The following is a 60,948-nucleotide window of genomic DNA, read 5'->3' as shown; positions in this document are numbered from 1 at the left end:
AATAACCAGATGAAAATATGTTTTTGAAATTAGAAATTCAAGAACATATTTTTGGTTTAAGTTTTGAAAATAAAAAATACATATACAACCAAGAAATTTTTTGTGTTTTTTTTGAGAAATAATTTGTTTTCAAACTGGATTGATTTTTAATTTATATTTGAAATTGAGAATAAGATAAAGCAAAAAACAATTCACATTATAGAATGCCCCTAAAAACTTTGATGTAAATGTGCAATAAATATTCTAAAATCCAAATGCACCATAGTTGGACTCAATGATAGGGCAATTTTATCTAAAAAATGATAGAAGGGCAATTAACCGTTTTAGAAATGTTTAGGCTCAGTTTGGAAGAAATAAAAATACAAATATGTAGAGCTCTTTCCAAACTGAACTTAAATACAATTAGTTAAGTCTAACAATGGGAACCAAGTCCTATCTAGAATCTTATAATTTAGGATGAGTTTGTATGAAAAAAAAAAATTAGGATGGGTCTCTGACTCTGACAAATGAAAGTTTGGGGTTGAGTGGTTACCACCCCAAAGTACAGGGTGGCAGTTTGTTATTTTAAAAGCAAAAGACGAAAGAAACCAGTGGGCAATAACTTCGTGGTCACTACCGATTGCCACTCATGGCTCAGAATCACAGTCAAATGGCTGAACCCTAGCTACCTTTCCTACTGCGCGATCGATGTTGGCTTTCGTTTTCGTTTTCTCTTTCACGGAATTTAATTCAGAACGGTGCCCTTTGATTACACAGAACGGAGCGAAACAAACAAGAAGAGAAGTTCTGAAGTTGTGAGACGGGGCCTGCAATATGTTCAGAACCATCTCTCTCTTGCGTGCTCCAGTCACCTCTCTCTCCCAGACCCTTGTCTCGTTATCCCATCATTCGCTGTGCTCGAAGCCCAGTCCAATCTCCTACAAGGTTACTGTCTGCCCGACGTCCCCAATTCCTTCGTATCCATCAATTCCCATTCTCCTTATTTCGCCATTCTCGCATTCGTCGCGGCAGAGAAATGAAGATGAACACGATGATGATTTCGTGTACAATAGAGACCCAAAAAGCCCTCCCAAGCTGGTCGTCGTTCAACCTCGCCTGCGGCCCGATACGCTTTTACAGGCTAAGCTATCTGAAGCTCTGAACCTCGCCAATTCCCTGGAAGAGCAGCGAGATGGATACCTCGGTGAATTTGGGAAAAGGGATTTGCCGCCGCATCTTGTTGTTCAGAATCCCGCTGTCAGATCGTCTAAGGCGCAAGCAGGTTGGTTGCTGGAATCTCGGTAATAACCGGTGTTTTATTTTCTTTTAACGTGGTTCATTGTTACTCAATTTTTGGTGAATTGTTTAGGTTTCAACTTAGTGCATCTCAATGCACTCGTTATAAATTTGATGTTTTAAGTTCGTTTTTTAGTTTCTTATTTCGAAATTATGTTTCATTGAACTTCCGGCCTATGGCTTTTCCTTTAGAATGAATGTATCTGGTCTGGATTAGTAGATTCACTTTTTTATAGTTTGAACTTGGAGAAGCATGTTGACCAACCTTTTCTTTTAGCAACCATGTTGGAATGTGCCGAACATTAAAAAAAAGAAGAAAAAACTATGTTGGAATGTGAAATTTGCTGGTGAGGTGTTCTGCTTTGAGTAATTTTTTTTTTTCTGTATTACTGATATACTTGGTCTACATTTTATTAACCGATCTTGTTGAGGCCTATGAATTTTGAATTGACTGGTTCCGTTTGATTGTTTTTTTAGACACATATTTTGGACCAGGGACCGTGGACACTGTGAAATGTCATCTAAATGCCATCGAGTCAGAGGCAAGCGAGGATTATTTTCCGTCATTTATTTGTGTTTTATGTAGTTATTCTACTGTTCTGCTCTGTGTTGTAATTATCATATAACATTCATAATCATTTAATCAGATTGTTTATTTTTTCAATTTAAAATTTTATCAGATGGGTTGCTTTGTCTTTTTCTTGATCCACATAAATTCTGCATCTTGTATTATTCATATTTGTCCTAAATGCTGACACTCTAGTATCTGAAATACTTCTGGTTTTCGATAACTCCAAGATTTTGGTGGCTTGTGTGTACTGCTTAGCAACCATAATGTTATAGTTTCATTTTGTTGACAGGATGAGTTGGATGCAGTTTTTGTGAACACAATTCTTTCAGGGATTCAACAACGAAATTTGGAGGTAAGTTGTACTTGTTTAAGTAACCTATATTTTTGTACTTAGTTGTCCATTTGAAATTAAAAGCTGAATATTTATACTTATATCTTTCTGGAGGACACTGATCATGGTGTTACTTTTCATATATCCAACTCAAATGGCAGCGGGCTTGGGGGAAACCTGTTTTGGATCGTGTGGGCCTTATAATAGAGATATTCAATGCTCATGCCCAGACAAAGGAAGCAAAGCTACAGGTATTGTTAGTGACTTTACACTTGGAAATTCATTTGGAATGGTTCATGCTTTGACATAGGCATTATTATGTTATGAATTGCTTCTATATCTCATTGACTTATATCGTTCTTTCACTTGACAGTCAGAATTAGCAGCTCTAATGTACAAGAGGACTAGGCTTGTTCGTGTCCGTGGCCCCAATGGACGTCTAACTTTTGGAGCATCTGGAGAAGCTGAAGTTGTCAGTGCCCGAGGGTGGGTTTAGAAGTTTTGTAGAACAATTTTAGAATTTGTAGCATCTGTAAACAAAAGAAAGTTAGAGGCACGCTATATTCCAATTGATAAGACTTTGTTTGAGATAATAAAAATGAAACACTATGTGGCTTGTACATTTCTCTAATTGGGTATGCAAAACCAGTTGTCTACACTATGTTCATGTGAGGTTAGAATTTTGCACTGTATTTTTTTTTTTAATTTAGTGTTTTGGTTCTTTCCCTGCCTATCAGCAATTTCATCTTTGGAAATCTTGAAAAATATCCCTGTGGGATGGCTTGTTCTAGGGATGCATAGCCAAAAGTGGTTGTGTTGCATTTACTGAGTTGGACTTGGATTCATCAAAACTTTATTCTAATTTATTTGATCCAATGCAGGAGAGGAAGTGGGGGACGTGGTTTTACTAGTGGTGCTGGAGAGACTGAACTCCAACTTCAACGGCGAAGGTGTGGTCCATAGTTCTGTTCAAGCAATTATACTAGAAGCTTTAATATCTTATCCATTTTATTTTAATGAATTTACTGTTGTCAAGGTGGTTTAAAGGTTCAGGTTCTTTTCCATCATTTTGCGAGTGAACTTCTAGACTGTATAGTCATATAAAAAGGCCATTACCAAATATTGGCCTCAGTTATCTATGATCTTGGGAGGAGGGCTGGACTGGACTTTGTCATTTTATTTGTGCACAAAGTGGCCACTCCCAGAAACAAACTCGCATTCTCACACTTGTCAGCCCGGGATTTTACCATTAAAGGCTTGGAAGCTCAAAATTTACTCATGTTAGATGAGGGATTGGGTCAACATCAACTCAGGACTTTATGAAAGATATAACTTGAACCATGCTTGGGTTCACCCCGCCCAAGCATGGAGAGGCCATGATTTGATGTTTCCATTAGGTGTTATGTTTGATGATTACAAGTAAATGACCATGTACTGAGTATAGAAAACTATATGTATGCATTTTTTTGTGGGACCCATTATCCATGTTGGTAAGTCTAGAAGCAATTATGCTGGAGTTTTGTATTTTATTTAGGAGTTCAAATTAGGTTTTACAATTAAACAACCCACATAATCTTGAAGAATGGGATCCACTATCCACCTTCGTATTGTTTTTTTGAATTTAGGAAACTAAATTAGAATTGATTTGTTATTAAAGGATATGAGCTAACTTTCTAAATTGAATTCATAAACAACAAGATTTTGACATTAGAGTGGGACACACACCAAACTACATATGTTTTTATTTTGGATTAAAGTTTATTTAGCCCCTTCTTATATATACACTAGTTGAGTGGCATTGGTATGTGTAAAATAAGAGGGGGAGAGTGATGAGTGTGGAAAGAGGAAAATAAATGGAGAGAGAGAGGAAAATAAATGGATTAGGTTTTTGGCATGGTGGTCTGGTGAAGCCAAGGCAAGTAGCAGCATTATATAGTAAAGATACATGTTTTCTTCACTCTGTTGAATATTATGCTTATTCTAATGTATATTGGACTCTACTCCTCACTCCTCAGAATATTAGAGAGGCGGAATCATTTACTATCCCAAATTGAAGAGGTTCGTCGGACCCGGGCACTGCAACGTGCTTCTCGCAAGAGGCGTGGTGGCTCACAAGGTCAAGGGTTAGCAACTGTTGCTGTTGTTGGGTACACAAATGCTGTATGTGGTTCTATATTAGTTGTATCTTTTTTTTGTGTATTGGTCTCTGTTTTTTCTCTTTTTTCTCCTTTGTTTATACAATCATGCAGATGATCTCTCTGGGCTTATATGTTATCGTTATCACACCTTTTTGGCTTTTCTAATGAATTCTCATTGGCTCCCCACAGAACATCCCAACCATGCATTGGAAACATCTCCCGATGACAAGTACGGGAGATGTTCCCAATGCATGCTGAGATGTGCATGTGAGGCATGTGTGGGGCACCGATCTGAACTCTTTTCTAACTGGATGGTGTCTTCTGACAGGGGAAATCTACTTTAGTCAATGCACTTTCAGATAGTGATCTATACAGTGATGACAGGTCTACCTCTAAATACTATTTCCCCTGCAATTTTAATGTTTATATTCTTTAATATTCCATCTATGCTGCTGTTTTTTATTTGTGTGGATGTTGCATATCAGCATGCAATTTTAATTTGTGCAGATTGTTTGCAACAGTGGATCCTCGATTAAGAAGTATAGTTCTTCCTTCAGGGTATGATCAATAATAAGATTTTTTTCCATCTATACTTTCTGATATATATATGAAATTTGTTTAATTGAGCTATTGACTGCCCATTCTGCAGGAGGAAAGTGCTTCTTAGTGATACAGTAGGGTTTATTTCAGATTTACCCGTTCAGGTAATTATGAAGTGAGAGTATTGCACAACTTACTACAGTTTGTTAATTTTTTGTAGCCTGACCATTCCTCCAAATCGATGCATTTTACGTTACAGTTAGTGGAAGCGTTTCATGCAACCTTAGAAGAAGTGGTGGAAGCAGACCTTCTTGTGGTATGACTGTCCTGCCCTCCTTTTAATCTGCTGGAACTAAGCTTCTTTCTTTGAAATTGAGGACAATACCTGTTGAAATGCATATCTAATTCATTGGATAGATATCTGTTGATTAAGTACCTTATTTTCTATGGAACATAACCCATTTCAGATTGCCTAAGAAATCTCTCTCTCTCTCTCTCTCTCTCTCCAGCTACAAAAAAGTTTTTAACAAAACCTTTGGGTAGTCACCCCATAAGTGATTACCTTCAAAATCTCTAGATTCTATAAAATGTTTCTCTGGAATAAATTTCTCACAAGTCAGATAAGAATGCATACACATGCCTGCCTCAAAGTAGCAGGGATATTCTGTTGCCACAGCCATATAATTGGAAAAAGAGAAAAATAAAACTAAAGGGGTATTTGGACTTTGGATAAACTTTTCCTCTGAAACAAAAAATTATTATTATTATTATTATTATAATTATTATTATTTTTGTTTTTGTTGGGCCATTACTTGGTGTAATGGTAAAATCTGGGGCTGGCAAGTGTGAGGATGCAGGTTCAAGCAATGATTTCAAAACTCTGTTGACCAGGGCAGTTAAACTGTTCGGACTAGAAACTGGTTACCATTTTGGTTCCGTTTACTACCTGGCCTGTTATTTTATAAAAAACTGTTCAATCGGTCAACAGACCATTGACCCAGATGGTCTAACCACTTAACTGTATGACCTGGGCAATGGCCCACTGTTTAATAATAAGAAACTGAAATTATATTTTAAAAACTAAAATGAAGAAGAGTTGACTGGTTGGTGGGGGGAACAGAGACTGTGATTGAAGAAACCAGAGAGAGACCATGAGAGGGATTGACTTCAAGTCTGAGAGCAGCCACTTTGTGCAAAAAATGGTAAAGGTTAGGACCACATCCAGTCTACCCCTCCCAAGACCTCAGATAGCTGAGACCAACATTGGGTGATGGCCTATTATTACTATTATCATTGCCATCATGATTCTTCTTCTTCTAAAGTAGATAAGCATTTTTTTTTTCAGTAAACAATCAATTCTATTCATTAAAGAAACATAACTCCTTTCATATTGAAAAGATATAGAAAATACAGTACAGGGATAGCGGCATAGGCTGACAAAAACAGAAAACAAAATGGGAAAATTACGAAGTTGTATCAGTCCCTGGACCAGGTGATCCCCATACAAGGCTATCCTTTTAAACCCCATCCTTGCAAGCCTATCAGCTAATTTATTAGCTGCTCTTGGTATCCATCTGAATGAGCAGTTTAGGTTTGATGCAGGACTTTTAGCTTTCCTTGTTTTCTGCCTTAGCAACCAGGGGCCTTCTGCCTCATTCTCCATTCAGCTGATAATCACTTTGCAATCCCCTTTCACAATCTAGTTAGTGCATCTCAAGGAGAAAGCCAACTTTAGTCCTTGAATTAGAGCATAAATCTCTGCCCTTGGGGAATGCACTATCCCTAAAGGGCCCGAGAAACTCATTTTGGTTAAATCTTGTTGGTTTCTGTTCCCTTATGCCTGATGTTCCCAGGTTGCCAAGACTACCGCATCAAAATTCAACTTGATCTTGACTGTTGGCTTTCTTTGTCTGTTTGAGGTCCTTGCTACCATATCCCAGCCCCTCTATACATCATCAAAGGACGGTCCTTTGACCTCTTTACCACTCAACACCCAGTGCACATTTTTTACTATGCTGTTCTCAAGGGGGTCACCCCCAAATGCTCCAAAGCACTGATGCTCTAAAGCACTTCCAAAGGATTTGATTGCTGAGAATTTCCATAATATTAGAGGGTTAGGCCAGACCAGTCCAAAAGAAGGAATACATGGGATCATATCTTAGATGAGCATAAGCAGGAGAAGAATAGACGTGGATACTCTCCCCATTTGCAAGGCAAAGAATGCATGCATGAGTTCCTTCTATATTTTCTACCAAAAAAAAAAAAATAAAGAGTTCCTTCTATTTTTCTTCTATATTGTATATGTTCACTTATCCTTTGAAGTGATGTTCTACTTTTCTTCTATATTATATGCTCACTTATCCTTTTTGCTGCAATGATCTTTTCATTATGCTCGGGCTGGCTTTTAAACTGAGTTCATTTCAGGCCATGTTGGCCACAGTAAACTTGGGGAAGCATCTAAAGGTTTCGTGTTGCAACTGATGCAGCATGTACTAGACTCTAGTGCACTCAATCTGGATGAGCAACGGTCTGCAGTACTGCAAGTATTGCAGCAGATAGGAGTCTCTGATGAGAAGCTTGACAATATGATTGAAGTTTGGAATAAGGTGCCAATCTTCACTTTCGTTTTATCTTTTTCAAAGAGGTGGTTAACATGTCTTTGAAAGATTTAAGAAGAATATTGGAACTTAGATATAGAATTTGGTTGTGGTGTTGTTGCTGGTGGTTTGGAACTACATGATATCAACTGAAATGTGAAAAATCTTCTCAGATAGATCTCCAAGAAAGTCAACTTGGCACTGACAAGTCTCTAGATGAAGGTGAAGATGATGAAGCTGGTAGTGTCTCAGATGCAGGAGAGGATTATGTAGCATCTAATATGATGTCACCTTTTGAACCTATTGGTGAGGATAACCATGGTATTGCATCTGAGTTGTCTCCAGAGGAGATTCCAGAGGTTATGGATGATAATCAAGGTGATTTCACAGAAGAATGCAAGACTTTGAATGAGACACAAGAAAAGGCCTCAGAAGATTGGAACAAGTTTTGCAAAGATTCATATTCTCAACCTCAAGATGTTCAACATGTGGAAACATCTGCCATTATGGGAGTTGGCTTGCAGGAGTTGCTGAGCCTGATTGATGAGAAACTGAAGACACAGAAAGCCCTGGAAAGGAGTAGCTTAAATCGTAAATGGAGACCTCCTCAAATTGTGGATGACAAAATGGCAGTCGAGCAGTAGAAAATGCTTTATGAAAACATTTCTACTTCCGGTAGTTACAAGTCAAGCACTCCCTCCCTCTCTCTCTTGGATGTTCTGCCTGTACTTATTAGTCAATTTATCTGTCTTTTGCATAGATGGCTGTTAGTTGCTCTTGAAGCTTTGGAATTTAAGGAGCTTGGCAATCAAGATTCTGGTGAGGTGGTTGAAACACCTGCTGCCAAGTACAGTGAGACTTTCTGGCATGGTGTCACCATTCTTGCAATATCAAACGATTTGGAGGAAAAGAAGAAAATTTCTGGAGTGTTTCTTCTTGGAGTAAGCTCAGAGGAATATGTTCTCTTGCTAAAAAGATAATTTTGCTGATTTCTGTTGGTAATGTATTGAAGTGTAAATCAATGATAGTAGGTTTTTTCGATGCTTAAATGTTTCTAATAATTGGTCATATGTTCACTGATGTATTTATTTACTGGGCTTAATGTTTAATGATATCAAACATGCTGTAAAATGGTTATGGAATGTCAAAGGAAACTTCATAGTTACAAATATGATGCTTGTTTTGTTTATTTGATCAAACTATGATGGTTAAATTCCATAAATTGCTCCCCATCAAAATGGAGGCAAATGGAAATCTCCGTAGGCTGTTTTTCTCTTAATTTCTGTCTAACCAAATGTTACCTTAGGCCAGGCCTATTTTGGTTTGCTGCCGGGCAAGAATGAATTACATGAAAGCATTTGGTTATAAAATTCTTTTCATAGGCCTCATTCATTTTAGAATGAAAAATGAGTATATGGCACAAAAGTTGAGACAACTTGTAGCACAAAAAATAATAGGGTTTCATGCTGCTTATTTTTAAAATTTTATTCGTTAAAGAATAACTTTATTGATGGTCATAAACCATCCGCCTAGGTTTCAAAAACCATTGGCAGAGATTTTATCAGTGGATGGCCGGTGACCAACTGTCCATTGGTCAGTGAATGGACAGTTGGTCAATTGTAAAAGCTTATGCCAACGGACATTGAACGCCACACTTCTGTCAAGAAAATCTATCCCGACGGTTTTTGAAACCTAGGCTTACGGTTTATGGCTGCCTACAGAACGCTTCTTGAAAAATAAAAATGAGCAATATGAGGCCCCAATTATATGATGTTTTACTATATTTTGATTTTTAATATATTATTATTTTTATTGAATATACTATTATCAGTTTGATTAAATTGTTAGACATTTTGTACTTTTTCATGTTATTAATTTTATTTTAATTTTATAATTCTTAAATTCTATTTCTATTTGAAAGTTTCAAGCTCTTTTCTTCATTTGTGCATTTGCTTACTCATTCAATGAACTAAGTTCCTTTTAATTAATTTTAAATTGGTGCTAATTGTTTCCTTTAAATTTTCTTTAAGCAACCCAATGCAAAATTTTTGAAGTTTCTTGCTTTCTATATTTTGTATTATTGATGTGGTCCATATAGTTGGATTTGTGTTTTGTTGGTTGGGGATTTGCATGTTTTCACTATGTATCTGCAGATGAGTGTTGTATGTATAATTATATTATTTTGATAGATAAAAAAGCAAATAAAAATTAAATTTGTAACTGAATAACGTTCAAAATTTATTCTTATTCTTACCACAAAAGAATTCATTTTTTATTTGGTTTGTAGCAATATTTTCTCATTTTTCCATTTCTATCCATTTTTGCCAATTCTAAAATTTCATTATTGAAAAGAATGAAAGTTGAACCAGACATGCCCTTAGTTTTTGCAATGGCTACTCGCCTTCATAGGTCTGGTTGGGGTAATTATATATCATGGAGAGCCTACAGCTTGTTTAGCATGATGGTATTTGGATGATCCACTCTCCACTGTTGAATTTAGGGAGGGTTTTCACGTGACAGCTTTTGGCTTTGCAAGGTGAGCATACCCAGACAATTTATAAGCAACGTCTTGTGAAAACCTTGTAAAGCCCAAAGTAGCTATCTATCTTACAGCATAAACCATATATAGCTTTTCTTTTAGTGGCTTTCCAAAACAGCTCAGTAAAAGCAGCTCAACCATAGTTTCAGCCTTTCCAAACGGGTTACGGCTCTGTTTGGATAAACTTACTTTTGTACTTTTGAGCATTGAGCTGTGAAAAACAAAAATGAATAACCCACTTTATCATATAAAGTGGGCACAGAAATACTGAAGCTTATCCAAACACAACAAGCTTTGGTCATTTTATAATCGGAAAGAAAAAGGAATTTTGCTTCCATTTTCCAATTTTCTTTCTAATTATTGTATGATTTCATTTTTGGGCGTTAAAAAGGGAAATATCAGAACTCAACATAAATATGCTGATATGCAGTCAGGTGTGTAGCTCAATCATAGCCACCACTTAGGCATGTAGTCCTGAGAGCCTGACCAATTTATTGATTAGTGCTTGCCTGTCGGTGCGATGGCAGAACCTCTTGGCTTGTGCTGTGCGAATTTGGATTAGCCCAACGCGGTAGCTGTGTAGCAGGTTTCAAGTCAGTCATAAAATACATGAAACCTATAGTGAGATGAATGGTTGTACGCCCCATATATTTTATAATTGGTGTGGAATGTTATCATTGATTCCACAAACACTACTGAGTTAGTCCGGATCTCTGCTAACCACTAACACATTGCTGGTCACATTCACACCTGCGGCTATGTGAATGAGGCCAGATGTATTATGATCAGCAGATCCAAATTCCTGTTGAAGAGCTATTGCATTCAGCTAATCCTATCTTGTCGCATGAGAAAACAGATTCGAGTCCGCGGCTTTGCTTGGTAAGATCCAGTTTCCTACTTCAGGCCCCCTGGTTTTAGCTGCTGATCCTTTCGCTTGGTTGTTTCTACCAGAGGACAGGGATCGCTGTTAATCTGGCAAATCTCCTCTACTCTTGCACGTCACTTCAATAAAGCTGCACCCTGGTGTTCTCTTCTCTTCCTTCCACAAAACTGATTTTACCTTGGACAATTCATCCCATCTCTGATTGCCTGCGTATACGTTGGCCAGAAGCAAAATGTAGTCTTTATCATAAGGTTCAAGCTCAATCAACTTTCGACATGCAAACTCGGCAGCTTCAACATTCCCTTGAACCCTGCAAGCAGAGAGCAGTGCTCCCCAGACATTCGTGTCCGGTGAAATCTCCATCCTTTTTATAAGATTCCATGCCTCGTCCAGCAAGCCAGCTCGACCAAGAAGGTCAACCATGCAAGCATAATGCTTCGTGTTTGGCATCATATTCCATTCTCGCAACATGGAGTCGAAACACTCCTTCCCTTCACGAACAAGACCCGAGTGACTACAAGCAGATAGTATGCTTAGGAAGGCGGTTTCATCAGGGACAAACCCCTGCCGCTTCATCTTCTCGAACAGATTAAGAGCCTTAGAACCAAGTCCGTGGTGACCATACCCGGCAATCAAAGCACTCCATGCGATCATATTTGGATCTTGAATCCCATCAAAAATCACTTGCGCTGCCTTTATGTTTCCACATTTTGCGTACATGTCAATCAAACCGGTTTCAGCCAATAGTTGTGGTTGAGGCCCAACTCGAATAATGTAGCCATGAATAATCTCTCCACATCTCAGATAGCCCAGTTGCGCACATGCTTGAAGAACGCTCGTAGCGACAATGGCATCTGGCTTCACATCAGCTGCTTTAAGCATTTCACAGAATAGCAAAAGAGCCTCATGAGCGTATCCATTTCGTGAATATCCACTCAGCATTGCCGTCCATGAAACTAAACTCTTTTCCGCCATGTTGTCAAACAAACTACGAGCAGCCGCAACATCCCCACCTTTCGCATACATATCGAGGATTGCGGTCTCCACCTCCGGAGAGAAACCCAAGCCTGACTTTATTACAAAAGCATGAATCCAGCTATCACAAGCTGGGATCAAAGTGAGAATAGTGACCCGGTTTGGCTTCTCAGTTCCCAATCTCATCTCTCTGAAAAGGCGTAGAGACTCACGATGGTTTCCACAATCAATATAACCAGAAATCATGGAAGTCCACGCGACAACATCCCTTTCAAGCATTCTATCGAATACTAAACGTGCGTTACCAATTTCGTCGAACGTAACATACATTTCTATCAAAGCAGTGGCTACATAGACATTATTGACCAACCCAGCTCGACATGCAAGACTGTGAATTCTCTTCCCCTCTTCAACACAGAAAAGAGCCGAAAATGCTTTGATCACAAAGGGAAGAGTGTAACCATCAGGATCAAGTCTCTCCTCCTCCATCCTCCTATACAGTTGAGCAATCTTTGACCACGATTGGCTTTGACTAAAAGCCCGTATCATTGCGTTCCAGAGGAAGACGGTCTTCTTAGGAACCAATTCAAAAACGAGATGGGCTGCATGAAGATTTCCCGCCTTAGCGTAGGATTTGACGAGGTGGGTGGCGTAGAAACTGTCCCAAGAGGATCCTTCGATGATGATTCGAGCATGAATCTGCTCAACCTCTCTGGAACTTGCATGACACTGAAGAATACGAGTGTAAGAGGTGGAGGGGTCTTCAGATTCCTGTATGGCATGAATATGCGGAATCCACACAAGGGAAGACCTTGATAGTTTAAACGTGGGTCGGAAGAGAAGAAGCCCGCCAACTCTTTGGGGGATAGGAAGAAACATAGCAGGCCGAATTGTCGCAAATACAAATTTACTTTTTTTTTTTTTTTTTTAAATTGACCAAGTTTGGTCAATTGATAATTTCAATTATGTTTTAGAAATAATAGAAAATTGAGTGAGCAGTAGAAAATATGAAGTTTTTGGGACAAATTTAACTTTTTGTAAAAATAGAATCCATCGAATCCAAAAAACATTCAATATTTTGTTCGTCTTCTCCAAGTTTGAATTGGACTCCATTCATTCAGTTGGAAGCATCTCCAAGTTTAAATTTGACTCTATCCATTCAAACTGTGGTTGGTTGGAGGCATTGACTCTAGCCATTCAAACGACTTCAAATTGGGAAGCATCGACTCCATCTGGTGCCTCAAGCCATTCAAACGACTTCAGATTGAGAAGCATCAACTCCATCTGGCCAAGAAGCATCAATTTGATCGATTCAAACTGCAGTTGGCTGAGAAGCATAAACTCCATCCATTCAAATGATTTCAGATTGGAAAGCGTCGACTTCATTTGGTTGGGAAGCATCGACTCCATCGATTCAAACTATGGTTAGTTGGGAAGCATCGACTCCATCTTAAAAGCAAGTGTACTAGAGGAAGGTGGTGAATGATAATGCTAGGTTGGCTAAAACAACTGGATAATTGAATAAATCCCATAATGCTTATCTTTGTGATTAATACCCAAACTACATATCTACTTATAGGGTCAACAACAAGAACAAACTTTGTGCCTAGACTATCTGATATAACCTGGGTGGTGTTTAACATATTTAGGCACCATTCGGCATGGGAAAGACCGGATGGTTTATTACAGAGTTGGAAACCACTCAACATTATACAAACTGAATGGTTTATTACAAAGTTGGAAACTATCCAGCATCACGCCGGATAGTGTTTTACAGAGTTGGAAACCCTCTAGCATTACACAGATCGAATAGTGTTTTATAGAATTGGAAACCATCCAGCATTACACAAATCAAATGGTATATTGTAGTTTTGAATTTTCAATTGCAGTTGTAAATTTCAGCCCCCTAGGTGATAAAACAGTATTTACACCCTCAAAATCATTTAAAGCCCAACATTCCATAATGTAGTATATAATTCTCACAAGTGTATAAACCATCCGACATGGAGAAGACCGAATGGTTTATTATAGAGTTGGAAACCATCCGGCATTACATAGACCAAATAGTTATTTATAGAGTTTGATACCATCCGGCATTACACAGACTGGATTATTATTTGCAATTTTGAAACATAATTTTTCTGAATGCTTTTTGAAACATAAATTATAGTTGCAAACATCTATCCCTCTGCATCATAGTTACACCTACAAAATCATTTATAACCCACTAAAGCTCTTTGTTCTATATGATTCTTATATGTTTACAAACTTAGAAACCATTTGGCACTAAACAAACTGGATAATTGTTTGCAATTTTGATACGTAAATTACAGTTTTGAACATCTATCCCCCTATAGGTAGTTACACCATCAAAACCATTTAGAACTCAATGAATCTCTTGGTTTTGTATGATTCTCATATTTATAGACTTAGAAACCCAAATTGCATCATGCATTTATTGGGCATGCGCCATTCCACAATGTTAGGCACACAAGCCATGTTTGTGCACGACCATAAATCTTTGCCTCTAGTGCCCCTACTAGGACTTCTTTAGCATTCAAATCATCATATGGTTGCCGTTTATATAATTCAGGTTCTAGAGTCCTATATATATTAACACATTTTATGAGTTATTATATACTGATATTCTGGTCAAAAGAAATTGTAGCTTCAACATTTAAATCATCATATGGTTGCCATTTATATAATTCTAGCAACCATTCATTTCCAACTTTCTATTGACTTCTAAGTCTTATTTCTTTTAGTTACATTTTGCAAATACTCAACTAAATCACCATTTACTTACATTTTGAGAGGAAGGAATTTCTTTCATTCTTTAAACAAAAGAATGCACAATCAGAATTTGACCAAAGAATCATATTAGTTATTTAAAAGTGAAATACAAATACAAAGAAACAACAAACAAAAAATAAAATATGTAAAATCTCCCCATGCCAGTTAAAAAGAGTTGGAAAAACAAGAAACAAGAAAAAAAATAAAGGGAATGGAACCCCAAATTGAGGTTAGAAGAAAAAAACCCTTCCTGCTAACTCTAACATTTGCAAGAAGACAAACAATCAAACAGTAGTGAGATTAATGAGAGATTTCCTTTGGGAGTTAGGAGAGGGGAAGAGGGACCATAGAGTTAGCTAGAAAATTGTGACCAGGAGTAAAGCTTGTGGAGGTTTGGGGCTTGGGAATATTGGGAAAAGGAACTCGACCCTTTTGGGAAAGTGGTTGTGGAGGTTTCCTTTGGAGCAGGAGAAGCTATGGTTTAGAATAGTGGCAATCATACATGGGATGGAGTAGAATGGATGGGATGCTGGAATCAGAGCAAGAACCACAAGCAATTCACCTTGAAAAGCCATTCATGATTTGCTTCCAGTCTTCTCCCCACTGGTCAGGTATGATTTGAACTCTGGCACTTGCATAAAATTCTGGTAACAAACTTAGGTGGGAAATGTTCCTCTTAAAGACTAGTTTCCTTCCCTATATGCCCTCTCTGAGTTTAAAAATAAGCCAATTTCTTTTTTCGTCACCCCTTCCTCCTCCAGTTCTGGGTTTGGGTGGAACATGGGATTGAGGAGGGCTGTGAGGGACTCTGACTTCCACAATGTCTTGAGCTTTCTTGACTTTCTTGATAATTTCTTCATTGACCCCTCTAAGGTGGACTTTAGAACTTGGACCCCGACTCCCATGGGCTCTTTTTCCTATGCTTCCTTTTTCAGAGTCTTATATTAGTCCACCAATCCTGCAACCTCCCCTTTTCCTAGTTAATGAGGTTTGGTGCAGACCAATCCCTCTTAGGGTTGGTAGTTTTTGTTGGGAAGCCTATCTAAAAAGATTCAATACTGGTGATTTGCTTCAAAAGAAAAGACCCTATACATGCTTATCACCTCATTGGTGTGTTCTTTGCAAAGCGGATGGGGAGACTGGTTTTCACTTACTGGTGTTGTGCCAATTTGCAAAGTCAATTTGGGAATGGGCTTTTTCTCTCTTTGGGCGCAGGTGGAACCCTCCATCAAATTTGTAGAGCCTATTTTCTCCTTCTTTGTTCAGGTGGCGTGTGAAAAGGGGAAGGACTATGTGGAGAGGACCGAGAACTGCAGTATGTTGGTCCTTATGGGAAGAAAGAAATCTTAGAATCTTCTCAGATAAGGAGAGAGGAGCTGAAGAATTGAGGGTTGTGATCCAGATCAGGGTTGTACAGTGGTTGAAATCTCTAGAGTTATTCACAGACTACACGATGGATGACATGTTGAGGAAGTGGGATGAGATTGCAAGCTATATGAAGTCCAAATCAGTTGTGGAGGCGTCTTGGACACCCCCACCTGCTGGATTTCTAAAACTAAACTTTGATGGGAGTTGTAGGGGGAATCTTGGACAATCAGGGATTGGGGGTGTTTTTAGGGATGAGAATAGAGTCATTTCAGCCATGTTCTCAGGTCCAATTGGAGTGAGGGACTCTCTTAGAGCTGAGATCTTGGAAGTTATGGAAGGAGTTCAAAAAGCTAAGGAAATGGACATCAGAAAACTTATAATTGAAGGGGACTCGAAGGTGGTCATAGGGTGGCTGAGGAAAGACAACTGTGGATTATGGTAGTATAACAATGAGAGAAGAAAACTCAAGTGGCTGGTGCGGAAAATGGAAATCAAGATGAGTTGGGTTAAAAGAATAGCCAACTCTATAGCTGATGGGATAACTAAACAGGGAATAGAAAGAGATGTAATGTTTTGGGCTAAGTTGTAACTAATTTGCTTCTTTTTTCCTTTCTTTTTTTGAGGACTTAAGTTGTCTTTGAAAGATAAGAGTGTTTGTCTCCTTCATGTAACTATTCTTGTGCTTTAATAAAATTATTGAAATTGTTATTGATAAAAAAAAAATTTCAAACTCGAACTTGGAGAATGTGACCCCAAATCACTTGAACTTGAACTTGAACTTGGAAGGAGAATGGGATCCCAAATCGCTTGAACTCACACTTGGATGAAGAATGGGACCCCATATCACTCAAACTCAATTTAAGAGGGATATTGCTTTGAAGATGGAGTCTTCCCAACCAGCCGTAGCTGAATCAATTAAGTTGGTGCTTCCCAGCCAGATGGAATCGATGCTTCCCAATCTGAAATCGTTTGAATGGATGAAGTCAATGCTTCCAGCCAGCCACAGTTTGAATGGATGGAGTCAAACTTGAACTTGGAGATGCTTCCAGCCAGCCGCAATATCAATGAATGGAGTCGAACGAATGAAACATGAATGCTCTTTGGATTCAGTGGATTATGTTTTTAACAAAAGGGTAATTTTGTCCTAAAAACTTTATGTTTCCTCCCACTCACTCACTTTGCTATTATTTTAAAAACATAACTAAAATTGTCAATTGACCAAACTTGGTCATTTTTTTTTGTAAAAAGTCCTTTCTTCCATATACACTCCCTCCCGGCTCCAACTCCACTCCACTTGAATCTTATAGAATCGAGTTTACTTTTGTAGTTTCGCTTCCTTTATAAAAGAGCAAAGGCTCCTTTCAACGATGGCCGCGCTGCCCATATTATCATAAAAAAGATTCTTTCAAATCTAATTCAGCAAAAATTTTAAACTACTCCTATTGTTTAGGTAATTGAGAAATTGTACCTTTACTATTTAATTATTGTCTTAATCCACCCCTCCAGTTTCTAACAATTGCCATCACCGTTAAATCGTAATAGAACTAATGAAACGTCCATATTTTGCCTTTAAGTTGTCTTCTGAATCTCCCTTGATCCCATTTTTACTCTCCCCTCATTCTCTCTTTATCCCTTCTCTTGCATTATCATCGCCACTGCAATTACAACGGTAGATTTGGATCTGGTGGCAACCAGTGGCAGCTGATCTGAGCACACCAACCCTTTCACAGTTGTGGCAGTTGGATTTGAGTAGGGAGATGCTACTCCATGACAATGTGGCAACCTCAATATAGCGAAGTTAGATGTGATCATGTGAACATAATCTCGACTGAGTCAGAAAAGTCCAACACCGCTCCGGTGGTTTCTTTCCAACAACCCCTCTAAGGTCACCTTCTTCTTGTACTCTTCGGAGTTGAAATCAATGCTATTAGAATTCGCTCCTTCTCCAGCGACTATGTCGGGCTTTACAGCCATTCAGAGGCGAGGGATGGAATATAATCATGCTTACGTAACTAAACTAGCATGAAGTTTACCCCAGAAGAGCATTATGGCCAGAGTCACCATTAGGATTGACATCTCGACCACTATTTCGAATTTTCCGGCAACCGCTGCTTTTTCTAAGTTGGGTCTCTTCTCAACTAACCAAGAACGAGTGGTGCTTCTGGGGTCGGTTATGTGGAGGTGACCTTGAACGAGGATTCAACATTGCCTACTGTCTGTGCTTCGTCTTGGGCTGGTTTTCCGGTGAGCTCCTGAGATACGAAGATCCATGCTTCTAATATCTGGTGAGTAGTGAAGAGGGTCTGGTTCTCGTGGTTGTTGAGATTCTTTTGATCAGATGGCTATGAGATTGTACGGACTCCCATCACCGGATCAGCACCACCACCGACACTTCCAATCGCTCTACCAGCTTGTAGGGGAGGTGGAGAAGGAGAATGAAGAGGGGAAGGGAGGGGGGCAGAGGAAGAAGATCACTGCTGCTGTTGGAAGTTGTAGCGGCGGCAGTGATTTTGGTCGATCCAAAAACAGAGGTGAAAGGGAGTGGAGGAGGAAGAAGATCACCTCTGCTGTTGGAAGTTGCAGTGGCGATGGTGATTTTGGTCGATCCAAAAATAGAGGAGAAGGGGGGCAGAGGAAGAAGAAAATCATTGCCGCTGTTGGAAGTTGCAGTGGTGCGGTGATTTTTGTTGATCCAAAAATAGACAGAGGAGAAGGGAGGCAGAGGAAGAAGAAGGAAAAGAAAAAGGAGAGTGCAAATGGAAACACCGACTCAAGTCCCTGATTGATTTGACCTCCATTAAGGGCCATCTGATTTGATCTGACAACCTCCACTAAGCAGTGAAGAGAACTCTCCGGTGGCTCCATGATGTCGTGAGATCTGGCTTTCGGTGGGACGGCAAGATAGCTAAATCTGCAAAGTAAGATCAAAGAATCCGGGGTGGTTAGCCCGGCGAGATCACTCTGATGCTTAAGTTAGTAAGTTATTGCGAGCTGAAATAGCTTTGAGAATGTAGAGAGCTAGAGAGCAAATAAATCATACGTACCTCATGCCATCGGGGTTGGAGCCTTTATATAGTTGAGTATTCGTGGGGCACATGAAAGAGTTCCGGGATATCCAGGATGTGGAGATGGAGTTCACTCCGCTTCCAAAGGAACAACATACAGGTATGGCTTATCTCATTCCTCCTCTGATTCCGACGGAGTGACGATAAGTGCTTATCGTGATCCCGGAAAGGTCGGGATCTGTTAATTTATCGTGATCTCGAGGGATTCTGGAGTTGTTGGAGAGACCTCTAGAGTTGGTTACGTGTCGATTTGAGTTGTTGGTTCCGAACTGGTACTTCGGCCTTTTAGTTCCGAACTGGCTTGAATACCGAGGTGCCTCGATGTCGAGGTGAGGCCTGCATCTAGGTGGCTCTGCTCCGACGTGATCCTTAAACCGTGGCCTTTGTGCCAATGTGACTGAATACGCAAGCTTCATTGTTGTGAACTGAACTTGTCAGGCTGAGTTGTCATCTCTTGATCAGGTCGTGTCCACGTGTCCCATTTTTACTAGGTCGGGCTAAATCACCCTTCATCAAATACCATATGATCTGACGACCTCTATTAAGGTATTGCGAGAGATGAAAGAAACGAAACAAACAACAATAAAGAGAACTTTGATCTAACAACCTCCATTAAGGCTTGTTGCCAGCTTTGTTCGGTATTGTGAGCTTGAAGAAGGTGAAAAGGGTTGACTGAAGGTGGAAGAAGAAGGAGAGAGAGAGAGAGAGAGGTTGGAGGAAGGGGTACTGGTGTTTTGCCGCTGCGTCGAGAAGAAGGAGATGGGAATAATATTGGGTTTTAGAAAAATCTTAAATGTCATGTGCTGTCACAATTCACATGTGTATGGATTTTGACAGAATATTAGCCGATGCTAATGGTAAAGATAGAATTAGTCAATTGTTAAAAACATTAGGATGGTTCAATCAAACAGGCAGGGTAGCTTGTTATGGCCAGATCGGACTGAAAATGTTTCTAGCTGGTTATTTTTCAAAAAAAAAAAAAAAGCCTCCGGCTGGTTGCTGTGAAGGCTACAACAATTCGCTAAACCATTAAAAAAGTAAAAAAAATAAAAGAATGGGGAGATGAAGCAAAAAGAAGCGTGAGGAGGAATCTGGATTTCTTCCACATGCAAAGGGATTCTCTGCAAGCAAAAACTCTATACATGAAAGAATGGAATATAAATGTATGAAAGATATTCTCATGCAATTGGATACTATGTGAGCAGAGTTTTTACTTGCTTGCAGGAGATCCAAACTCCCTCTTCACAGAATGATTTTTACACCCACCTCATATCATTTGCAGTCGTGCACTGAGAATCTCTCTCCCTGAATAAAACATACAAATAAGGAGATGTTTTCAATTCACCATTGACCCGGTTGGTCGAACCATTCAAACTATCACCCGGCCAGGATTCTGGGTCCAATTCAGTTAAAACCCACCAAACAATAAAAAACTGTTGACTTGGTCAAAAACCATTTGACCTGATGGCCAAGTTGTGGGTTGCACACTCGATGCACACAATTGGAATGACTTTTTTTATGTCCAATTGGGATGTTTTTTTTTTTATTTTAGGTAACTTTTTGAGATGTATGCATCCCAAGAAACCGTAGGTGCATTACCCCGCTATTTTAGCAAAAAAAAACCCTTTTTTACCTCAAATTGAATTTTTAATATTTTTATAAATAAAAAACTAAAAAATGAATTAAAAACATAAATTAAATATAAAATAATACATATAATATATCTAAAATATATTTATACATTTTTTATTGTTATAATATATATAATACTTAGTACATATATGCGCTGATGTGGCACGGTCTAAACCGTTCAACCTGGCCAGTCAAACTGGTGACCCACAACCCAGAAGCAAAAACAGTTCACCCTCCAGGTCGGTTTTTAAAACATTAGTTTTCAATGTGCGGATGGTGTGAGGAGGATTATGTTAAGAGGAAATCCGCACTCCGTGGGGAGACCTATCTGGAGCTCCACAAGGCTCCGAATAAATAATCTGTCCATAGTTCATATGGAGAGTTTTTTTGGTATTTGTCCCTATAGAAAGTTAAACTACAAATAGGCGGGATATAAGTTCAAACAAAGAATTGCTGTTTTTCACTTGAAACTAAACTTTTCTCGTAAAATATAACTTTAAGTCTTGGCAAAATCATACAATGAATGAAAACAGTCTTTGCAGTTACAACAGACAAATGGGAAAACCTAACTTAGCAAATACATCTTATAGAATGCTGAAGCTCATGAAAATTTCAATAAATAAATATCTATCACCTTATGAAGACAAAATAAAGTGATCAGAAATGGTCACACCCACCCATCTTGATTTACCAGCAGGAGGATGTCCCTTCAATTCAGAGCTAAGGGTGAAAACTCCTTTGTTTTAGTTCTACCAAGAATCTCCAACCACGGTGGTGGAGACATTATGTTGAGATTTCAGCGGTATGCACTAAGGTGGAATACCTGGCAGCTTGGTTTGTATGACCTTTTAGCAGCAGCCTGCTCAAACTTCTTGATGGCAGTTTCATTTTCTTCCAGTCCAGTCTGAACAAAATACCGTATCCACCAAGACGAGCTCCGTAATTTTGCCTTCACAGAGAAAACATTTTAGAATGTCATTTTTATAATCAAACTTTCTGAAAATTGTTATCAGAATTTGACCTGCAACAGCAAACCATAACCAGAATAGGCAACCAGATTTGGAAAACCTCTCACCAAAAATTGAATGCAAATACCAATAAAAAAGAAATGCATTGATCACTGTCACAAAGAGGGGGAGGAAGAGTAAAGGCTTCTGTCTGTTGTTCTGGTCTGTGCTTTCTCTGTATAAACTGCAAGATACCATTCTCTTCCACTCTGTACTATATGGCCATATCTTTTGCTAAATAATAGGTCCTCAAACCTATCTTACCACAACCACATACTTCTCTATCATGCTCTTGTCCTGTGCTTATAACTTGCACAAAAATCATTCTCACTGGATTTACCAAAAAAACATCATTCTCAATGGGGCAACATTGAAATTAAATACACATGACAAATTATCTAAATAAACACTTCACATTTTATGACCTATTGAAGCAACCCCTAGGTTCCTAAGAATGCAATACTTCCCAATTTTATTCTCCTGAGCTGGCCATTCATCCATCTCTTATCAATACACTACTTATTGACGTATTCTTTCTTATTGCCAAATTGTATCAAACCTAACCTCAGCCATACTCAGCACATTCTCTCTAGAATCACAAAAATACTCTAATGGTCATATTGTCTTTTTAGAATTGCAATTGATCAAACAATCTATGAGCGAAACTGTGCAATTCAACTAATGAATGGATATATGTGGCTGTAACTGAAACCAAACAGATAAATGCCTATTGTTAGCAACAGTGTTTTACTCCCTACTGTACCAGTGCATGGTAGGCAAATGAATCATCAAAACCAGGAAGGAATCAGAGAGCTTCTAGAAAGCCATGGACTTGAATAAGAGTTAAATGCCCTGAAGGATGTATAATCTTCAATAAGGGCTAAACCATTACAACTAAGGGCAAATATTTTAAAATATGGATGCATGACACAAGGCATTTCACCATACTAAGGCATGAGGCATAAACCAGAATCAAGGAGCATGAATTTTTTAATTAATAAATAATTAAAATAGGATAAATTAAATAAAATATATAGTAATATCCCATACAAATAGGAAAAAATTATGAGAAGTTAATAAAATTCTTTTATTTTCAATTTCTAATAACAAAACTATCACATTTAAATATAGAATTGTAGTACCATTACATGAAGTATCATCATTCATAATTATACAAGTATCATTAGCCATCAATATATCACTTGCAAAGTTGCAAATCAAAATTTCAAAATTAACTAATCACATAAATTGTACAATGTTATCATAAACAATTGTGTAATCTCATATTCAAGTTAATTGTAATGCATTAAAAGACATCAAAGCCCCCATCTCTACTTATAACATTTTATTATTGTATTAGAATAAACAAATTTGGAGGGTTTTTATCCTCTATATTATGTTAATATCTAATGGGGAACATGATAAAATGGTGCCTCTACTTGTATGTATAATATTTTTATTATATAAAACTAGCTTAAAAGGTAAGAGCATATGAGGTGTACACCTCAAGTGTCTGTATGCTTCCAGGTATTTTCTTAGCTCCAATGCCTTCTCAAACACTGCTAATGGCTAAACCATTACAACTACAATTATAGTTTTTTTTTTGATGAATACGACTACAATTATAGTTGCACATGCTGACACTATAAAAAATGGTACATCTACTGCATGGCTGCAGGTTTTCGGAAGTCACTGTTTCAGACAGCTTATGTCAATTTTGGAGTCTCATTGTTCTGTTGTAAATAAAGCAGAAGAAATTTAGTAAGTGAAGAATGATATCTATAATACTCTTGCTAAGACTTAACACCTATGATGTTAATGAATATATGCCTGTGATACACCAAATCAATACTTCTCTGGATGCCCATGAACCATGAGAGAGACTAAAAGTACATAAGGTGCAACTACATGCATCTTCTTTCCAATGGGAACCATAAGGTAAACAGAGACCTTGACTACTTGAAGAACATCTTAGATACACCAGGTACACAATTGAAGGCCAAGATTTCATTGATTATTCTGGGAAACATGTCCTGGAAGCATTGAGAAAAACAGATGCATACCTAGTCATATTTAAACACCATAACATGAGTTCTCAGTCAGCAACATATCAGCCCCAAGGGGCCCATCATCCTCCAGGTATTGCCAGAAATGTAACAGACTAGAAATTGGAGGTAATATTATAACCAAGGTCCAATTTCATAAGCTAAAGCATCATTGCATAAGTATGTACAAAGACTGGTGCAATGCAAAGCAGTGGTATGCACCATACAGAAAGGCCATTACCCAATGTTGGTCCCAGCTATCTGGGGTCTTGGGAGGGGCTGACTGGATATGGTCCTAACATTTGGCAATTTTTTTGCACAAAGTGGCCAGTCTCAGACTCAAACTTGCGTTCTCACACTTGACAACCCGAGATTTTACCATTACACCGAGTAATGGGTATGCACCATAAGCACCTCTAAAATGTTTTTACAATAGCCAGTGACTGACATAACATGGATAGGGAAACTTCTGGTGCCATATGAGGGGAGCAAAAAGCAGCCAGAAAGTGGGATAACCTAGATAAAGCAAGTACTAGGCTAATAACAAGTATTGGTTTAATGCAGTGTTTTAAAACGCAGAGGCGTAAGGCGTAATTCAGAACGCAAGAGGCATAAGCCTCCTTAAAAGGAAGGGGGGATCTCATTTTTTCTTTATTTTTAATAAAAATCTTTTATATTAAGAAGAATAAAGATGCATAACAGTGTTTTCATATCAGATTGGGCTGATATGAAAAGGGGGAGGGGGGGTCTGGGGGGCGAAGCCCCCCAGCCGAAGGGATAGGGAGCAAACCATTTTCTTTCCCTTTATCTTTTTTTCCCTTCCCTTACTTTTCTTCCTTTCCTTTCCTTTCCTATCCTTTCCTTTTTCTTTTTTTTTCCTGTATTTTCATATCAAATGTGCATGAGGCGCAAGAGGCATACGCCTCTAGCACGCCTCTAGCACGCCTCATGAGAAAAGCGCAAGAGGCGTATGCCTCAGAGGTGTTAGTGCCTTTGGCATACGCCTCAGGGCGTTTTGGGAGTGCCTCACTTGGAGGCGTACACCTCCCACGCCTTTTAAAACACTAGTTTAATGTTATATATATTGTTAAATTATGAGCGCTTAAATCATTTCTTACTATTTTGACCCATGTCCTTTATAGTCTACTCCTAGTCCTTCTAGTCCCTTCAACTTGCAACTAATCACTTTTCTTATGGGTAGGGGTGGGTTCGAGCTGAACCGATTCGACTAGTACGAGGCTCGAGCTCGGCTCGCCAAGGTAGTACAAGGATTGAGCTCGAGCTAGAACCTTGAGCTCGAGCCGATCTCAAGCTCGATCTCGATTTGAGAAAAAATGTTTTATAAAAATAAAAAATATTTTTTATTTGGTATTTAAAAATTTAAGAATTATAATATAATATATATATATATATATATATATATATTTGAGCTCGGCTTGCGAGCCTCACGAGCCTAGCTCTATTAGGCTCGGGCTCGTCTTGTTTATTAATCGAGCCTGTAAATTGGGCTCGAGCTCAGCTTGAGGCTTGGCTGAAACCAAGCCAAGCCGAGCTTGAGTAGCTCATGAAGAGCTCGGCTCGTGGCCACCCCTACTTACGGGTGTTGTAGGTGGTCTTCTATGCATATGATCAAACCATCTAAGTCTATTTTATCTCATTTTATCACCTATTGGAGATACTCATAGGTTCTTTTGAATGACTTCATTTCTGACCCTATAATTTTTCCAATCATCCATCTCAGCGTACGCATTTGTGCCACACTTTTTTTTGGACATGCTTCTTGATTGTCCAACACTCTTTCCATATAGTATTGTTGGCCTTAAAGATGCTTTATAGAATTTTCCTTTTGATCTAAGTGGTATTCACCTATCACATAAGACTGACGCACCCTCTCCATTTTCCCCATCCTATGCTAGGTGATATCCTCCTCAATCTCTCTCATGTTATGAATTGTTGAACCAAGGTACAGAAAAAGGTCACATTGATTTCTCTCTTGGTCTCCAATCTTAAGGGTATAACATTCCATCGTCATATTAATGGTGCAATGGTTTATTTGGCACATATGTCAATAAATGAAACAAACTACCAAATTACACACTAAAACCCCACAAAGAAGCAATTGGATACTTACTGGTCTTCCAAATTTGGAGAGCTCTGCACCTTTAGCTCTTTGTTGACCTGGATAACCTACAAATAGAAATAAATAAGTTTGGTTAGGTAATAAAACTCAATAACAATAAATTGTCATTCATGTACAACGAGGTCCATCTAGAAATCCCAAAGCCCATGAACTCTTGTAAATGGATGAAGTCCCCATGTCAGACATGCATTGGACATTGGCATCCCACATACACTTCCTTCCTATCAATAATAAAAATAATATAAATGCTTTTAGTTTACTGTTAGTATGCTATCAATTACTGTTATTGTTTTTTTATTAGATTGTGCCACCAGGGGCATTATTGTAATTCCTCCCTTTTATTTTTTGTCACCCTATTATAAATAGAAGAAAGGGCACCACCAGCCTATTCTTTTTCTCCTTAAACACGTTCTTCTCTTCTCCTCTCCTCCTCTCTTCTTATTTTTCTATTGTTTCTTGGATGAAAACATGGTATCAGATCTGATCGTTGGGCAGTAGAAGCATTCAGATCTCTTTCTTACCCAGAATTCTCTGTTTTTTGGACTATGGAGTGAAGAATCCCTAATCGGCCTGATCAAATCAGTACTTCTTTTCTTCTTTGTTGTTCTCTCTTGGTCGTAACACCAAGAAGAATAGGTGGTGACAGTTTGATGCAGTAAAAGTGAGAGTACGTGGACTGAGTCTGAGAATAGTTAAAACTTGGTGTATGTGGACTGAAAGCCATTAAAGCTTGAAGATCTAGTACTGTACAGCTGTGGTTGTCTAGTTTCATCAGTTTGATTGACTCTTTTGAGTAGTTCAGTTGAAGTTTTGCTCCCCTATTTGTGATTGCAGGTGTTGGGGATGAGTTGTGACCAGTTATATTTTTCAGATCTTTACTTTTTTTGCATTTTGGTGTTGTTCAAATGGCCACCAATGACTCTGCTTCTTCTGGGGTTACAGCATCATGGGGAACAACTAGTGTAAGGTCTAATAACATGATTTTCCCTATGTCGATTGCCCCCTTGAATGGCCTGAATTATCTGGAGTGGTCTAAGGGTATAAAGTTCTGTGTAACTGCAAGAGAAAAAACAGGATATGTTAATGGGAAGGTAAAAGAACCTAAGAATGGAACTTTTGAACATGATAGGTGGGGATCAGGAGAATAGTATGGTGATGTCTTGCCTTCTTATAACCATGGAACCTGATGTGAGGAAGAATTTTATGTGGGCAGACACTGCTAATGAGATATGGGAACATGCCAAAACAATATTCTGAACAAAAGCATTACGCCAAGATTTATCAATTATAGGCTAAGTCTCCACTTGTAAACATAGGGATTGTAGTTTCTCAGCGTCGTATTCAGCTCTTACCTCAATGTGGAAGGAGTTAGACCACTACTGGACTATTGAGTGGAAGCATGATGATGATGCCAAGGCATATAAGAAAGTCTCTCAGCAACAGGCTTTTGCCTTCTTGTTGGGGCTAAACCTTGTGTATGAGCCCCTTAGAGTTCAGATTTTGGGGGGTAGTGAGCTGCCTTCAATCCAAGTAAGTGTATGCCCTGGTCCAGTCTACGGAAAGTAGACAGAGTGTGATGGTTACAACTGAGGGGGGACAACAAATGGCTTTGGTTGCAAAAAAGTGGCAATAATGTTATGAAGGAGAGTGATACCAAGAAGAATGATGATAAGGACAAGTTACGACGTACTCATTGTAGGCGTTTGAAACATACACATGATACTTATTGGGTTCTCATTGGGAAGCCTAAGTAGGTAGTAAAAAACCAAGAGCAAAGCACGATGTAGGGCCAGAAGTATAGTGCAGCTAATATGGTAGCTCAAGATAGTCAGACTACTAGTGTGCCTACTAGTACAACTCAGGTGCATCATACTAGTTTTGACCCCAAGGAGGATATCTTTAACTCCTTTCATGATCATCTAGAATCATATGGTAGGGCCTTACGTCAAATGGACAGTACAACTACTGGTACCCCTATTTCATTTGCGTCCATCACGTAATGTTGCTTTTGCCTTCCCTACATCCATTGCCACAGATTCCCCCTAGATTATTGATTTAGGGGCCTCCAACCACATGATTGGTAAACCCAATATTTTCTTGTCTTATAACCATTTGTCTGGGACAGATAAAGTGGGTCTTGTAGATGGATCATTCTCTTCCATTATAGGTCAAGGATCAATATATCTCTTCCCCATGGCCTTAAACTTAGTAATGTGCTGCACATACCTAAAGCCTCTTAATTTGCTTTCTATTAGTAGTATTACAAATCCCTTGAGTTGTAGTATAACCTTCTTTCCTGGCTCTTGTGTTTACTAGGATTTAACCTTCAGGAGGACGATTGGTAGAGAAAGTATGGCATATGGTCTCTACATTCTTGAAAGCAAGGCTGGTTTCTTAGCATCAACCTCAGAGTCAATAGTTGAGTCAATCAAATAAGAGTCAGGTGTTTTCATGGCATAACCACCTGGGTCATGTGTCCTTTGAATTATTTGTCTCCTCTTTTATCCAAGTCATATCTAGTGTCCGAATTTCAATGTCAAATGTGTCGGTTAAGCAAGCAATGTAGAACTGTTTTTCATTCAAGTAATAAAAGATCAAATTTCCCTTTCCATATTGTACATTCAGATGTGTGGGACCTACCACTATAATATTGGAGGGGGGTTATAAGTACTTTATTACATTGGTTGATGATTATTCCCACTCTACGTGGCTATTTCCCATGCTCACTAGAGATGAACTGATGAAGTTCCAAAAATGGTAAAGGATTTCCAGTGGATAGTGTTTATTTAGTTCCATGTTGAGATTCAGATATTCCAATAAGATAATGCAAAAGAATACTTCCATGGTGACCTAAATGAGTTTTTTTGCATCCCATGAATCATCCCATCGAAGTTTATGTGCAAAAACACCACAACAGAATAGTGTTGCAGAAAGAAAAAAACCACCTCTTTGAAGTAGCATGCGAGATGATATTACACATGAATGTACCTAAACATTTTTGGATGGATGACGTGCTTACTACTACATATGTAATCAATTGCATGCCCTCCGGAGTATTAGACTATAAAGCCTGCCATCAACTTTTGTTCTCTCAATCCCTTTATTCACCATTCCTATGAGAGTTTTTGGTTGTCGAGATTTTGTTCATGATTTGTCTTCTTCTCGTGGTAAGTTGGACCTTTAGTTATCCTATGTATCTTCCTTGGGTACCCCTCTTCTCAAAAGGGTTACCAATGCTTTGATCTTGCTAGCCGTAAGTACTTTGTCTCTATCGATGTTTCTTTCTTTGAGTTAGAACCATTCTACACTACTCCTCAAGGGGAGAGTTGTATGGAGGGGAAGCAAGCTCGCCAGGTCCATCTTCCTTCCAATCCAGATCCTACTCCTTTTCATGTTTTCTTGCGTATGCGCCATAGAGATCAGTAGTGTTCTAAAGAAGTAGAGTTTCCAGATGTTGAGCAACCAACACTGTCAAAATCCCAAAAGGTAAATCCAATTGAACCATGTATCCTTGTTCCCATTGATTCCTTTGTCCCCCTTTTTAGTTGATGACTGCGTGGATGACCTAAACATTCCTATTGCCCAAAGAAAAGGTGTCAAGTCATGCACTCCTGAACACCCCGTCACCCATTATATGTCATATGACCATATTCCTCCCCCTTATTGTGCCTTCTTGTCTGCTATTGATAGTACCCCCATACCCAAAAGTGTGGCAAAGACCTTGACATACCCTAAATGGATAGATGCTTTGAAGGAGATTAATGCCCTCCATAAGAGTCATACTTGGAAGATGGTGGACCTTCCAAAAGGGAAAAACTCAGTAGGGTGTAAATGGGTGTTCATAGTGAAGCACAAGGTAGGTGAGACAATAGAAAGGTACAAAGCAAGGCTAGTAGCTAAGGGGTACACTCAAGTATATTGTGTTGACTATAATGAGACATTTGCCCCGATAATAAAGATGAATTCTATTTGGGTCCTTTTATCATTGCTTGTCAATTTGGACTGAGAGTTGCACCAACTTGATGTTAAAAACACTTTCTTGAAAGTGATCTGGAAGAGGAAGTGTATATGGTTCAACCACTTGGTTTTTGTGCCAAAGGCAATGAAAATAAGGTGTATAGGTTGAGGAAGTCCCTATATGGCTTATAATACTCTCCTAGAGCTTGTTTAGTAAATTTCATATGGAAGTTCAGAAAGTAGGGTTCAGATAGTGCTAGCCTAATCACACTCTCTTTGTTAAGAGGTATCAGGGGCAGGTTGTAACTAAAGCTCTAAGATACAAAAGTTGAAGGAGTTCTTAGCCACAAAAAGGTATCTTTGTCTCTCAAAGAAAATAAATCTTAGATCTCTTGCAAAATACAAGCAAATAAGGTGCATAGTCAACTGCTACCCCTATTTGATGTTAATCATAGACTAGGTGATTGTGATGGAGAACCTTTGGAAGATGTAAAACCGTTTCAAAAATTAGTTAGAAGACTATTATACCTTTCTATGATACACCCTAATATTTCTTATGTTGGGGTTTTGAGTCAATCCATGCATTCCCTTAAAGTACTACACTTAGAGGTTACTGAGAGGATTCTCAAATATTCGAAGAAGTATCTAGGGACTTGTTTGCTATTCAGTAAACACAACCATCTGAAAGTGAAAGTTTATATAGATGTGGATTGGGCAGGTGTTGTGGATGATAGAAAATCCACTAGTAGGTACTATAATTTTGTGGGTGAAAATTTGGTGACATGGAGAAGTAAGAAACAAAGTGTGGTTGCAAGGTTAAGAGTGCCGAGATTGAGTATAGGGCTATGGCGCATGGGGTGGCTGAAGTACTTTGGTTGAAGAATCTGTTAGGGAAGCTTAAGTTTAATGTTGACATCCCTATGTCCCTTTATTGTGTTAATAAGGCAGTCATAAGCATTGCGACTAACTCTGTCCTTCATGATAGGACAAAGCACATTGAGGTAGACAAGCACTTCATCAGAGAAAAGCTTGAAAAGGGTGAAATCTGTACTTCAAATGTTTAACACCAAGGAGCAACTTGCTGATGTTCTCACAAAAGGACTTCTATGTTTGCGGCACAACGAACTATGTGACAAGTTGGGCATGATTGACATATACAACCAACTTAAGGGGGAGTGTTGTTAGTTTACTATTAGTATGCTATCATTTACTTGTTGCTTTTGTATTGTCAACATTCTCTTTTATTTGTTTTTTATTAATGTGCCACCAGGGGCATTATTGTAATTCATCCTTTTTATTTTTGTCACCCTATTGTAAATAGAAGAAAGGGCGCCACCAGCCTATTCTTTTGGCTCCCTAAACACTTTTTTCTCTTCTCCTCTCCTCCTCTTATTTTTCTATTATTTCTTGGATGAAAACAATAAAATAACTAATAGAAATGCTAAGTCTAATCAAGTAGAACAGGACAAGAACAAAGAGAGCCTCTCATAAGTCCTCATAGGAGGGCACTGCACTCCATGCGTTCTTGAGCAACAGTTTTGCAATATCTATCCCATTTCTCCACTTGATTCTCTACCATATTTGAATGCATACACAATGAGTTCCATCTTTTTCTAGGAAGTTCCTAGGAATCAAAAACATTTTAATCCATCCATGCCCATTTTTAGATATAAGAAGATGGTTCTTTATAGCTTGACATGCACAAATCAACTAATTATTCTGGGACAATTAAAAGAAATAGGCAGACAAGGAAACAACAATAACAAACAACCAGAAGATGTTCTTTTCCTTTTTCTCTTTGCTTGTTAACAAGATAAAGTTTATTCATATTAGCAAGCTTTACTTTGCTCGCTTTGATGATAAGACAAAGAAAAACACTTTGGTCAGTCATCTCACTTAAAAAAATCCACTACAAGGACAGTGAAATTATATATTCATTTATCAAAGTGCAAGTGGCACTAGAAAATGGTGAAAAGGTTCATAACAATTAGTGTTTTCTGAGAATTATTCATCAGTTTTAGAAGTTCATTTTAATGCAGCATACATCATTCTGAGTTTTTTACAGCAAGTGAGGTGACATAAATGTATTCAGGAAAATTACCAGCAAAAATAACAAGACCGTCCACAGCCATCCTTGCCAGATCTGGAAGAGTCTTGTTAAGGTACCTCGGAGACAAGTAATCCAGTGCATCTGATACAATAACAAGAGAAAAGGATTTTGCCCTGTAGGGGAGGGAAAACTTGATATCAGCCACACGCACAATGCCCTTCCGCACAAGACTCTTGCAGGTACTGTCAGGATCTTCTAAGTCATATGGTTCCACACCCCAGGCTTCAGTATCCTCTTCTTTTAACAATTTAGAGATTACAGAACAAGTATCAGGGCCTACATGCAAAACTTTATGCATGCTGTCACCATATGCTTTACTCAGCATAGGTATGGCTCTCTGGACCTCTGACGTGCACGAGTAGTCACCTACAAATATAGGCATAGATAAACATTTTCAGCTGACTCTAGGATAACCACAAAAACAAGTACAAAGAAAAGGGGGGTGTCCCATAGAGGCATTCAACTTTGTCCATGTACATATGGAATTGAATACCTTACTTTTTTATCTAACCACAAACAGTTAACATGAACAAAATTTAGTTTATACAGAAATCCCCACGTAATCCAAGCTGCAGATCCTGAATTTTATTTTTTCCATGAAATATGTTAATATTCTCACTATATAAGAACATAATAGTACATCTATTAGATCATCTACTAAATAAATTGTTCACTCTTTTGTAAATTTATCAGAAAACAGTACAGCTTTGGACAATTCTAAGGGGTCAAAGGGAAGCCAATTGCAGTTTATGGAGAGGCTTCTTCAGGATATAAAATGAGAAGCGGAAATTCACATTTCTAGGAAGAACAAACAGAAAGTTCTATTAAAAGTGTTACGTGGTAAATCAATATTAGTCATTGATTTTGATTGTACAATCAACCTTCTGCTCACTGTTTTGCAAAACATTTTGCTTCTCTTTTTAAAGAGTGTTAAGCATGAGCTAAGATAACTGATTATGTAGTCTATATTTTTGCATCAACTATATTTTCTACTGGAATTGGAAGGATGAACAAAAACAAGCTTAATAGTGAGCACTGGTCATAGCCCACCAAAAAGGTCAAGGCAGAATCCTCGAGCCCCTGCCTTGTAAAGGCAAATGGAGGAAGGGGTGGTGTCATATTTTAACTCTCAATGTAATTGCAAAGCTTTAAATTTTTTGTTTCCATTTAGTGCAATTTCTAAATATTTAGTATTTCATAGTTTTGATTGTCATGCTTGGAACTTCTAGTATTTCTAAGAAGTTTTCAAAAGGTTTTGAAATTTCATGATTTTGAACAAGGATCAGGTTGTAGTTCAATGCCAAAAACTTGTAGTGACGATGGCCTCATCTAAGATATATATAGCATACAAGCTCACTAGGTGGGAAATGGAACTATCAAGGATGTTATAATGTAGAAGTTTTTCCAATGCAAATGATTCAACTGATAAAGAGAGAATGATAACAACAGTACCACAGTGAAAGGAAAAAGATGGCAAGTTGGAAATCAAAGGTCTCCTGATATGCTAATAAACAAAAAGCATTCTCAAATTGTTGGTGAAAATCTAGAAAAAGATGTGTCAAACAGATTATTCAATGAAAAGAAAAGGATGTTCAGTCAGTGACCACATCATTAACCAGTAACCACCAGGGATCAATCAAGAAACAAATAAGGAGTGGTTATCAAATAAAGAACGTGAAATTTACTAAATGCATGAACACCCATGATAGGGAAAAAGGTAAAGGAAAAAAGAAGAAGAGAAAAGAAAAGGAAAAAAGTAAGGACAGATACCTTCCATCTTACTAACAGCTTCTATATTGCCACCAAATCCACCTGCGGTGATAAAACTTCAAAAGTTTATCAAATGCATGGCAGAAACAAATAATAGAACTGCTAAAAATAAGAAAGAAGAAATCATGTTCTCAAACATAGTAAAAAGACAACCAACAACAGTGTTTTATGGGACATAAAACTTTCCCATCATTTGCCAATGGAACACAGTATATCAAAGTTCATCTTATAAAATTTTTTGAACAAGGGATATGCAAAGCATAATACAAACCTGAGTGACTATAAGAATATCCAATAAGAAGGAGTGCACCCTGAAATTTCAAAACAAATGTTATCAAGATTTGATCTTCTGAGCTTAGTCAGTATGTGAATTCTTTTCATTGTGGGCAGTAACAGTTAATAAAAAGGCAAACAATGAGAAAGTGTAGTGTTACTTTGCTGTGACGCTATGAAGAAGTCAATAATCTATAAGAGACTCTAAAGAATGATCTTACAATAAAGGGAAGGAGTTTGATTAGAAAATGAGAAATACCACAACGACCAACCCAACCGATAGTAGGGGTGAAGAGCGTGATTTCTGATGCAATGAGTTTGCAAATGGAGCACTGCCATTGTCTGCAATGCGCCTAGAGGGGTTCACTGGCCTCCTTGACATGGCTACTGGATTAAAAAAAAAAAATGATCTTTCACAAGACTTTGCACTGACAAAAAGAGGTGAACAAAAGAAAAGGCAATAATTAGTATTAGATCAACTTTCTAGTCGATAAAACACATGGAGATTTTCCAAATTTTACATGGATACAAGACAGGAAACATGAGAATCAAATAATATGAATATCAGATAAAAACGAAATTACGCGTAAAATTAACAGTGCAGAAGATATTAATGAGGAAATTGTAATATAAATTTCGGAAGAACAGCCCGGAAGTTCAAAAAAGCAAATACAGGATAGGAATTTAAAGTATGAGATAATTGATGACAATAATCGCATTGCGTTTATATAGAACTTGATAAAATTCAATTGCGTCAGATCCAAAACAGTGCACCACAAATTAGAGCTGAGTCATAGTAACAAAATCAATTTCGGCATGTGTAAACCAGATCAAAGTTCGGAGAAAAGGAATGAAAGCTAAAACTAAGAAAATCAAGCCAGAACAACATAGTTCCTAGAAAAAAAAATAACATTAAATGGAAACTGAAAGCAGCACAAACCAGTAAAATAGATCGATGCTTTTACTGATAAGTCATTCTAATCCAATTAAAAGGAAGTGGAGGGAATGCAACACAATACCAATTCCGTAAAAATCCAGACAGAAGTCACAGTGAAGTCTCGAGAAAAAGCATGCTTAAACAATCTAAAATTTTTGAGCAAGACATCAAATGGATCGGTCAAATAAGAAGGCGGCATCAATGCAAGAACTGGTTAGAACTTGGAAGCTACCTGAGACCGAGAATCAAAGAAACCGTATTCGGGATCTAGAGCTCCTCGCAGCCGGATCTAGATCTATGTTTTTTTCCGACAAATGCAGACACACACGCACACACTCTCTCTCTCTCTCACAAAGCGTAGGAGCTGTCTACAACCATTAGAATCCCGAATCCTGACATAAACTCTCACAGTTATCAAAATACTAGCTTTTTTTTATTTGATCCAGTTACTCTCTCTCTCTCTCTCTTTATATGGTAAATAGAGAGAGAAGCACTAGGAATGGGAACAGGGGAATTGAATGAAGCGCGTGCCAGCCTGCCAGGAGAGCATAAAAGCTTTGAAGGATGCCGGTTAACACTACTTAGCAGCTGTCTAACTAGTTATAGCGGAGACTTGGGATCGAATCCCACCACGACCGGGTTTTCTAGCTTGCATAACTTGCAGGATGTAGCTGTAGCCTGTAGGTTTGTGTGAGTGGGATTGCATAATGCGCATTTTAACAAGCGGAGCCAACGGGTGTCGGTGGAGATTATATTTATTTTATTGGGATTAAAAGCATAGTTGTTCACGGGGTCATGTCAGATTGAATCGGGTTACAATTAATTGATTTTTTTTCCGCTCATAGAAATATATCATTACTTCATTAGTAATCAATCAGTTGAGCAATACATACGAGATGCCTGAATCTGGCTACATTTACAGGGGTTACAGAACCAAAAACCAAATCGAATATAGTTGTTGTTTTGGTTTGGTTTGATAATTTAAAAACCAAACTCAAACTGAAACTCGAATTAACCAAAATAAATGTTTTTATCATAAATATATAGATTAATATTAAATATATGTTAATATTATTATATTATATTTATTTTATTTTATAAATGTTTATATATTTTAACTATACATTTAACATATATGTGTATTTCAATTATCCAAATTAATCAATTTAAAATCGAGTTGAACCTATTTGAGTTCAATTCGGTTCAATTTGATTCATGTAAGATTTATTTTAAGGGTAATTTTCTTAAACTACCTTTATCGTTTAGTTAATTGACTAAGTTTATTCTTACATTTTGAAAATTGACTAATGTTATTTTTAAGAAATAATTGATTAACTCTATCTTTACCATTAGCATCCGTTAATATTCTATCAAAATCCATAAACACGTGACACCATGTGACATTTAAAATTTTTTAAAACCTAATGCTACCCTTATCCCCTTCCTCTTGACTCGACACACCCTTTCTCCTCTGACCTCTCTCTTCCCTCTATGGTTACTAGGAGAAGGGCTTCTACGAAGGACTGGCATACCAAAGTTGAAGGTCGGGGGCATAGGATCTGGATGTCTGCAACCTACACAGCGAGAATCTTTCAGCTCACAAGAGAACTTGGTCACAAGTCCGACGGTGAGACCATTCGGTGGCTCCTCAAACACACTGAACCCACCATCATACCTGCTACAGGTACCAGTACTGTGCCCACCATCGCCATGTCTGTCGGTGGCATACTTAAGAGTCCAACCACGTCTTTGGCTTCCGATGGTGACATGACGAAAAAGAATAGAAAGCGGTCTGTGTCCAGTGAATATTATGACATTAGCGACGGAGTCTCCATTTCTTCAGGTCTCGCTCCTATAGGAGCCATAGCAGTTCCACAACAGTTGCTACGACACTACCCTATAACTCCACCCAGCGATGGGTGGGTAGAGTAGAAACTATTGGAGAGAGAATAGTTGAAAATAGTTGTTTTTTACTGGTGGTCGATTAGTATGCCTAAACAGCATCTGATCTGTTGTTTATAGTTGATGGGTGCGATAGCATCTGAACTCCAAAGGGTAGAGTTAATCAATTTCAGAAACAGTAAGGGTAGCATCAGTCAATTTTTAAATAGTAAAAATATAATTAGTTAATTAACTAAACCATAAGGATAGTTTAAAAAATTTACCCTTATTTTAAAGTGAACTAAATCAAATTGAGAACACCCCTAAGTTACAGTATGAGCCCAACATATATTGCAATGATGGTTACTTCATAGTTCTAAAAAGGGCAATGTGGATTAACATCATACCAATTTTTTAATTGAATTTTTTTAAACATATAACATAAATGCATAGTTAATCGATTCAAACCATGAATACACACTCCCCTTCATCCATGAATGACTTTCAGACCAATTAGTTTAACTAATACCATTTATAAAAACCTTAGCTAAATGCATAGTTAATCGATTCAAACCATGCATGCATTTACTTGTTGACAACTTTCAAAATGCATTCATTCATGGCCGTACAATTGCAGATGGTGTTTTGATTTCTCATGAGATTTTCCACTTCTTGAAGACAAGAAAGAAATCCACTCAGTATAATTGGTAGGGGTGCAATTTGAGTGGGACCGATTGGGATCTTGTCTAAATTTAAATGGGCTTGGCCAGAAGGCCCAAGCCCAAAACAGTGTAAAATGTTATGGACCATTAAACCAACATTTCTTTTGACAATAAACCTACTAATTTTAAGTTTACAATAATTGGGTATCAATAATATCATATTATATGATTATAATAGAAATATATCACGAGAAAAATATGTCTTGATCAGTTTGGAGCAACCGAAACCAATCCAACCAAATTATAATTGGATCAGGTAATGCAAACTCAAGCTCTATATAATTGGGTTATTCAGTTCTGTCAGGTCTGCCCGGCCCATTGATAGACCTAACTTCTATTTTAATTTTCAAATGGGACCATGCATCAAAAATTCAAAATATTGTATATTTAACACAGATATTTCCAATTATATCATTGGAATTGTGTTGAAGATTCCGAAAGCAACTTTTGGAGAGAATGTGACATCACTTATTGGGCCGGGTTGGGTTCCACACAAGTACAATATCTGCCTGTACAAGGGGGGAGCTTTCATTTTGGGTGTGGGGCCCTTGTAGCAGAGCATTGAGAACATATCTCCATGAATATAAGCATCCAAGTACAGAGATGTTTCCGATGTGCAGCTGTAAGGATGTGCGGTGGGTGTGAGGAACATTTTTGTGAAGAAAAATCCGATCTCTTACCAGAAGGGTGGCATGAAGTTACATTCCATCTACCAGGCTGCAATATGTAAGAAAAATAGCTGAGATGGACCATAGTGTTTGATAACTTCTAAATTTCAGTAGTCCCATGAGGCATAAACAACTGTCACATCTACAGCCTCGGATCTCCTACAGTGCTATCCACAAAGGCACAAACTGTTTTCACATCCATACTCAAAGGACATTACAGCTCAGTTTGAAACGAGCACAGATACAAATATGTATAGTATAAATGCATATAAAATGTAAGGTTTTATGTTCTATATATTTGTATTTGTACTCCTTTCAAATTGAGCCTACAGGCATGCATTGGGAATATCTTTCTTGTTATTTATGGGAGATATTTTTAATACATGTCAGGTTTTATGTTCGATTTTTTAGCTAAGTACTTCGTTATTTGGTCTGCTTCCAAGTGGCCGATGATTCGGGCCGAAGTGAACTTTGGCTGTTGAGCTGAGTCGAGCTGGGTAGGCTAGGTGGCGAGCTGACTATAGTGCCGAGCTGCCTATAAAGTTCCGAGTTGATTAGGTGGCAAGTTGCCTGGGAGGTGTCGGGCTGCCTATGAGGTGTTAGGCTGACCAAGTGCCGAGTTGCCTGTGAGGTGCTGGGTTGACCAGGTGCCGAGCTGCCTGGAAGGTGTCGGGTTGCTTGTGAGGTGCTGGGTTGACCAGGTGCCGAGCTGCCTAGGAGGTGTCGGGCTGCCTGTGAGGTGCTGGGTTGACCAGATGCCGAGCTGCTTGTGAGGTGCTGGGTTGACTAGGTGGCGAGCTGAATTGATGAGCTTCGTTGCTTTTTAGCGACCTTCATGGAGCCAAATGTCAGAGGACCTGGGGTGACTAACCCGGCGAGGTCGCTCCGATGCTTAAGTCAATACTCTCATAGTAAACTGCGAGCTAAAAATCACACAGTATGAGAGCTAGAATTTGCTTACTTGCTTGCTTGCTCACTTACCCCTTTGTCATTGGGGTTAGTGCCTTTATATAGGCCTTGCTCATGTACCGCCCCCGAGATCTCTAGGAGGTTGTGTCTAACTGGTCCGAGATTCCTGGAGGTAACCGCCATGCACGTTGACCACCCTCCAGATCGTTCGGCACATGGGCCAACTTCCAAGGATCGTGGGAGTGTTTGGATATGCATGCCGAATTCGTCGGCGAGCACATCTTGCAAGTCGCCAGGTCGGCGCATGTGCCAGACCGCCAGGTCGCGCCTGTGCCAGGCCGCCAGGCTGAACACCATTAACTTGGCAAGTTGTTGCCTGAGTGGTTCCGGGTGTCATTTAGTTGTTCTGAGGTGCCATGTGTCACAATGTCATTGGAGGGAAAAATCTGCCCTCATCACAACTGTTTAAGGGTTTGGTTCTCAGGTTGAACAGTTCAACCGTTCGAATTGAATGAGTGATTAGTTCTGACCAAAAAATGAAAAATAACAAAAAACCGTTGAACGGTTCGAACACCCGAATTAACGGTTCGTTGATCGGTTTTTGGCCAAAAAGTAATTCTAGGGTAAAACGTAACCGTCAGGTTTTGAAAACCATGGCTCATATATGAGCATAAACACAAATAGGATGAAGAAAAGAGAGGAAAAATCGGTTACACCCGCTGAAGTAGCCCTGGTCTAAAACCGTAAAATCACAGCCTTTACACATTACTGTGGCCCCATCCTGATGCCACTTCATCCAATTCAAGATGGAGCCACAACAATACATAATACATCGAAGGCTGTGAATGATAAGCCAGACCTCACTACCCGAACCAGGATAAGAGGAGTTTATGCCTTAAGGATAAGATGAGGTCTTGAGAGCCTGATTCTACTATGATGTAACTCCGCAACTGAGAGCTTCAACCAAGCCAGGCCTGAGAAACCACACTGCCCCCAGTTGCTACTAAATAGGGGTGCAAATTGGATTTTGATTTGGTCCAACCTGATCTGGTCCACTATCAATCTATTATAAATGGATTAGGTTGAATCCAATCCGATGAATACTTTGAACTATTTTGAATTGGTCCAATTTGATGTTTGGATTATTTAATTTGTTGAAATTGGTTCTAACCCAAACTTGGTCCATTGATACCTATATTCTTATTTTCTATCAACAGGTTAGATATTGGCTCAATCCAATTCAATCGAATATAAATCCATTACGGATGGACCAGGTCCAATATAACCTAATAAATAATTTGGATCATTTAACCTAACCAATTAAATGTCTTATTGGTTCATCCAATCCATCCAACTGTCCAACCTAAAGACATCCCCTACTACTAAATTCCCAGAGGCCAATCTAAGGATATAACATATAAACGCTCTAGATGCACCTTTGTGTTTTGCTGCATCTGAATTTAGCTTATAGAAAGGTGGTTTTCTTGTAGGCATTTCATACTTAAAGTGTGACTCAGGTTAAGTCGACCAGAATCCATTGTAAAAGAGTGCAAAAGATTATTGTGTAGGGGTGCAGTTTGGATGGGCTCGGGTTGGGCTTTTATGAAGATTTGATTGAGCCCAGCCTGAAGCTCGATCCCAGATCAGTGTAAAAATGTTAACCCGAGTTGCACTTTGTGGCCTCAGGGGTGCACATGGGCAGGGTTAAGTCCAACATTTCTGGACTTAAACATTTCTGGACGAATATATGAAATATGCAGTGCAAGCCCATTTCTTACCTCTGCGAAAGATGGTTCTCTTGTAAACTTATGGGACTAAAGACTAAAGACCATACCTACCACCTGGCCTAATTAATTTGTCTCAACAAAAAAAACAAATACCAGGATACAGCGAGGGAATGACAACATTTACAGTTTACACATTGGTTCCATGAGCTAAATCTGGTTTTGAAAAGATCTTATGTGAGAGACGAGCTTGGGCTGTAGTTTTGGTTAACTGACGTTGGTTTGTTTTTTATGGTTTTATCAACTGTCAAATAGCTGTTGATCGTCAGGTGGTCAAAATCATCCATTGGCCCCGAAATTTAACATGATAAAATCTCAGGGTCCCTTGGTCATTTCCCATAGCCTGTTTGGTTCAGATGGGATTGAAAATGAAATTGGAATAAACTGTAGTGAGACCTCAATCCAAAGGGAGGGGGAGGGAATGCCCATTCCCTCAAATGGGAAATGCCATTCCAGGAATAGGGATGGAATTCTGATTCCACCTAATCAAACGGTTGGAATTAAAATGACCCATTGTAACTCCAATTCTTGATCTATTCCTATAAACCAAATGGACCCTCAGTTTTTTTTTTGAAAAAATTGTTCTAAAGGCATGATTTAATTTTATATTCCAACTAAGGGATATGAAACTCTTTAGATTAATTTTTTTGTTATTTTTAAAATTGTGCCCACTAAGTCCTAAATTTAGCATGGATCACCCTATTTTTGTCTTTAATATTTTATCAGTCAAGATTGAAAACAAAAAAAATACTTTTTATTTTTATATCTTTTTTCATGTTATTACAAATGAAATCTAATTTTGTAGAATCATGTTGTACAAAACCCAAATAGATGAACAATCAATTAAATAAAATAAAGATAAAAATGAAAAATTAAAAAGACTACTCAATTAGTGAAGTTCTCCCAAATAATAACAATAAATAGAAATGTTATTTGATATCCAAAAAGCCATTTAAGAAGTAGTTAGGCGGATGCTGAATATAAAGAGGATACATCGGACACAAGTTTTTTTTTTTTGAGCAAACATCGGTTCTATAAGTGAAAAATATTACAATTTCAATGTGTCATCCTCTTTTTGACCAAAATCAAAATGAACATGAGTCCGGATTTGTTCCTCATAGAGCAATTGCAACCATACATTGCAAATATCTTCTGTATTTATATAGTCTTTAATGGAGAGATATTCCTAATGCACAGCTGCAATGTGCTGTGAATTTGGTGTGAGGTATGGTCTATGAGAAGTAAATCCAAATTGGACTAACACACCCAAGCCTGATAAGCCTGCCTTAGCCTGAGCCAGGCTTAACTTGTATGTTGGAGATCAAATCAACCCCCCACAACGTCCTACGGTACATCCCTGCCGTGTATTGAAAACATCTTTTGATGATGACATCACCATTTTTAGTATTATCTTCGGAAGATGTTCCCAATACATGGGCTGATTTGAACTCTGTATGTTGTATCAAGGTTAAGTGGGCTGATCTTGGGCTTGCAGCTAACAGCTTTACAAGTTTGACTCTGACTGATCCTATCAGAGATGATCGATTCTTTAGGCCCAGGGCCATCTCACAGCCCAATATTCCTAACCCAATCCATGAATCCACCCAAAGCTTGGGTTGGGTCGAGAATTTATATAGGTACTACTTTTATTTCCTTTATCATATGCATGGGGATTTCATGTGTTTTAGTTGTCTGCTTGATTTACTAAGCCATGAATGATGATGATGGAGGGACCCTATCATCCCTCTTGTTCTCCACCTTTTATTGATGAGTGAATCCATTTTGTGGCACGGACATAGGACACTTGGCAAGTGTATAACGGGAAACAGTGGCTTACTGGGGGTTAGTTAAACTTCTTTTCTAGCCAATCAAAACCATCCACATCAGATTGGCTGGCATGTGGCTGGTCTTCATATAGGATGTGAATAAAAATGTGTGAAATACTTTGCATCTCTGAGTGTTGTCTAGTACTAGAAACCTCGAAGATTAGTCATCTCCTAGCCAAATGATGTGTCATATATTACGGACTGCTCTGGCTACACAAACCTGGTTTTGCCTATTTAAGTAGTGTGGTAGCAGTAGGAGTCGTTGGACACAGACACACCATGCCACAGTTGCACCTCGTAAGTGTTTCATGGATACATGCCTTAACTCAGAGGGAATTGAATCGCTGTCTCCATCGTTTTGGCAATGTTGCTAAGATGATTAGGTGCCTTGCATCTAATCTAATCAAGTTTGACGTGATAAGATAGCATCGGCTGATCATGAACATGATGATGACGTGTCACCTCTTAACAGCTTTACAAAAGGCTTTCTCTCTTCTATAGGGATTACATAACTTTGCTACATACATCGATACGATAGGAATGCATGTCTTTCTCTGAGATTTTAATCAGTAATGCAACTAGGACGATATCAGGTGCATTGCACCTCACACAATTATGTCTGATCAGTAGTGCCAGTAGGTACATTGCCTGCGCATCTCCATGGGTGTATCTCTACAACGATAGGTAGGTTGTTAATGGGCTCCACTTGTGGTTACTTACTTCCTTTTTGTTGGAAAATAAAGCCTTTAGATTGAACCGTTCCTTTATTGTCCTTCGAGAGAGGCTCTGCTAGTTAGGGGTGCAAGTCGGATTGGCTCGAGTTAATAATTTATACTGTTTTTGGTTCAGGTTTTGGGTTTTAAACCTATTGAAAATTTGACAAAATTCCAATCTTAACCTGAAAAAGTTGCACCCCTACTGCTAGTGCTAGATGTTTAAGTTAATAGTTATTATGAAGTTTAGAGTAGCTAATAAATGCTATTATATATCATTACAAATATCTATGCAGCTGGAAAGATATAGTAGTAAAATAGCTTTGATGCTAATCAAGAGCTCCCGTGAATTTTGATAAATAGAACTTGATTGGTTATCACTTTATTAGCGCTAAAAAATTGTAATGGAGATTTGGGCACATTTCCAATTAAAATCGTTTTGGCCATTGGTTTTTGGTCAGCGGTTTGACTATATAGTCTAAATGGATCAATTCATCTGATTTGTTCGGTTATTGGGTCGAACAGATGGATGATTTGACCACTTGGAACAATAGATCGCTGACCAAATCAATGGTCTTTGCCTGGGTAATTTTTAATTTAACAAGGAAGGGATAAAAGAATATAAACTTTGTTCTTTTAATTCCATTCTCAAAGCTGATCTATTCATATGAGCATCGAACCAGCATGCATGTTTCTCTTTCCCATGACGATCTCAGTGTTGTGTGATCATTGAGACTATCAATCACAAACGTTGCATATTAATACAAAGACTTGAATTGTTGTTGGGCATGGATACATCAAAACTAAAACTTGAAAACGTGAGTAAAACACCATTATTACAGACTTCCACTTTGTATATATTTTAGGGGTAATACAAATATATACAGTACAAATAGATAGAAAATAATATAAAATATAAGGTTTTGTACTTTACATATTTGTATTTATACTCTTATTAAACTGAATCAAAGACTCAACGGAAAGTGCAAATGCAATTATGTACAATACAAATATAAGGTTTAGAAATATTATATACAAGATTTTATATTAAATAAATTTATAAAAATATAACAAAAAATAAAAAATAAAGGAATAATAGAAAATTGCAGAAAACATAAAAAATACAATGAAAATAAAGAAAGTACAAAAAGGGAAAAAATACAAAAAAAAAGTAAAATAATAGATATCATGCTTTAAGATGCCCTATTAATTTTTATTATTTTGATATTTTGTTATGTCAGTTCATCAAACTTTGAATGAATATTCTAGTAATTTTACCTTTAGGGGCAAAGTGCTGAAATCTGATAAGAGTATAGCAATCTGTAATTTATTAAAAAATCAATAAATATTACTTTGGATGCCGAAATCAATGTCAAAGAAGAGCTTGCTTAGCCAACAGGAAAAACAAAAGGACATAATATCAAATGGGGCCCACCTTTTCTGCAGGTGTATGATAGGATGATTGTGACTACACTTTTTTTAATTAATTTCTGTTCATTTCAAAGATGAAATTTAAACCAGCCAATTATGAAAGGTATCGAATTCAAATTGTCAATCACATAGCCTTTTCAGCCAACTCCTTTTTTTTTTTTTTTTTCTTTGGTTTGGAAAGAAGGATGTATCATGAGCAGCTGATCGAGCCAACGAGATCGGCTTCGGTCAGTGTAAGGCCCGTTCGATCAGAATTCAAACAGCTTTTACAGCCTTGTATCAGGAATATTTCTATAATTCTATGTTTTATTTTATAAAAAATATTTTCAATGTAAAATTCTATATACAATATCTGTTGGAACGAGCTTTACACTGACTGAATCGGGTTTTTCATGCAACCAGTAGGGCTGTCGATAGCTTGATTAGATCAGAGAGCAGAACCGAACCGAGTGGCTGGTCTGTATTGTGTATATATCCTGATCATAAATTAATCGAATCGGTTCTGAGTTTGGTTGTTCTAAATCAATTAACACCCAAACCAATTAGTGATTATAATATTGGAATGACACGATACCTAAACAACTGATGACCACAGAAATTAGCTAGTTCTTATTAGGTCAGATCCTATAATATAAAATTCGGTCTGTTCTGGGTGTGATATTAAAAATTCCTCACTTTATTAATTATGAGTTATGGACTGGATTTATCCTGACCCGGACCAGACAATTAATTAGTCATAGCGGCGTAGAGTTATGAAGGTGATGATTTGAAAAGAGACCTTTTGGGATGTCTTGACAAGAAGTTCAACATTTCATTCTTTTCTGATTTTGATTATTAAGGAGGCCAAGTCAATCATAGATGCATGGTCGGTAAAATGGTTATTCCAAGAGGACGTTGACAATCTATTTTAGTCCCAAAATTACAGGAATCATACGTTCCAAAATATCATGAAATCATGCAAGCTACTGACTCTGGCTTCCATGAACCTGTGCCAAAGGAAAACAAAAAGAAATCTTCATATATTCATGATAAGTAAGCAATATTATATGTTTTTATTGGGTGGGTCTCTGAGTTTGTAAGGGTCGGTTTCTTGTAGTTTGGGTACGCGGCAAGGTGGGTTACTTTCTCATCTGGTTTGATAATGATTAATAAAATTGCAAGGTGATTGCCGTCCTCTGTTTATGATTTTTGAACCTTTGGCTCAGAACCCTAAGATATTTTAAATGGCTAGTGTTAAATGTGGGACAGGGAGTGTTGAAGAGGCATGGTGGGCATCATAGAATAGGCATTCAAGTTCACTACCAACGCTATTAACTATTCGAATCTTCGAAGACTTGGTCCATAAAAGCAGTAAATACCGTAATCATTTGAGAGTAGTTCAGTACTGATCTGATCAAACCCCAAGTTGCAGAACGGTTGCACCATGGAACTCTGAGCTCCTGCTGGTGTGTATTAATTTTATCAGAAGAAATACTATTAATATAACCAGCAGACGGATTCGGTTTTCAACTGTGCCTTTGCATATATGATAAAATGACGAGCAATGCCAAACAAACGGTGTAGTCCACTCAATATTGAATACATACCATAGTATTTTTATTTCTAATGGTAGTCAAGAGGTGATTTACATTTATTTAGTGGTTCAGGGGAGTTGGTGTAAGGTCTGTCCACTAGGGCTGTTCATAAGAACGTCTAACCCGACCAAATTGACCAATCTGGATATATCCAATCCGAGTCGATCGGATTTTTATCAGTATGGGTCGGTTTTTGGTTGTACAAATTCTTAAACCGATAATTCGGGTCAACTTCGATTTTCACACAAGAAAATCGAAACCGATCTGAACTGAACTTACTTAGTTCCTAGTTCAAACATTAAGTTCCAAAACTCATTAGGCCACCTAGTTTTTGAATGGTTGCAAGAAACTTTGGATTAGTGAATAGTGATTAATGAACAACTTTTCTGATTAACTTTTCATTTAAATTTTATCATAAAAAATGGCTGAAATGATGTTCAATTTATGACTGTTTTTAAAATTAGCAAGATTTTATCACAGGGATGAACTTAGAACCGAAATCAAACCAAACCGACCCAACCTGGCTCAAACCGACCATGTCAGTTTTTCTTAACACTGAATCGGTTTCAATTTCTATGTCAGGTAATCCAACCAGGTCGGATCGGTTGGAAAAACTATAATAAACTAACCCAACCGACCTGTGAACAGCCCTAGTGTCTACCTCCAAAACATGTTAAACCCCAAAACACTCATTATTTCAGCTATCAGTGGTCCACTCATATAATATATATGGGCTAATATATTGCCAAATTTTAATCCTTGATTATAGTTATATGAAAATTCTAAAGACAAAGAATGATCTAAAATGTAGCTATTTTTAGAAAGAATAGAAACTGAAGATTGAATAAGATGCCAGCAAATTTCCACTAAATTGGGCAAGCATGCATCCAAAATTTTGTTTTCTTGCCCCTTAATCCTTGTGGGATTCCCTGTCTCCATTATTTTATTCTTTTTATGAATCATTTCCTTTTCTTTTGGGTTGTAGAAAAGTAAAATGAACCACTTTTGATTAAGTTGACACTATAGACACAACATAAATAATTTCTAAATAACAACAATCACCAATTAGAAAACATATTTACTTAAACAGAATTAATTAGTCAAGTTAAAAAAAATAATTATTCAATGAAGTGATGAAAGCGGTTCATTTAATTAATTTCTCAAATCATTTGAGTACAGGTAGTATCACAGTCTAAGATGTAATAGTTTCAGTTGCTGAAATTCTAGAAAACGAAACTGTCAATGTCTCTAAACAACCGGAAAGGGTCCACCTTAAGTGGTAAGCTTGGGCTCTCAGTTGCAATGGAAAAACCACAACCATCGAAGTCATTTCATTTCAGGTGGTTTTCGTACACTCATTACTGAATTAACACTTTCTATAAAAAAAAAGAATTAAACAATACTTATTTTAAATTTTTAATAGAAAATAATAAATATAATATATATGGCACGCACATACACGTAATGTGTTTCAACTTTCAAACAAAATCCATATTCCAGATCATTGACCAGAGGAGAGGAACTACTTTGGCCCTATTGTAGAAAAATATACCCATATATTAAAAAACAAGCTACAGGTACTCAGTTAATTATTAAAAATACCCTTATTATCTATGTGCTTGTGTCATTGATTTGGCCTAATTCTACATGTGGGACTTGTAATGGAACGTATATATCAGATGTGATTCCTACCCTATTTTTTAGCAGATAATTTGGATAAGCAGAAGTTATCAATTTTTTTTTTTTCTTTTCTGATGAGTGCAGAAGTTATCAGGAATTGAGACTCGAGTGGAACATATACCAGATGTGAATCAAAGGAACATATTAAGGTCAAAGCAATGCTTTTAGCAGGTAATTGGGATAAACAGAAGTTAAGGAAAATGGTCAACGTTAAGTCAGAAATTGAGACTCGAACTCTTAAATTAAAAGTAAAAAAAAAAAAAAAACCTCCAGAATGGGGTATTGGTGTTGTTTAGAGTGATTGTTTATTATTATTAATTGTGTATTATATCCTATCTACTTATATGTTTAACAAAACTCAAACCAACTAAAAAGCAATCCGTCATAGAACCATCTAACCTTTAAAAGTTTAAGCTCTTAGGTGAGATTCCTAAATAGGTTTTTATGAGCTTAATGTCCGAATAAACACGGATGATATGTGGCTGCAATTCAAGACAGGTAGAGTGTGGATAGGAAATCTAGTTTGGAATAAACACAGGCCTAATTATACTTTGTACTGAAATTTAATTAAGTATAATGGGTGCATGAACATCCAATGCTTGACACTTGATCATATAAGCTCTGATACTATACCATTCAACTTAAAATTAAGTTATTAGATGAGATCTCTGAATGAGATTTTATAATTTTGTAATAGGGATGAAATAAATAAATAGAAAATAATTAATATTTTAACATTATTTATAATTTAGTATAAGATGTCATTTTCTCCTATCATTACCGCTGTGGGCCATTAATAACTATGTTTTCAACGCCATCCTGCTTATTTTTCAAAGCATGCTGATGACTGTCATCACCGTTTCAATAATTCTAAATGAAAACTCCCTTAAGCAAATCAACAAATTCCATTTATCAATTTGCTAGCAGCAGATTCCCCGATTCACAGGGAAATCGATGAATTACTATTTCCTTCTCTTATCCCTATTGATCCACTTTATAAGTTTTTCAAGGTTAAATTAATCAAGGGATTGCCCTTGTTAAGTGTAGTTCATGCTAGCAGTAGATCCGGGCTCTCTCTCTATAGCTTAGGTTATGTTTGGTTTGAAGGGAAAAATAAGAAAATTCATATAAGGTTTGTAAAAGTTTGTCTACCTTTTCTTACTCTTTATTTCAAAACCAAACACAGCATTAAGGTGGTTGACCATGTCCCTAAGCTTGATGGTTCTCTGTCATACTGTCACACGTGAATCTGTACAGGACTCTTGTCTGTTTACTGTGTACTTGTATGCTTACTGGGCTTCTAATTTAATGCTTACTGTTGGGACCGAATTGCTCACCAGCCACTGGAACTAGCAATATTCGAACAAAATTGTACAATTTCCACCCCCATTTTCTGATCGACCTTTAGCTATCATCTATGTAGCCAGCACGTACATGTACACCTACTGTGAATTGACCATACTTATTGATTAGGGGAAATTTCTTCTAATGATATTATGATACATGACATTGACATTGCAGAACAATAGAAGTGATATCTTCGCACTAAGCAGACTGGATGAACACAGGCATTTCACAACTGCATCGATGACTTTGATACCATTCCCCGGTAGGTTAAATTATAAATAGTTAGACAAAACCTCAGGTCAGTGTGAGCATGGGTGGAGTCAGAAAATTTTTATAAGGGGCCAAAACCTAAATAAAGTATGGATGGACCTATAGGGGGGGGGCAACCATTGAGGTGGAGAGTGGGGGGAGGAAAAAATTTACATAAAAAGCTGTTTTAATATAAAGATTTTCTGAACCCCCGAGGGTGGGGTAATGGCTCCTTGGTCCCCCCTGGCTCCACCCTCGGGAGTAAGAGGCAACCTGTTTCCACCAATTTGACCCAACTCCGGTTGGTGACTTGTTGGACTTGTCGAGCAATCTCCCCCTTAAGTAGGCTATTGCCTCCGAATTCCCCAAGATTATGATGCCATGTCCGAAGATTCGGTTATAAACCCTACTCACTTCGGGCGGGATTAGATAAGCGTTACCTGTTTATACAGAGTCCACCTCTAAGCGTGAACCACCTCCAAACCAGACGGGCTGGAGATCCCGAATGTGTTTCATGAGGTTCACGGTAACTCGCCTATATAAATGCCTCACCTCCAACCTCATAAGGTACGTGCGATTTAGTTCTCTTGTAATCAAATACTAGCTCGCTAACTTGAGCATTGGAATGCCCACCCCGGTTCAAGCAACCTAGACACTTTGATTACTTTTCTCTTGCAATTCGACCAAGTGATCTACTCAGTTCGGCGTCTGAACTGCCAGCTAGAAGGGAGCACTAAATCACGCATCATCACCTACCTAATCTTTAAATGTAAGACCAAGCCACATTGGAACAGGGCATAGCATGGTCCGGACCCAGAGCAAGTCCACGTGGCTGGAGATGGACGACAGTGGTTTAATATGTTGACACAAATTGGTTGAAGAAGCAGATCATTTGATGCTAATTGGTGCCAACTTGGAGCAGCGGTGGGATTCATCGTTCATGCATGTACTTGGGTCATTGGACACCACCACTTGACTCGGCCCCTTTAATTCCAAGAAGCCACGCTAAGGAAAGAAATTGATTTTAACCCATCAGATCTCGGCAATATTAGAGGGTGAGAGTAGTACGACGTCGGCATCATCAATCAGTTTCAATAGAGGACGGGATCTTTGAATCATTTTTGCTCATGACCCAGCAACGAGCCTCTCCATGGATGAAAAGCACAGGGGATGTGGAGTCAAGGAGAAACTGACTGGTTGCAATCTAATTCCTTCCTTGAAGAAAAAAAATCAGAGGACCGGAGAAAGGATTTCATATATACTTTCAATCAGATCAAGTCCAATCAGGGCGGAGGGAATCTCAAGCCTTGAGTCTGAACTTTGAAGGGTGTATGTGAATATCTAGCTAACTAATAATATCTGGTTTGGTTAGCTAGGCATAAACTCAAACATGCAATGGGCATAGCCAGTGGCCAGTGGGAGTGCAAGTGAGTACGTACGTACAAGGGTAGGGGATGAGGCACTGGCTGGCCACTGGGTGGGAGCAATATTGATGTGGTTGGACGAGTCTCCTTCCAAGAGCGACGTTACAACAATCCAGTGATCAACATGGAGTAGCTCGCCGCTCGCGTCAATTTTGTTTGAAATTAATGTGGGGGACATAACAATCAGCAACAGACTCATAACTAAGATCTTTGATGTGAGTGTGGATGACCCGCTTAAATATATGTCAAGACGAAGCAAGCCACAGTCCTTACTGCCTATATCACAGACCCAATCACAATTAGTTGAATGGGCCCGCTGCATATAAATGCATCTGTCTTCACCCTCGGTGCTTTGAATTATTTATGTAAATCAGATCTCTAGCTAGATTAATTGGACCCTCTCTCTTCTCTTTGCACATCACTTGAGTGCCTGTGCGTCTTCTAGTTGGAATTGACGTCATTGATCAGCTGGTTGACAATCTTCTTTAACTGGTTGGGAGCTATCTCTATTCACTATTCTCCAGCTAGCTATGAAGTATGAAGTACGAAGCATATGAAATGAAACAAATTCAAAACTGCCGGTTCACCTTCTCGGCTTCTTGTTTGCAAAATAAAAGGACAAACAAAGCACATGCAGTATGGCCCATACTGTATGGGGCCCAATAAATTGCCACATCATAAATTCAAGGCCTGCCAAATGTAAGTAGCCCATCTAACAGATTACTACTTGTGTGTATATATAATTATATATCAATAAACAACTTCTTCAACAAATTCTCAAGTGGCTGAGCTGATTGACGAGCCTTTTGATAAGGGGCTCAAGTGGCTGAACTGAAGGATAAAGGATTGATTGCTTTGTCATTTAAGAAGGCTAACACGTTTGGTTAGATAGAAAAGAACCTTCCTCAGCTTTTTGTTTCTCTCTTATTTTCTATCAACCCAATATGTCATTCAACCATTATACGGATTACACATTATTCCAATGATTTATTCACTGAAAGACAAAGCAACAAGTCATTCAATTAATTCATCTACTTCAGCTGTTACCAAATCAATCTAAACTAATGAATTGTTTATTGTTTGTCTTTTAGGCTTAGTTTAGTTTTGAAGGAGTACAAATATAAATATATAGAATGCAAAATTTTATATTTTTATCATTTTGTATGTATTTATACTGTATATATTTATATTTGTATTCTTTTTAAACTGAACCTTAGGGTGTGTTTGGTTTGAAAAAAGAAATATGGAAAGATAATACAGCTTTATTGAACAAGTAAAAATATAATAAAATAATTAAAGGCATTTAGCATGTTTTATTTAACTGCTTATTCGCAAAGAGACAAACGAATGAGCAATTCAGTTAAGGGTCAATTGACCCCTTAATAAGAAGATGGAGTAAGGAACGACGGTAGCAAAAGTAGAGAGCGCCAATAGACTTTATTCTGATAAAGAACACTTTCACAAGACCAAAAGAATTTTCAAAAATAAGATCTACGCGGTTAAATGTTCAATGGATGTTCAACTAATTAACTTTTGGATTAGAGCAACCTATTTAGTGGGACCTTTTAATGGCTGGTCCTGGTTCTTTCAACATATAAATGAATAATGATGAGTCACCCATGGGTGAGCCACCAATGGTCTGAGTTCTGACATGACAAATTTCGTGGATACATATCAGATCAGAAGTTATACCCCCCCAACTCTTGTTGACACGCTGACATGCTATTACAACTTGTCAGATGGCAACTATTCATAATTAAAATGATATTCTCTCTCTCTCTTATATATATGTGGGGGCAGGGTTAGAAACATAATTAAATGTATCCTTAACCCCCCACCCCCCACGAAAAAAAAAAACTTAAGTCTCAATAAAATGTTAAAGGATCACTATGTAAAACTCCTCCAACTCCTAAAATTATAAAATTTTGTTTATCTTTCTTTCTTAAAAAAAAATCTATAATAGACCCAAACTTTTCTGCCCTATTTTTCTTCAAACCCTACTTTACTTATTCTCTATCTCATTTTCTTGTTTAACTTAATCCCCCGAAAGAAAATTCTTGGATCTGCCACTATATATATATATATGTATACAAGCATGTATTTATGTATATATTTGTTAGAAAGAGAGGATGAACTACCTAAAACAGGGAGTACCTCCCCCTCATGAATCACTGAAACAAATAAATGAAATAAACCACTTATTCTTGAACAACACAAAAGACAGAAAGTTATTATGACCCTTGTTGGCAAGCCATTCACAACACAGTTGGCTTCTCATAATACGTGTGAAAATTGAAGGTGTTGGCTTCAATTTTCATCTATGGTGTTTGCTATACTCCGAGGAGTAATAGCACCAAGGGTCCTTGGCCCCTCGAAAACATGAAAATCCCACTAAAATGATAAGGATAACTTGTAATACTCCTCCACTCCTAAAATTAAAATATTTTGTTTATTTTTTCTTAAAAAAATTGTAATAGATCCATAGCCCCATTTCTCTTCAAACCCTACCTTATCTACTCCCTATCTCATTTTCTTGTTTAACTTGGTCCTTCAAAAAAAAATTCCTGGCTCCACCACTGAATAGAACCCTTTAAGTTGATGATGATCTTAGAATCACCCTCAATGACAACGTCCCTCCCGAGGAACTTATCCATGCATCTAACTGCTTCCAAAGGCCATCCATGCTTTTGGCATTAATCGTGCAGTTTCCAAACTTTCTGCACCTTGCTCCCAAAACCCTACAAGCTTCATCTCTCTCTAGGTAACCTATCATCCATTTGCCATTTGATTTTCTTGAAGTGTCAAAATTAATTTTGATTTATCCTCTTCTTGGCAGAACCCAACCAATCCACTTCCATTCATTTGAACATGATCTCTAATTGTCTTCGAGGGAAATAATCTCTTCCACCACACCTCTAGCTTTTTCAAACAAAACCTGAGGATAGATTTTATTGTTGAAGATCCTATCATTCTTGCTTTTCATTTTTGCACACATTTTCAATTTTTTTCCACCTACTCTAAAAGAGTCGGTCCTCACTTGAGGGTTTAAACCTTGGTTGTCCAAATATGTCCACATTTGTTTGGCGTATTCACAATGAAAATATATATATATAGCAGCCATTCACCTGCTCTCTACAAATGGTGCAAAATCAACATCAATATCTAAGCCTCTGTCCTTAAGCCACAGTTTTGAAGGAATTCTATTCAACATTAGAAAATATATAAAACATTTAAGCTTTGGTGGGCTTCTTAAATTTAATATTCTTCTAAGATGAATGATTACATCTCTTTTTGACCTTTTGATAGGGATAATTTGGCCCTCCAATTACAGACCTTCATGTGACAGGCACAAACCATTTTATGATACCTCAGCGTCACACGTGGTCAGACGTCGTTCGAGCAAATCGGCATATGTCGCCCTCCTTAAATCCGACCTTGCTTGACACTGGCAAAGCGCTTAGCAGTTGTTTGGAGTACACCATCTCAAGGGCACAAACCAAGGACTCCAACGACCGACTTGCCTCTCTAACCTGACCTGGGCAACTGACGACCCAAGGAATTAGCCGATCTCAGGGACACCGACCTACATAGCACACTCTTCCTTATTTGCCCGCATCCGCCCACTTCACTTAGCTCTTTCGAAATACACGATGACACGTTGTCCACCTAGCAGCGATAAGCCTGGTTCCACCTTCTTCATGGAGAACCAGATGAGAATTATCGTGATGCCAGGAGATGTGCTCCGTAAACCACGGGTGCATGGGGCCTATTGTCTCCGAATGTGTCGGACACACTACGCCAAGTCTCGATATTTATATAAAGGTGATTCTATATCTTCACAAGTTACATGTATTGTAACACACACATCTCTCTACTCTGAATTTCTTTCTGCTCTCGCTTCTCTCATCAGTTCAATTAATTTAACCGTCGGAGTGCTTTGCTTGGATCATCCTCTCGGGCCCTCTAATATATACTTGTTTTGCAGAACAAGCCTACCGATCTCATCTATTTTTTTATCAGAGCTGTCATTCAATAGGGATTCGGAGCAGTTCGAGCATCATCACTTCTATTTCTTGTACTATCTTGCTTGTTATATTTCTAACAAACTGCATTCTTTTAGACACTGTCGTGGGTTAATTCATAATTTTGCAACGATTTCTCTCAAATTCCCCAATCAGTCTACATAGCTTCAAAGTTCAAACTTAAAAGGTTTTGGCCCAAAATTCTTCATGAAGTCAAAATTTAAGTAGAGAGGAGTGTGATCTGATGGTAAGAAAGGCGACACTTAAGCTCTACATTTGAATATGCTATCCTCCATTCATTTTTTTTTTGTTAAACTCTATTAATTTTTCTAAACTAAAATGTATTTCAGTTTCAAAGTGTATTTTCTGCCTTTGCTTTGCATTTCAATTTGGTAACAATCGTTAACATATTATTAAATCCTCTAGTTTCAGAGTTGGAGAATCTCCTCCCTCCTCTCTTATCACTTCTTTCTTTAGTCGAGTTGTAGTCCCTAGGATACACCGAGGGCCATTGACCAATATGGCAATGTCCCTTAGGGCATCCCAAGTAACCGGTTGGTACATTTTGTTAGGCGGGGCATACACAAACGAATAAGAACCCGATATACTTCTAGATTTATTAAGAACTAGAGAGTGCACCAATTTATCATTTGAAAAAAAAAAAAATAACGTTGAGGTCACATTCAGATTTGTCCGAATAGACCCCCTAAAAAACCCATACAAAGATGTATCTTAGGAGATCTAACTAGATTTCTAACTTGTTGTCTAAGGGGTTTACGTCCAACTTTTCTAACATTCCATGCTACACACTATACATTGTTCTTCCTAATGTTTTCGCTGTGATTATGGCACATTTGATGGCAGTGCAGATACTTGTCACTCTGGTCATTGTCTTTCTCATTCATTGGCCATGTCATCCCCCTTATCATCTCCTTTTTCAAACTCTCCATCCTTTCCTTCCGCATCTACACTCTCCCTTGCCTCCCAATCCATCTGACGTTTCAGGCCCTCCTTGCTCATTCCCTCATCACTAGTGTTGAAGTTTTGTATGTCCTATTGCATGAGTTCATCACTCCATAGGAATGCCAATAGGGTAGGCTGGGGATGGAGAGGAGTTCAAATCAGCCCCCCACAAGATTGCCCCCCACAATGTCCCACAGGACATCCCCGCCGTGTATTGGGAGCATCTTCCGATGATCATCATTTCTGATATTATTATCGGGAGATGTTCCCAATACATGGCGAAGATGTGCTGTGGGACGTTGTAGGGGGCAATCTTATGGGGGGCTGATTTGATCTCGATGGGAGGCACTCTCCATCCCCGTCTCCATGAAAATCCTTATACCCATCCCTATGCTTGTCCTCACCAGTGGAGACGAGGTTATCCCTGTCTCCATCCCTGTGGGGCCATTCCCCATGTTTTTTATGATGTCAATTATTTTGTTTAGTTAGAACATATTCAACCATATATATATATATAGATAGGAATCGAGGACCCCACAACGGGGATGAAAGTATATCCGTAACTATGATTAAAGTGTGCTTTTATACCTTATTTAATTTATTAATAATTTAACTTTAAATTTAATGTTATATAATTATATAATTTGTATATATTTTCCTAATATATCCAAAATAGTATCTGACTTGTCAAATACAATACCCTACACCAATATAATCCTGATACTAATATTTACAACAATGCATCAATTAACTATCTATTCCCCCTGCACGTGCCAATTAACTAATATGTTACAATGGTAAAAGAAAATATCTAGGAAATATCCATCTTTGAGTGCAAATAGCCAGATATGGTCCAGCAGAATCGAACAACAGCAGCATCTGCCTTGCAATCAAAGGATGCCACTTATACATGCTGTTGGCCTGGAGAGTGAGGAACATGATCTGGACTCTATGAAATTGGAATTTTTCATAAGATTAATATATAATAAAATTATGATAGTGTTTCCTACATAAAACTTGATCGGGTAAGCATGCTTCTGCATTCTTGACGCTATACATTTATACAGAGAGAGATTACCAATTTCACTCAGTGGGCGGGTAAGTTATTTACCCATGTCATGGGCTAGGTAACCGATACCTGACTAACTTACACCCAATAAATACAAAAAAAAAAAAAAAAGAATGAGGCCTAATTTGCATTCCATAGTCTCTGTTTGGATAAATAATAAGGTGCCATATAATTTAAGTGCCCATTTGGAAGGGCTGAGCGGAATATTTAGGCTGGTTCAACTACTCTGAGGTGCTCTAAATAAGTTATCTTAAGAGGTTGAAGCAGACAACCTAAAAAAATGATTGTTTGACAGTCTCATTTAGACTCTAGATTTTTCATCAAATATAACTTAAAAAGGCTATTCATATAAAACAATCTTGAGAAGGTAGAAGCCATTGCATTTCAGCACTCCCAAAAGGGTCCTAAAATGTCTTAATCCAACAGTGGAATTTATCCAATAAAGAGATTGTCATGAGGATGAGAACACAAGATCAACAAATACCGCTTGATTGTCTTAGAACTTACAACGTGTTGGATGGTTAGAAGATAAAGACTGAGCAACATGAACCACCTAAGTTAGGGACTACACAGGAAAGTCAGCATCATCAGATGCATGACCTAGACATATCTGATTTCATGCATTACTTTCCAGTTTTAATAAGGCTGCATTTAGAAACGATGCAAATGGAGTGTAAATCCCGGTTCAAGGTAAATTTGCACTCTGGTTCACATTTGCCTGTATTTGGCAACATTACATTTATGCATTGAAAAATGACAGAAAACATATTTTCCAATGTATATTCATATTGATAATAAGATGTAAAAGTAAATGAAAAAAAGAAGTAAAATTGTATTCAAGTGGGCTTTTGCATTCAAATTTATTTGCATCGTTTCCAAACACAGCCAAAGAGTTCAGCTTCTATTAGGACAAATTTGTGCCCACACCATTTTAACAGCCTTTTGCAACCTTACATTGGAAATATCTCCCCATGAAATAAAACCCACAAATTAGGAGATATGCTCAATACAAGACATTAAAGGCTGCTCGAACAGATTTTGCCCTGATTGAAGCCGAATTTTGTGCTAAGACCATGTCATAGAAAAATTGAACTTAATTTTCTTAAAGAAAATTGAAAAAGTGAACTCAATAAATTATGGAAAAAGTAGGACACACACCAAAACCTACAAGAACATGCAGGAAAGTTGGACTCAATAAGAAGGATACACACCAAAACCTGTGCAACTGGATCAAACCTATGATGTTCTGACATTCAACAATGCAAACCCAAACACTGACCAATTAAATTAATACCATGCCTATTCCATCAGGCAAGAGAGGGGCAAGTGGGGGAGGATACCTGATTGACACACCCCATCGATCCCTGATTGACATACCTGATTGGCTCTCATCCCTAATCCCTGACAGAAATGGTTCCTTATACAACTGATTTGTATTGTTGTTGTTGATGTTCCTGATGTACGACTATAATTGTTATTGGAACCATGTATTGAGAGTCTTGAGACCATACCCAAATTCTCCATTCCATTGCTTTTTACGTAGTATCATGGTTGTAGAAGTTAACCTTATGCAATTAATTGCCAAGCCAAAATATTACAAAGTAGTGGTTCTTGGGTAAGGTCCTCTAATCATCATAACCTCTATTGGCCCTATCTATTTTAATAATAACAAAAGTAATAATAATCGGAAATTAAGTGTGTAGTTGTGCCAAGTGATTTTCATCGGTTCAACTAAAATGATTAAGAAAAATTATAATGATTTGAAATGCAAAGAGGGTAGTTGATTGATAAACTAATCACTCTCCAAGTGTAAGTAGATGGACTTAGGCCCCATAGAAGAACGTGTTGAAAACACTAAGATAAGCGTCTGGAACATTGGATTCGAGTTGAGCCAAGTCGAATAGTATCAGGCTCGAGCTCGGTTCGAGATTGTTCTATAAGGCTCGAGTTCGGTTTGAGCCAGAATCTTGAGTTCGAGCTCAGCTCGAGTAAAAAATTTATAAGCTCGAGCTGAGAAAAAAGATTTTATAAAAATAAAAAATTATATATAAAAATATTTTTGTTTGATATTTAAAAATAAGAATTATAATATTTTTATTATATATATTCGAGCCGACTCACGAGCTGAGCTCGACTCGTTTAATAATCGAGCCAATAAATTGGGCTCGAACTCGGTTGAAATTGAGCCGAGCTGAGCTCGAGCAGCTCGTGAAATGCTCGGCTCGTTGCCACCCCTACCCAACACAACCAATTTGAGATTTCCGTGCAAAGAAAAGGAAAAGAAAATGTATTGAAGAACACCCATAATAACCCACTTCTAACCACTTCTTTTAGAAGTGGGTCATAACCCACTTTGACCCTGACCCTCATTAACCCACCCATTTGACCCTCTAATTCAATTTTTCAAATTAGACCTTTTTTTTATTTTTTTATATTCTAATTGCATAAAAACATACAATTATATATTTCAATTACAAAAGCATTAAATTCAATTTTTTAAAATAAAAACAAAAATGCATAAAAAGACAATAAATGGCAAAAAAATACATATTCTTTGTAAAACATCAGAAAATGTAGGAAAAATTAGAAAACAATAAAAAATTAAATAAAAGGAAAGAGAAATTGTAAAATCATAGAAAATTGAAGAAAATACAAAAAATTTCAAGAAAATGCTAAAAATGCATAAATGCACAAAATTGATAGAAATTAGTGAAAACATACAAATAATAAAAATTTTTGAAAAATATATTTTCATCCAAAGAAATCAGAAATTGCAGAATAATAAATTAAATATAAAATCCAAAAAATTTTATATTTCAACTAAAAACAATAATCACAAAAAGTACAGAAAATGATAATAAAGATCTCTAGAAATTATACATTTCAGGTAAAAATAGAAAAAAAATTACATAAAAATGATGAAAACTTTTATATATATTTTAACCAAAGAATAGAATAAAAATAAAATTACAAAAAATAATCACAGAAAATGATTAAATAATAATCATCTGATCCTCATTATATATTACAAAAAATACATAAAATATACAAAATAATAAAAAAATATAAAAAAAGGCCGTGACTGTGCCTCTAGATCAGATGGTCCCATCACAATCGTCGACATCATCTTGCTCACCCTTGTTATCCTCCTTCCTCCGTTCAATCGCCCTTGTTTCTCCTCTCGTTTAATCGTCAACATAATCTTGCTTGCTTCTATCGCTCCTTCCTCCGTTCAATCGTCGACATTGATCTTCTCCTCTGTTCCTTCGTCAACCTCAATATATTGGAAGAAAGAAACATCAATGTTGTTGATTCAAAGCTCAGGGAGAAGGAATGCCAACAATAAGCTTGAAATAGTGTTTCAAAACCTTCATTTTGCCATTGATTTGAGATCATGGTGCAACGATTCAATAGAGATCAATGTTGTTGCTAGTGGATGCGAGAGTGAAGGCAATGATTTGAGCTCGAAATAACGCACTTGAGTGAGCCCTAAATAGTGAGAAAAGTGGAGGCGGGAGTGATCGTTGGTGGTTTTGCAAAGTCCTAACTGAGAAGAAGAGGAGAACAAGAAAATTGTTGAAGCATCAAAGTTTAGTCTTTAAGTCGAGGGTCAATGGGTAACCCAGGACTCAACCCCACCCAGACCTTTTCCCTTGACCCTAATGGGTCACTCGACCCATGTTGACCCATCATTAGAATGATTGGGTTGGGTGGGTCAGATGAGTTGGGGTCAGAATTGC

At 37.8% G+C, this 60,948-nt stretch overlaps 2 protein-coding genes, 1 long non-coding RNA gene and 1 pseudogene across 7 annotated transcripts; 1 reads left to right on the top strand and 3 right to left on the bottom strand.

Moving 5' to 3' along the window:
* The first annotated feature begins 477 nt into the window (after nucleotides 1–477).
* On the top strand, nucleotides 478–8,621 carry LOC104591225 (GTP-binding protein, HflX). Of its 2 annotated transcripts, XM_088889757.1 has the most exons (14): nucleotides 539–1,261; nucleotides 1,753–1,817; nucleotides 2,136–2,198; nucleotides 2,339–2,428; nucleotides 2,551–2,663; nucleotides 3,059–3,127; nucleotides 4,193–4,337; nucleotides 4,644–4,699; nucleotides 4,823–4,873; nucleotides 4,965–5,019; nucleotides 5,115–5,171; nucleotides 7,342–7,461; nucleotides 7,626–8,127; nucleotides 8,213–8,621. In XM_088889757.1, the coding sequence occupies exons 1-13, from the start codon at nucleotides 814–816 to the stop codon at nucleotides 8,094–8,096; spliced, it is 1,803 nt and encodes a 600-aa protein (XP_088745883.1). In that variant the 5' UTR covers nucleotides 539–813; the 3' UTR covers nucleotides 8,097–8,127; nucleotides 8,213–8,621. The 2 variants fall into 2 exon arrangements, with proteins under 2 accessions (XP_010248316.1, XP_088745883.1); XM_010250014.3 differs by having other exon boundaries at nucleotides 478–1,261; nucleotides 7,626–8,621.
* A 1,755-nt stretch (nucleotides 8,622–10,376) lies between these two features.
* Nucleotides 10,377–12,850, bottom strand: LOC104591376 (pentatricopeptide repeat-containing protein At3g12770 pseudogene; annotated as a pseudogene). The gene has a single exon (XR_016077232.1). The product of XR_016077232.1 is annotated as a pentatricopeptide repeat-containing protein At3g12770 pseudogene (transcript).
* Nucleotides 12,851–17,425: 4,575 nt separating this feature from the next.
* On the bottom strand, nucleotides 17,426–20,408 carry LOC109114262 (uncharacterized). Its single transcript, XR_016077233.1, has 3 exons — nucleotides 20,270–20,408; nucleotides 19,055–19,603; nucleotides 17,426–18,921 (listed from the first exon to the last, which is right to left on the bottom strand). It is a non-coding gene; the product is annotated as an uncharacterized LOC109114262 (long non-coding RNA).
* Nucleotides 20,409–21,163: 755 nt separating this feature from the next.
* Nucleotides 21,164–35,496, bottom strand: LOC104591224 (putative pectin methylesterase CGR3). Of its 3 annotated transcripts, none has more exons than XM_010250012.3 (7): nucleotides 35,179–35,496; nucleotides 34,269–34,437; nucleotides 34,008–34,047; nucleotides 33,737–33,778; nucleotides 31,958–32,332; nucleotides 25,891–25,946; nucleotides 21,164–21,656 (listed from the first exon to the last, which is right to left on the bottom strand). In XM_010250012.3, the coding sequence occupies exons 2-7, from the start codon at nucleotides 34,389–34,391 to the stop codon at nucleotides 21,504–21,506; spliced, it is 789 nt and encodes a 262-aa protein (XP_010248314.1). In that variant the 5' UTR covers nucleotides 34,392–34,437; nucleotides 35,179–35,496; the 3' UTR covers nucleotides 21,164–21,503. The 3 variants fall into 3 exon arrangements, with proteins under 3 accessions (XP_010248314.1, XP_010248315.1, XP_088745540.1); XM_010250013.3 differs by having other exon boundaries at nucleotides 34,269–34,396; nucleotides 35,179–35,319; XM_088889414.1 differs by lacking the exon at nucleotides 35,179–35,496 and adding an exon at nucleotides 35,029–35,142.
* Nucleotides 35,497–60,948: the final 25,452 nt, after the last annotated feature.

Source organism: Nelumbo nucifera, chromosome 6 (assembly GCF_055504915.1).
Source record: "Nelumbo nucifera cultivar China Antique chromosome 6, China Antique-T2T, whole genome shotgun sequence".
NCBI classification, from domain to species: domain Eukaryota; kingdom Viridiplantae; phylum Streptophyta; class Magnoliopsida; order Proteales; family Nelumbonaceae; genus Nelumbo; species Nelumbo nucifera.
The sequence above is the reverse complement of the archived record's forward strand: the minus strand, read 5'-3'. Positions and strand labels throughout refer to the sequence as shown.

What these genes read in the sequence shown, in the direction of transcription:
- LOC104591225 (XM_010250014.3), top strand. Translation starts at nt 814, where the DNA reads ATGTTCAGAACCATCTCTCTCTTGCGTGCTCCAGTCACCTCTCTCTCC. An exon ending in TAAATGCCATCGAGTCAGAG is followed by an intron (nt 1,818 to 2,135) that starts GCAAGCGAGGAT and finishes TTTTGTTGACAG; the next exon opens with GATGAGTTGGATGCAGTTTT. An exon ending in CTCCAACTTCAACGGCGAAG is followed by an intron (nt 3,128 to 4,192) that starts GTGTGGTCCATA and finishes CTCACTCCTCAG; the next exon opens with AATATTAGAGAGGCGGAATC.
- LOC104591224 (XM_010250012.3), bottom strand. Translation starts at nt 34,391, where the DNA reads ATGTCAAGGAGGCCAGTGAACCCCTCTAGGCGCATTGCAGACAATGGC. An exon ending in CGGTCTTGTTATTTTTGCTG is followed by an intron (nt 25,947 to 31,957) that starts GTAATTTTCCTG and finishes TTCTATTTGTAG; the next exon opens with GTTATCCAGGTCAACAAAGA. An exon ending in TCTCCAAATTTGGAAGACCA is followed by an intron (nt 21,657 to 25,890) that starts GTAAGTATCCAA and finishes TTCTCTGTGAAG; the next exon opens with GCAAAATTACGGAGCTCGTC.